Source organism: Antechinus flavipes, chromosome 5, assembly GCF_016432865.1.
Source record: "Antechinus flavipes isolate AdamAnt ecotype Samford, QLD, Australia chromosome 5, AdamAnt_v2, whole genome shotgun sequence".
Classification (NCBI taxonomy): domain Eukaryota; kingdom Metazoa; phylum Chordata; class Mammalia; order Dasyuromorphia; family Dasyuridae; genus Antechinus; species Antechinus flavipes.
The window spans coordinates 201398145-201470233 of NC_067402.1; the positions used below are offsets into that span (position 1 = coordinate 201398145).

General features: G+C 33.7%; 1 long non-coding RNA gene and 1 other non-coding gene across 2 annotated transcripts; one reads left to right on the plus strand and one right to left on the minus strand.

Moving 5' to 3' along the window:
- Positions 1-24469: 24469 nt before the first annotated feature.
- Positions 24470-28840, plus strand: LOC127564227 (uncharacterized). Its single transcript, XR_007954209.1, has 3 exons — positions 24470-25003; positions 26614-26710; positions 27941-28840. It is a non-coding gene; the product is annotated as an uncharacterized LOC127564227 (long non-coding RNA).
- A 39429-nt stretch (positions 28841-68269) lies between these two features.
- On the minus strand, positions 68270-68371 carry LOC127539496 (U6 spliceosomal RNA). The gene has a single exon (XR_007947932.1). It is a non-coding gene; the product is annotated as a U6 spliceosomal RNA (small nuclear RNA).
- Positions 68372-72089: the final 3718 nt, after the last annotated feature.

The window sequence follows — 72089 nt, forward strand, 5'->3', positions numbered from 1 at the left end:
ATTATCTCTTTCAATTACATCAATTTTTTTTGCTTTTGTTTTGTCTGAGATTGTGATTGCTATATCAGCTTTTTTTTTTTTTTTACTTTAGCTGAAACATAACAGATTTTTCTCCAGCCCCTTATCTTTACTCTGTTTGTGTCTCTCTGCTTCAAGAGTGTTTTACATAAAAAAAAAAAAGTTTTAAGATTCTGCTTTAGGATTTAGGTTTTTGATTCACTCTGCTATCTGCTTTGTAAGAGAATTCATTCCACTCACTATTACAGTTATGATTATAGCACATATTTTATTCCTTCTTTGAGCCAATCTGGATTAGAGTTAGGTTCAAGCAATGGCCTCCCTGCCATTTTCCTTTCCACTGTAATAGGTCTTTAGCACCTCTTTGTCTATCTCACTCTTTCTTTTGCTTCCAGCACAATAGTCTTTCTCACCCCTTAATGATGTTATGACTGCCCTCGAATTCACTTCATACCTGTACTCTCTGTTTGTGTATTCCTTACAATAGCACCATTAGTGATACAGTTCTTAAAAATTAAAAGTATTATCTTCACATGTAGGAGTATAAGCAGTTTAGCACTACTGAATCCCTTATGTTTTCTTTCCTTTTTCTCTTTTTATGCTTCTCTTGAGTCTTGTTATTGAAGATCTTTTTGTTGTTGTTGAGCTCTGGTCTCCTTATGAAAACTTGAAAACCTTCTATTTCATTGAATGACTGATTTTTTTTTTCCCTTTGAAGGATGATATGCTAAGTTTTCTGGGTAGGTGATTTTTGGTTGCAATCATATCTTCTTTACTTTTTGAGATATCACATTCCATGATCTCTGATCTTTTAAGGTTGCACCTGCTAAGTCTGTGTAATCCTGATTGTGTCTCTTTGATATTTGAATTGTTTTTTTCTGATTGCTTGTATTAGTTTTTCCTTGATTTAGGAGTTCTGGAATGTGACTATTTTACTCGGACTTTTCACTTTGGGATTTCTTTCAGGAGGTGATCAGTGGATTCTTTCAATATCTATTTTACCCTCTGGTTCTAGGACATCAGGGCAGTTTCCTTTGATAATTTTTTGAAATATGATGTAAAGATCCTATTTTTGATTATGAATTTCAGTTACTCCAGTATCTCTAAAATGTCTCTCCTGGATTTATTTTCCAAGTCAATTGTTTCTTTTTCAATGAGGCATTTATATTTTCTTTTATTTTTTCATTCTTTTGAATTTGTTTGATTGATTGTTGATGTCTCATATTGTCATTTATAATGTCCGGGCGAGTTCTCTGGAGGGCCTCTGGATCAGTCAGAGTCAGGATCAGTCAAAGTACTTGGTCTTTAGGAGGAGAAGTGAAGGAGGCAGGCAAACTGCCACATGGCTCATTAAAGATGAAACCTGGACTCTGGAGTCTGGAGCCTGAAGTCTTTTCTCCTCGGTGTACTACTGCTGAAAGAGACTGACTCTCTCCCTCAGCCCTCCAATCCTTGCTTCTGATTACCTCACCACACCATCCTCAGCAAGCCCCAATCATAAAGAGAGCCATCACATCACCATATCATCTAAATATATGCTTATAGAACCATTATCTCACATTGAGTAGGTAATTAGCCTTAAGTACTCTGCTGTCGTAGATTCAAATACACCTTTTCAGTTTCAGCCCTCTACAGACATTAGCTTTCATTAGTCCAGTTCTAATTTTTTCCACTTATTAGATCTGATTTTATTTGTGTAAGAAGTGTTTTATAATTGCATTCATATAATTCTTGGGTTTGCCTTGGCAGGTAGACACCCAAGTATTTTATTTTGTCTACAATAATTTTATTTTATTATTTTTATTAAAGCTTTTTATTTACAAAACATATGCATGGATGATTTTTCAACAATGACCTTTGCAAAGCCTTCTGTTCTAAATTATCCCCTCCTTCTCCCTACTATTTCCTCTAGATGGCAGGTAGTCCAGTACATGTTAAATATGTTCAAATATATGTTAAATCCAATATATGTATAGATATTTATACAGTTATCTTGCTGCCCAAAGAAAAATTGGATCAAGAAGGAAGAAACAAAACTGAGAAAGAAGACAAAATGCAATCATAGAACAATAGAAAGAGTGAGAATGCTATGTTGTGGTCCACATTCAGTTTCTATTGTCCAGTCTCTGGGTGTAGATGGTTCTCTTTATCACTGAACAATTGGAACTAGTTTCAATCATCTCATCATTGAAGAGAATCACTTCCAGCAGAATTGATCATTGTATGGTCTTGTTGTTGAAGTATATAATGACTTCCTGGTCCTGCTCATTTCACTCAGCATCAGTTCATGTAAATTTCTCCAGGCCTTTCTGAAATCATCCTGTTGATCATTTCTTACAAAACAATAATATTCCATAACATTCATATACTATATTTTATTCAGCCATTCTCCAATTGATGGGCATCCACTCAGTTTCCAGTTTCTTGCCACTACAAAGAGGGCTGCCACAAACATTTTTGCACATGGGGGTCCCTTTCTCTCCTTGAAGATCTTTTTGGGATATAATCCCAATAGAAACACTGCTGGGTCAAAGGGGATGCACAGTTGATAACTTTTTGAACAGAGTTCCTAATTGCTCTCCAGAATGGTTGGATCCGTTTACAATTCCACCAACAATGTATCAGTATCCCAGTTTTCCCACATCTCCTCCAACATTCGGCATTATCTTTTCCTGTCACCTTAGCCAATCTAAGAGGTATGTAGTGGTATCTCAGAGTTGTCTTAACTTGCATTTTTCTTATCAATAGTGATTTGGAGTACCTTCTCATATGACTTCAAATAGTTTCTATTTCTTCATATGAAAATTGTCTTTCATATCCTTTAACCATTTATCACCAATTCTGATTTTTAAAGAATTATTTTCTTCAATGAATTTCTTTTTCCATTTGACCAATTCTGATTTTTTAAGGAGTTATTTTCTTTTTTCAAAGCTATTGATTCTTTTTAATGATTCTCTTGCACCACTCTCATTTATTTTCCCAATTTTTCTTCTACCACTCATTTGATTTTAAAATTATTTTTTGAGTTTTTCTATGATTCTTTCTGGGCATGAGATCAATCCTCATTTTTTGGGGGGGACTTTGTCTAAAGGTGTTTTGACATGTTTTCCTCTTCCAAGTCTATATCTTTAGCTTCCCTGTCGCCATAATAACTTTTCGTGATCAGATTCTCTTTTAGTTGTTTTTTGCTTGTCTTTTCCAGATCTTTCCTTTCCTTTTAAATTTGAGTTCTGCTCCTGGGGTGAAAGGGGCATTATCACAATTTTCTCATGCTAGGAGCTGCAAGCCTTAGTATTGTTCTAAAACCCATGGGAGACCTTTTTGCCTGGTATGATGCTGAAGGATTGGGGAGAGGAATGGTTAACATTGGTGGCAATTGCAGGGTCTGGCTGCTTATTTATTACTTCCACGAGGCACATGAATGTCCCAGGGCTGTCATCTGCCATTGCCCTGAAGCTGAGGATCCTGATGCTGGCAACTGCCTAGGTGTTGAGGCACATGTGGGGAAGACAAGCCTAGGCATCTACCCATTTACTGAGGGATATGCTGAGGCATTTAAAAATTCTGGTTTTGACATTTGCCTGATCTTTCCACTTTGGAACTCAAGATCTACCATTGGCTTGTTGAGGCAAAGCCTGCTACTAGCTTGCTAGTATTCTTTCTTTCCTAGACTACTTCCCTCTTTTACCCAAGTTTGACAAACCTTTCCTGCTGAACTTCCAAATTTCTTGGGCCAGAAGATCATTTCATTCTGTCTTTTTGCTGCTTCTGCTATTCCAGAATTTGTTTTGGGTGCTATTTCATAGTTATTTGGAGGCAAATATGGGAGAGTTCAGAAGATTTTCACTTGTTTTACCATCTCAGGTCCCAGAAGTCAGCTAATAGATTTTAATTTTTTTTATTTTATTAAATAGTATTTAATTTTCTCCTCACATATATCAAGAAAAATTTTAGCATTCATTTTAATGATATTTTTAGTTTCAAATTTTTTCTCTCTCATTTTTTCCCCTCTCCTCTTCTGAAGATGGTAAGTAGTTTGATATAGTTTATATATGTGCTATCATGTAAAATATATTTCCATATTACTCACAGTTATGAAAGAAGAAAAATATAAAAAAACAAAAAAGAATAAGATAAATGGGAAAATTTTTTTGATCTGCATTCAAAGTCCATTAGTTTATCTAAATATGGAAAGCATTTTCTTTAGTAAGTCCTTTGTACTTGTCTTGGATCATTGTGTTGCTGAGAAGAGCTGAGTCATTCATATTGATCATCACACAATGTTGCTGATGTTATATACCATGTTTTCCTGGTACTGAACATTTCACTTTGCATAATTTCATACAAGCCTTTCCAAGTTTTTCTGAAATTTGCATGTTCATCATTTCTTATTGCACAACAGTATTCCATTGCAATTATATACCACACCTTGTTCAATTTCCAATTCTTTATCACCACAAAAAGGGCTGCTATGAATATTTTTTTCACATATAGATCTATTTTTCTTTTGGGAAATAAACCTAGTAGTAGTATTAGTGGATCAAAGAGTATGCACAGTATGGTTCCCTTTGGGCATAGTTTTAATTTGCTTTCCAGAATGATTGGATAAATTCACAACTTGACCAACAGTATATTAGTGTCCCAATTTTTACACATTCTCTCCAACATTTATCACTTTCTTTTTTGGCATATTAGTGAATCTGATAAGTATGAGATGGTACCTCAGAATTTTTAAATTCGCATTTCTCTAATCAAAAGTGATTTAGAGCACTTCTTTCTATGCCTATAGACAAGTTGATTTATTCATCTGAAAACTATCTGTTTATATCATTTAAGCATTTATTAATTGAAGAATGGCTTGTATTCTCATACATAATTATTCCTTTCTGTTCTCATTCAGTTTTCTCTAAAGGTCTGTCCTATCTTTTTCTAATATTCTATCTCCTTAGTTCTTTGTTTCTTTTTGGTTGGATTATAGTAGGTCATAATTGTCAATATCTTTCATTCCTTAACTGTTGGAGACTTTGTGCTTGATTCATGCTCTTTACATTTCTTGAACTTTTGAGGCCTTTTAAGATATTAGTCTGTATTCTCTCATGTGCTGCTATTTTCTCCAGGTACTTTGTTCTTCAAAAATCATATAAGCACCTGAGGTGAAAGAATTGCAACTTTAACATAGGCCCTAGCTGTATCATGCTATCTGTTTGCTGTTTTCTTGATGTGAGTTTTGTAGGTTCCAGACTCTAGTTACCATCTGACAGACTATAGATTTGCCCCTAGTTGGACTCCAAAAAGCTCATTAGTGGAATAATCTTATTATCCTGTAAGATCTCTTCTTCACCTTTGTTACTTCACCTTATTATTACCCTTTGCCTTTCTAATTTGAAGAGTGGAGGTATGGACTCCAAACTTTCATTTCAGAAGAGACATTTCCTCCTTAATTACCTGGTTGCACTACTTTGGACTTTTCTCATTGACTTCTCCACTATGTTATTTTCTCTTTCTTTGTCCCTACTTTTCAGATTTCTTTTGTGTTTTGTCTTTCCCCATTATAATAGGCAGGGACCATCTTTTTCTTTTTTTGCATTTGTATCCTGAGTGCTTAGTACAGTACCTGGTACACAGTAGTATGAATCTTTATTGACTGACTTACTCTAACTGCATTTATTCTGTTAATTTGACTTTCTAGTTTCATGAAGTCAATTGCTAAAATTTTAGTGATAGTGTCAATTGTATCAAAGAAATAATTTTTAGTTCTGTTTATAACTTCTATAACTTTTGGATTTTGAACACTTTTTTCTCCCCTACTTTTCAAGATTTTATCCATTGTACTTATTTAAAGTTTTTATTTGATGCTTTTGTAATTTTAGTTGTATCTTTAATTCAATATTAAACGTACCTTTTAGTTCATTAATCTTCTCTTTTTCTATTTTTTTTGTATTGTATTTTTTTCTCAAAGGGTTACATTAGTTGCATCCCAGAAATTATGATATAATTTTTCTTCATTATTATGACCTTTCAAATGGGCTGACCTGTTAAGCCCAGGTCAGATAAATTCTGGGAACGCTGGTGAGAGGGGCTTAATCACAAAAAATCAGCAACTAAGACCCTCAGTCCTGGCTCAGTAGAGGAGCAGAACAGTGCTGCAACTTCCAATCCTAGCCCAGAAGGCAAACTATGAGAAAAAAAGGCTTTTTCCTGAACAGAGCAGACAAAGCTACCCCCTACAAACACAAGGGGACTTTGTACTCAAAGCCAAGGCTCAGAGCTGCACAGGAAGTTTAGTACAGCACCATCTTTACCCCAGAAGCAGAGCTTCAAAGTAAAAAAAGTTAAAAAAAAAAAAAAGAGGAAATGCCAAAAGAAATGGAAAGAAAATGAGAAAATGAGCAAGAAACAAAAGAATCTTGACCATGGAAAGCTATTATAGTGATAGGGCAGACCGAAACACAAACTCAGACAAGGACAGAATGTCCACAGAAGAAATCTCAAAGAGTGAGATAAATTTGGCTCAAGCCCAAAGAAGCTGCTTGTAAATGCTCATAAAAGACTTCAAAAGGCAAATAAGAGAGATAGAAGAAAAAATGAGAAAAGAAATGAAAAGTATGCACGAGAGAGTCAACAGTTTGGAAAAGGAAGGAAAAATTTGAAGAAAACAACACCTTCAAAAGTAGAATTAATCAAATGTTAAAATAAATACAAAAGCTAATTAAAGAAAATCATACATTAAAAAGTAGAACAGAGCAAATGGAAGTTAATGACTTTGTGTGACAGCAAAAATCAATTCAACAAACTAAAAAGAATGAAAAAATACAAGAAAATGTGAAATACCTCATTGACAAAACAGCTAGCCAGGAAAATAGATCCAGAAGAGACAGTTTAAAAAATATTGGCCTACCTGAAGGTAAGGATCCAAAAAAAAAAAAAAAAAGATCCTGGATAACATTCTACAAGAGGACATTAAGGAAAACTGCCCCAATATTCTAGAAACAAAGGGGGAAATACTCATTGAAAGAATCTATTGATCACTTCTGGAAAGAAATCCTACAAGAAAAACCCAAGGAACATTGTTGTCAAACTCCAAAACTATAATCTCAAGGAAAAAATATTGCAAGCAATATTGCTTCCAGACAAAAACAATTCCAATATTAAGAAGCAATAGTCAGGTTACTTGGGCTCTAGCAGCTTCTACAATAAATGATTGGAGGTCCTGGAATATTATATTCCAGAAGACAAAGGATCTGGTGTTACAACCAAGAATTAATTATTCAGTGAGATTCAGCATCATCTTTCAGGGGAGAAGATGGAGCTTCAAAAAACTAAGAGACTTTCAATCATTTATGTTGAAAAAACTGGAACTAAACAAAAAAATTAATCTACAAACATAGGACTCAAGAGAATAATAGAAAGGTAAATGGGTGAAAATATACATTTAAAGGTTAAACTGTTTACATCCCTAAATGGGAAAACAATTATCTGTAACTCTTAAGAATTGTAGCTGACACTGGGGCAGACAAAGGTGGGGGGCATCACATGGACTGCGAGTGTGGTTGTGAATGGACTCTGATGCGATGATATCAAAGAAAAATACATTAAGGGGTGGAAAAAGTCTATACTGGAAAAAGAGGAAAGGAAGTTATAATGGGAAAATTAGTTCACACCAAGAAGCTCAAAAGATCTATTACATTCGAGGGAAAGAAGAAAGGGAGATGAGCATTATATGAAGCTTGATTTCATCAGTTTTGGCTCTAAGAGGGAATAATTTAATCATGTAGTTGAGTATAGAAATTTATTAATTTTATAAAGAAGTAGGGAGAGAAAGAGCAAAAGAAAAGGGAGCAACAGGATAGAAGGAAGGGCAGAAACACTAGAAAAAAAAGATAAGCAAAAGGGGTGGAGAGCTGATAGAAGATAAGGTAGTGGGTGGGGTGGGTTAAAAAAACATTACTCAGAGAAGGGGAGAGGGATGATAGGAAATAAGGTAGTGGGTGGGGTAAAAAAACACAGGACTAAGGACTAAGGATAGGATGGAAAGAGAGAACAAAAGTATATAGAGGAGAGAAAATAGGATGAAGGGAAATTCAGAGCTATTAATGGAATGGGATGAACTCTCCCATAAAATGGAAGTAAATATCAGAGTGGATTAAAAAACAGAATCCTACCAAAAATTAGTGCTGAGATTATATATATATATATATATATATATATATATATATATAATTCCTTTTTAAAAAATGCCACAAATCTTTTAGCCCTAAATTCTCTAGCAGTTTGTTTATTTTGGTTTATCTTTCCATTGGAATTGGCAAATACCAAGAGATTAGCCTGAAATCTCCTACTATTATCATGTAACTATGTATTTATTCCTAATTCATTAAAATTTTCCTTTATTATTTAAATATTTATGTGGGTTTATTTTCTATCATTCTCTTAATCATAATGAAATTTCATTATTTCTGTTAACATTATAAGTTTTTACTTTTGCTTTGTCTGATAGCATTATTGAAACTTTTATTTTGATGAATTAGCCCAATACTAAATGAATTTTGATTTAATTTCTCATTTTAGGTAAACATGTGTCATCACATTTAAGATGTGTTTGTTGTAAGAATACTGTGGGTTCTTGTTTTCTTTTCCATTCTGCCATACTCTTGTTTTATTGTATTGTTTAATAACATTCCCACTAAAATATGAATTAAAACATATTTTTTTCTATCTGTAGTGCTAATATTGCTTTGATTTTTCTATTTTTGTTCCTCTTTTAAATCAGATTTTTCCTATAGTTAATTTTTATTAAATTACTTTGATGCAGTCCTATCTTCACAAGTTCTCTTTTCTCTTCTTACCCCTTTTCATCTGGCCTCAATTTCTGTATTTGTTCCTATATGATCATTTTACTAATTATTAGTCCAGAGACAATGATCTCTTAATAACCATCCTGCTAGTTATTTCTTTTGACACATATTCTATCATATTTCCCTAAATGATTGGTATTCCCTCAATTTCCAATTCTTTGCCAAAAGGAACTGTTATGAATATTTTTGTATAAATAGATCCCTTCCCATTTCCTTTGATTTAGGGGGAACACAGGTCTCATAACTGTATTGCTGGATCTAAAGTTATAAACAGTTTTGTAGCCCTCTGGGCTTTGTTCCAAATTGTTCTCCAGAACAGATGGATCAGTCCACTAACAGTGAATTAGTGTCCCAATTTTTACATACTGTCCAGCATTTGACATTTTCTTTTTGTCTCATTTTAGCCAGGTGTGAGGTGATATGTCAGAGTTATTTTAATTTGCATTTCTCGAATCAGTAGTGATTTAGAACATTTTTTCACATGACTGATGATAGCTCTGATGTCTTCTTCTGAAAATTATTTGCTCATATTCTTTGGGAATTAACCAATATGCAATAGCTCTTATTTTTATGAATTTAGATCAGTTCCTCATAGTTTTGAGAAATAAAGTCTTATCAGAGAAACTGTAAATCCTTCATTTTCTACTTTCCTTCTAATCTTGGTTGCATTAGTTTTGTTTGTGCAAAGTCTTTTAAATTTAATGTAATGAAAATTATCCATTTTATATCCTCTAATGATATTTATCTTTTATTTGGTCATTAACTCTTTCCTTATCCATAGATTTGACAGGTACATTTTTCAATACTCCTATAGAAAAGAGGAAGGGTAATACCATCTTATATCATTGAGATGCATGAGATACAGAGTATACAAACATTGAGGAAAGGGTGAGGGAAAAGAGTATTTCACAAACTTTCATCACATTCACTTTCATCACAATGAGACAAAGGAAAAACATGTAAACACACACAGCGTGTGTGCTTTAAAAATACATTAGACTCAAGAGGGAAATAAGAAGGGATAGGGAGCTTTTGCTTTCTTTATTTTATTTTAACATTCACATGAATAGTTTTTGAAGCAGAAACAAGATAGCAGAGAAAGTCCAAAGCAGAGACTGCAAAGCAGAGAATCAGAGATAACATCCCTAAAGTGAATCCTCATAAAAAGCTTTTCAAAATGAGATTTTCTCCCATCAATATAGTATACTTCACTTCGGTGATGGACCTCAAGGAGCCAAAAAGAAAATTTTACTTCCTGGAAACAAATGAAAATGCAGGTGTCATAGAGTTAGGCAGCCATGCTTTACCACCTCCCTGAAGGGTCACTGATGATAGAGTACATACTTTTACTGTGTTACTGAATTAAAATAAACCAAGGATACCTTAGCAGTTTGTACTGATTTATTTTCAGATTGAAGGAAGCAAAATGTTTTACTGAGGTGCAATTTCAGAGGTTAGAAAACAGCCGGCTAAAAGTAGTGGTTGATCACCTCTGTGCAATAGTCTTTTGCCAAACTCCCAAATTCTGCAAGTATGAAGCATTATTCTGTATGACTTTTCTAAATAATGTTTTATTTTGCATGTGTATGTATATGTATATGAGTGTGTTTATTTAAATATATATATTTACTTGGGGACAGGGCAAGGAGAGAAACTAGCTAGCTAGTCCAGTATATACAATTAGATGTAGGTTTGTTTGGGGACATTTGGAGCTTTTTGGAATGTTTCCACTTCTTGAACAATTGCTCTCATATATCCTTGAATTTGGAATTCTTCTATCCAAATTTCACAGAAATGTCTACATTGCCACAAAAATGTCCCAAAGTAGAACATCCACATTCTTTCTTACCTCTTTTCTAAAATGATAAACAGATGTGCACATAAAAAATTGCACGTTTTTAAAGCACTAAGTAGGAGTAGTGCCCACATGACATTTGCTGGAAGCCAAACCACAACTTAATGTTTGATTCCTCCTGTCTTCCTGGGTTGAATACTAAGTTTTTTTCTGAATACAAAAAACATAATACTATTTGTGCATATCTCCTTGTCTAATTTTTTTGCAGGCAAATGACATGTCAAAGTCTGAGTTCATCAGAGAATAGAAAAAATTATGTATGGGGAAAACACAAAATTATATACTAATTAATACAAAAAGAAACTGCCAAATGCTAGTCTTAGTTAAGATATCTAGCAAAATTAAGCTTGTGAAATGGAGTTTGGATTATTTGCAACCAAGATTTATATTTTATTCAGTGCTTATGATTTTCTTTCCAAATACATTAAATTAAAAAATGAAAAATTATAATAGGGTACATTCAATTTTCACTAAGATCAAGGACCTACAGAGAATAAAAGATTATGTCTTCCTCAGTTTCCATATATCTTAGACGAAGAATGCATTTTAAATGTGAAAGTAAACCTGACTGAGGAGGAAATCCATTTAAAGAAGAATATAAAGATATTTAGCAGAATCTAGAAATACTTGCAATTGTCAACCCTTCTAGTGCTTTGTCAATTACTGTCTAGAAAACATTACAATAATTAAGGGATTACGTATGGCATACCTTCCAAAAAGGTCTGTCTTTCTGATTGAGTACCAACTCAAAAGCCAAAGTGTATAAATAAAATCTACTCTTTTTCTAAAATTAAAAGAAATGGCAAGTTGTCTCCTAGTGTTTATTATACTTATTACCTTCTGATGCCAGATGATACTTGTTTGGTAGATTCATTAAGTTGTTGGTATAAAATAAAACCATTATTACTATCTTTCTATTTCAAGTATTTCTTGAAAACAACATTCTTGGATTCTAGTTTTTGGTTCATTCTTTTATCCTCATCCATTTTATGGGTGAATTCATCTGATTCATATTTATAGTTATAATTGCAGCATATTTCCTTTAATCCTATCATTTTATATTTATTCTTCTTTTTGTCATCCTTTCCCCTCCTCAAAAAAAGTTTTGCTTTTGATCACTGCCTTTCTTAATCTACCTTTTCTCTTCTCCACCTTCCACTTCTTTCTCTTAGCCCCTATCTTTTCTATTTCCTTGTTGAGAAAGATAATGGTACCAAATGATCCATATGTATATATGCTTCCCTCCTTGAACCAGTTCAGATGAGAATGAGGTTCAAGTATTGCCCATTCATTCCCCTTCTCCCCTCCATGATATAAACTTTTCCTTGGGCACTTCATTTATGTGAGATGACTTTTCCCATTCTTCCTCTCCTTTCCCCCCTTCTGCCGGTGTATATCTCTTGTTAACTCTTCCATTCTTCTTTTGAGATCATTAAAATATAATAGATTTCATACCCATGCCCTCTAACTAAGAAAACTTCCTCTAACTTCCTTAGTGTTGACAAAGTTCTGAGGCATGTATCATCTTCCTGTATAAGAATGTGAACAGTTTAACCTCCTGATGTTCCTCATGTCCCCTCACTCATGTTTACCTTCTTGTCTTTTGATTGAGTTTTGTGTTTAAATGTCAAATTTTCTATTCAGCTCTTTTTTTTTTAAGGAATACTTAAAATTCCTCTGATTAAATGTCTATATTTTTTCACACAAGATTATTCTTATTTTGCTGGGTAGGTTATTCTTGGTTGTGATCCTAGCTTCTTTGCTTTCCAAAATATTATATTACAAACCTTGTGCTTCTTTATAATGACAGTTGACAAATTTTGTCATCCTGATTGTGGCTCCAGCTGCTTCCAATATTTGACCTCTTTTATTTGAAAGCTCTGGATTTTGCCTATAATATTCCTGGGGGTTTTCATTTTGGGATTTCTTTTAGGAAGGAACCAGTATATACTTGAACTTCTGCTTCTGAGATATCTAGGCAGTTTTTCTTTATCCCAACAGTTCCTGCTTTGTGTAAGTGGACCTTTCCAGGAACTTCTATGTTAATGCACATTTGTCCAGAGAAGCAACTGCTGGGATAGGACCTGCCCAGAATGGAGAAGAATAGGACAGGGCAGACACATGGGGACTGGACACAGACAAAGACATGAGATGAAGAGGAGCATACAGAAGCTAGGGACAACATGTGGTACCAAGCATGGATGGATAAAGGACACACTGGCTAATGGGTAGAGTGGGACAAAGGTCTTTTCTCTCTGTGTCAGCCAAGCCCCTGAACCAGTGGACACAGTCCCTGGTTATCCATTCTTTTGCTGTCACTTGGAGGTGTTTTTTGGTTTGTTTTTGGTGTGGGTGAGTGACAGGTCAAATAGCACCAAGCTGAGGGATAGGAGTGGAGAAAGCAAGCACAAGACTGTACAGTAAAGTTAACATAAATAATTTTTGGAATGCAAATTTTTTTTAGAATTCTTTATGTAAAGATTAATTTGCATAATCCAAATTTATGTAAAGTGACAGCTGTGTGTAATTTTTTGAGAAATAATGTCTAGACTTCTTAAAAAAACATGACTTTCAAGTAGTCTAACTATTTTTAAATGATCTCTCATTGATCTATTTTCTTTCCTGTTTTTCTTATGAAGCATTTTACATTTTTCTTTTATATTTTTAGCTTTTCATTTCATTTTATTGTTTCTTAATGTCTCACTTGAACAATTCTAACTTTTAAGGATTATTTTCTTTTGAGAACTTTTACACGTTAGGCAATTCTGATTTTTAAGGAGTTATTTTCTTTACTTTTTTTTGTGCTTCTTTTACCAATCTATTAATTATTCATAGATTTCTTTTCTTACTCTCATTTCTTTTCCCAATTTCTCCTTTGCTACTCTTATTTGATTTTTCTAAGAAAGTGAAAAAATTATATTTCAGTATGTTCTAAGTTCATCATTTCTCTCTGGAGATGGATAGCACTTTTCATAATGTCCTTTCAGATTGCTTTGATCATTGTATTGATAAGAGTAGCTAAGTCTTTGGTAGGAAATGATAAGGGAGGGATTCTGGAGAAAGAGTAGGTTAAGTAATAGCGAGACAAAGTAGTGGGTAGAAGTAAAGCAGAGGAGTCAGTAGGGATAGAAAATAAGAGATACACACAAACATAGTAAGAGTAATCAGAAGTAAAACTTAGAAAAAAAAAAGCATGGGTAGTAATCATTGGTCTGAAAGTTAAAAACTAAAATGAATTTAATCAAAAAAGAAAAATAGGGAAACCACTACTACACTTTATACTAGCCATATAAATCAATATTATTTTAGATTATCTAAACTAACTAATAGTATAAAGTGGAAATATTGCTGTGGTAGAGGAAATGATGAGTTGGTGGATTCAGCAAAATATGGAAAGATTTGGACATATGAAGGATCATGTTATCTACCTTCAGAGAAACAGAGGACAAACAAGTATAGTATGACCTTATATAGATGTACATGAATATACATGTGCATATATATGTGTGTGTGCATGTTTATAGATATCTATCTATCTATCTATCTATATGTATGTATATACACATAAATTTATCTGTACTTAATTATAGCCCTCCTGAGAGATGGGGCAAAGAGAAAATAAAGACTAAAGTAAAAAGTACACAGCAGAGAACAAAAGAAAACCTACAAAGAAACAAAGAAAAAATGGACACCTCTCAATTCAGTGTATAGTATTTATTATATAGGCTTTCTTAAGATGGAAAGTTATTATCTCATATTTTGAATTTTCTCTTATCTTCTATAGTACATATAGCAATGTGTATTTCTAGTTTTTTGTCTTTCTATCCAATCAAATTTTAAAAAGTAAAAAATAGAATAGCTAAATCTTTTCACAATTCATCAACAAAATTGCTGTTATTGTTTATAGTAATCTGGTTCTGCTCACTTCACTTTGCATTGATTCATATAGGTCTGCCTAGATTTTTCTGAAACAATTTCTCTGTCACCATTTTTTATAGCACAGTAGAATTCCACCACAGTTTTATACCAAGGTTCTTGGCTTTATATTAGATTTGGACTCTGCTCACCTCTGGAGGGGATTACTGGTCTAAATTTCTGGCATTTATGTCCTACTGCTGCTTTCACAACTTAGTCTGGGGTTCTGCATGTTTTTGGTGCTTTCAAAATGGTGTGATCTTAAAAAAGGTCCCTTTGTTCCTTTCTAGTCTAAGCTCTTTATTTATTACACAGGTAGGGCCCCTGATCCTGGCAATCTTGACCACTTCTTTCTACCCTGGAACTGTGACTTATAATTTAAAAATGGGTCACAGAACTGCTAGATGGGCCTGTTATTGCTCCTACTGTTAATGCCAGAGTCCCCTAGGATCTCTCTCTGCTCAGGAGTTCAGTCCTTTACCTGGCCCTTAGTGCAGGACTGTTCCCCACCAATGCTGTCATTTCTATAGACTTGTCCTGCTGCTATACTGCACCATGCTCCTGGCCAGCTCCAACACCAGAGTCAGCTGACCTCTGTCTATCTTTCTAAGCTGCTCTGTCCTGGAAAAAATTACTCATTCTGACTTTTTCTTGGCTTTCCTGTTCAGATTTGGTTTGGCACATTTTCTGTGGTCATTGTAGAAGGGAGTTAAGGCAAAATTGCTAAGCTCTCACACTGCCATCTTAACTCCTGAAAATCATTTTAATTTAGAGTGATTCACTAAAAGTAGAACAAATATACATCAGTAACTTTTGTGGATATTTTCCTTGCCCTCCAAGCATTTTAGTTCCTTTTTATTTGTTGTCTTTCTCCATTAAAATGCAAATTTCTTTAGGGCAAGGGCTATCTTTCTTTTCAGATATAATTTATATTAGTGCCTAATACATAGTAAGCTCTTAATAAATATTCTTTGACTTGTGGGCTTCAACCTAACAGATTGAATAACGAGAATAAGAGGGATGGAAAATTCAGGCAAAAGTTAGGATTAAGTAAAATAAACTCAATCCTTAACTAGGAGACTGCAAAGAGTGTTTTTAAAAGGAAAGGAAGCAAGGCTCAGAAATCTATTATTTGGGTCTGGATGAGAGGAAGAAAAAAGGAAAAGGGGATCAAAGCAGATTATACAAACAATCATAAAACAACAATTCTGAGCACATTCCTTTTTCACCAACTAAATTTATTTGGCATGTGGTTACTATTGAAGGGGAGGGGAAGAGGGGGAACTTGAATAGGGAAGACACCAGAGTTAGATGGCATCACTAAAAATAACTTTGGAGAAGGTGACTGTTGAGTCACATTTTAAAAGAAATAAGGAGTGTGAGTTGATCGAAAAGAGGGAAGGTATTCCAGGAAGAAACTATGCTTTAAAAACTTAGGTCACTTAGCACACTTCATTTTAATATGAAAAACTGAGGCCCAGAAAAATAAGCAAGTAGCCCAAGATGATAAAACTTAAAAGGAGCAGAGCCAGGTTTCCCACCTACGCTGTGGCTAAAGGCAGCACAACCAGCAATGAAGTCATTTATAGACAAATAAGCAAAATACATTGGCAGAATTTTCACAAAAAAAGAAAAATGGTAAGTTAAAATAACAAAATGATGGTTGAACTTATTCCTCTATACAGTATGTTACTATAATTTATACTCCTTAGACAAGCCAGGTTTCTTTATTTAATCTTTTTACCAGGTGAGTAAGATGCATTAAATAATCAATTGGCTCCTCTGTTGTCCTGTAATTGTTCAATCACTACATCTCCTCTCTCTCAAAAAAAAAAAAAAAAGGAAACATCTTGGTACAACAAAGAGTACTGGATTTATAAGTGGAGGATTTAGGTTCAGATTTCAGTTCTGCCAATTACTTCTTGTAGGAAATCAAACAAATTAATTTACTTCTCTAGGCCTTGGTTCCCTCATTCACAAAATAAAACAGATATCCCTTCCAGTGCCAAAGGTATGATACTAAAATAAAAATTCATATGGACTACTTGTGCTCAACTTGTGCCAGAACATTCTAAGCTCATATTGATCTGATCAGTCACTGTACCTTGATTCTAACATGTTGAATAATTTGTTTTAACATGGGCGGAAAAGAGGAAAGATATAATGAAAATTGCTTTATAGACTATACTTGTATCTATTTATAGGGAGAGAAACCGGAGGCAAGATAGATGACCAATCCAATCACAAAATGGGAATTTCAAACACTTGATGAGGATTTTGATACATGGCTCTATTTGTAAAGAATTTGTTTCCTCTGTTGTTTAAAATAATTTCCAAGAATAAGGTCAAACACATCTTTTACCTGAATATCCCTGTGCTTCATTTTTTTCTCCATCTAGGATAATGCCGTAATACATTATGACATTAATACATAGTATTAATTATCCATTTTATACTTATCCATTTTATAAAGATTTAAAGAACAATAGAATTACAGAGCATGAAGGGACTTCAATAGTCATCTAATTCAAAACTTAATAATTTCCATTTGAACTGTCTTGGGAAGATTCTGAAGATCACCTGGCAGGATAAGGTACTAGACATTGGGGTCCTTCTCGAACTAAACTGCCAAACATTCCAACTCAACTCCATTGGGCCAGGCACATTGTTTAAAGGCCAAATGTACGCTTGCCAAAAAGATTATTTTATGGAGAACTCACACAGGACAAGCATTCACAAGGTGGTCCAAAAAAGTAATATAAAGACACTCTCAAAGTCTCTCTTAAGAATTTTAGAACTGATTGCACAATATGGGAAACATTGATACAAGACCACCAAACATGGCGTGCCCTCATCAGAGAAGCATCCGTGACCTATGAGCAAAACAAAATTGGAACAGTTCAAAAGCACTACAAGATATGCAAAGTTAGAGAATTCACTCCAAATGTTCATAGGGACTACTTGTGCCCGACCTATGGCAGAGCATTCCAAGTTAATAATTATCTGATTAGCTACAGTTGGATACTCTATAACTTGACTCTATCATAGTGATGTCATGTGGTCCTCCATGAGAATGAAGGACATCAAAAAATCAATAAACCAACCAACCTGTCCAATACCTTACCAAAAAATAATAATTCCCACAGTAGCACATCTAACTTCTATCTTTGCTTAAAGACCTCCATTGAGTTTGACTACTTCTTAAAGCAGGTTTCCCCATTTTTTCAATAGTTCCAGTTGTGAGAGAGGTTTTCTTACATCAAACCTAAATTTGCTGCCTTTCTGCAAGTTCCACACATGGTTCCTAGTTCTGCCTTTTGTGATAAAACAAGACAAATTAAATCACTCTTCCATATGTCAGGATTTTAGGTATCCAATATAGGGTATCATTTCCTCCTGAATCTTTTATTCTGCAGGCTGAACATCCCCTGATCCTTCAAAATGGGTACAATCACTGTTGGTGAAGTTGTGAATGGAGCCAGCCATTCTGGAGAGCGATTTGGAACTATGCTTAAAAAGTTATCACACTGTGCATACCCTTTGATCCAGCAGTGTTTCTACTAGGCTTATACCCCAAAGAGATACTAAAGAAGGGAAAGGGACCTGTATGTGCCAAAATGTTTGTGGCAGCTTTTTGTAATGGCCAGAAACTGGAAACTGAGTGGATGCCCATCAATGGGGGAATGGCTGAATAAATTATGATGTATGAATATTATGGAATATTATTGTTCTGTAAGAAATGACCAGCAGGATGAATACAGAGAGATTTGGAGAGACTTACATGAACTGATGCTAAGTGAAATGAGCAGAACCAGGATATCATTATACACGGCAACAAGATTATACAATGAGCAATTTTGATGGACGTGGCTCTCTTCAACAATGAGATGATTAAAATCAGTTCCAATGATCTTATGATGAGAGCCATCTACACCCAAAGAGAGGATTGTGACAACTGAGTGTGCACCACAGCATAGCCTTTTCACTCTTTCCGTTGTTGTTTGCTTATATTTTGTTTTCTTTCTCAGTTTTTTCTCTTCTTGATCCAATTTTTCTTGTGCAGCAAGATAACTATAAATATGTATACATATATTAGATTTAACATATATTTTAACATATTTAACATGTGTTGAATTGCCTGTCATTTAAGGGAGGGAGATGAGCAAAGGAGCAAAAAATCTGGAACACAAGGTTTTGTAAGGGTTAATGTTGAAAAATTACCCATGCATATGCTTTGTAAATAAAAAGCTTTAATTTTAAAAAGTAAAAATTCTTCAAGGTATAGATTCTTCAAGGCTCTTCATTGTTGTGGTTGTCTGACTTTCTGAATGCTCTTCAGCTGTTCAATGTGGTGTTCAAAACTTAATGCAATAGAACAATAGCTTTCTGTTCATAAGACAAATGGACTTATTAGTTTATTATTACTAGAATCTATTCCTTTCTTAATTCAGACCAAGATTATATTAGCTTTCTTGATTAAAATATTATACTGTTGACTTTGCTTGTCCATTGTAAACTCATTATTTTTTTTCAGATAAATTTGTCTACCCATGCTTCCCCTATCTTATATGAAGTTTATTTCTTGGACTCAAGTGTAATATTTAAAATTTGCTCATATTATATCTTATTACATTTGGTTCAAGTTTTTAACTTGGGAAGACCCTTTTGAATATTGTCATCCAGTGCATCTCTCTCAGCTTTGTGTCATCTAAATTTAATTCACTAAATGTTCACTAAAAATTCACCAGATTTTGTTCTCAAGAATCTCACATATATGTAGAAAATTAATTGTAAAACATATGTAAGATATTTTCTGATGAAAGAGCAAAATAATTTCTAGTGATAATATAATAGATTTCTTGTAGGATGTCACATTTGAGCTGAGCATTGAAGGAAGCCCAGGATTCCATGAGGAGGAGGCATGGAGGATACTTCTGGCAATAGCTTAGAGAAAGGCAATGGAATGGTATGCACAGATAATAGCATGTAGACCAATTTGGTTAGAAGGTAGAGTAACATGCAAGAAGACAAAAAAGGCAAGTCAGGTTGGAAAGGCAGAGGACTTTGTATTTTATATTAAAGGCAAAAAGATAACATTGGGCTTCTGAATGATGAAAGGGAGTATAACATCTGTACTATAAGAATATCAATGTCTTCATAACAAAAATTTGGCAGCTCCATAGAACTAAATCTCTGGATTAGAGGGAGGAGCAAGTGAGAGATTGCTAGGAAATTCAGGAAAGAAATGATGAAAGTTTGAAGTGAGAGACTGTGTGAATATAAAGAAGGGGAGAGATGAAAGACATGTCGTTAAATTAGAATTGCCAAGACTTGACAACTAACTGGGTATGAGGAGTGAGAGAGAGACATCAAGGAAAACGGAGGGTGAAAAACTGAGTACCTAAAATGATGGTAAAACCCTTAACAGAAATAAAGACTACAAGAAGAGGAAAGGATCTGGGAAAGAGATAATGAGTTCCTTTGTGAAGAGGTTGAAGAATTTACTTTGCCTCTAGGAATCCAGTTGTCTACTAGTGTTTGGTGATAAGGGGCTAAAGTTCAAAAAAGAGGCTTTGGGTGGAAATAAATAGATTATAGAAAGATACATACATACATACATACATAGAAGATATGAATATATAGTGTGTATATTTGGAAATCATCTGCACAGAGATGATATTTGAACTCAGCAAGAAAGAATGTAGATATAGGGAGGTAAAAAGGGAGAGGGGTTAGTACATAGGTCTGGCTTATACCTATGGGACCAGGATAATGATCTTGTAAAGGAGAATGGGGGGAAAAAGCCAGATAAGTAGGAGAGAATGTGCCACAAATACATAGGAAAAAGCAGAGGCAGAGTGTAAGTTGCTGCTTAAAGGTCATGAAGAATAAACTCTGAGAAATGATTATTCATTAAAAAAATTAGTAGATCACCAATAATCTGTATAGCTTGAATTGACTGGCCTGTTGGGTATAGAGGGCAGTCCTTGGAGCATTTGTAGATACTTGTGGATACTTATAGTAAATCTGTTTCCAGTCATGTGAAACTAAAGGATTTGTACTGTATGATGATTTTTTTAAAAAAGTGTTCTAATCGGCTTTGATCCAGAAGAACTGATGACTCAGGGATTGCTAAGCTGGAACTTTATGGCTATACAAAAATAGTTTCTTCTCTTTCTCTTTTTTTTCTTTGTAACTTTGAGCAAGGCAGGAATACTCTGTGTTGCCTTCTTAAGAGCCAGGTGATGGAAGAGCTCTTACTTTTTCTTCTAATTTGATAAAGTAGTTTTCAATCACATATCTGCTTCTGGGTCTTTGTGTTGGGCAAATGAGTATTCCAAGATAGAAGTTCCTATGAGACATTTTGAATTCAGAAAGCCAGAGGTCCCATTAAATGTCTCATTTAGCCACAACGGGGACCATTAGACTAGTAATGTTCAATGACAGTAGAAGTAGCCACATACTGATGCAAAAAGGCAGAGACACTTGTAGATACTTGTGACTTCAATGTGTGTGACTCCTTAAAGTAGAAAGAAATACTAGACTGATTCTAGAAAGATGACAGTCCTTGGAGCTCAAAAGGGACCTGCACCTAAAGGAAAATTCATGAGGACTCCATGACAAAGAAAAGAACTTTTAGTGCAAGGAGCAGTGAGTTAACCCTTTTCCACATGTATTCTCTACTATGCCTCAGGACATTAGAAATTTAACTTTATATCTATTCTTTCCATAGTTGCTATGTTTATGGAAGGGCATGTCCTAGACTTTTTGGGGGGCACTACTATTTTTGCTATACCATTTTAGTAAATATTTTGGTTAATAACCAATTGTGAGCAATAGTATTAGAAACCAAATTATTCAGTCTCCTCTAGAACTTTGTATGTATTACTCAGACATCCTTGGAGGAACTAGTCTGTCCATTGAAATCAGAATTGTGGGGAAATGACCTGAAGAAAGTCCTATACCTACAAATTTAATAAGCATGCTGTCTGGCCCTCTACCCTTTTATGCAATCTATTTATTTTTGAAAATGATAAAGAGCATAAGATTCTACATAGATCCTCTGGGCACTCCATTAAGAGACATCTGTCCAAGTTGATTCTCTAAGGATTATTAAAACATTACAGCAAGGCACTCTCCAAGTATAATGTTCTAAATATGGGGTGTAAAACAGTCCATAAAGGTTTTGTTCTCCTCTAGAATAAGTGGGTGTCCAAAGCACACACATTAAGTAACAAAAATAGTTTCTATTTAAGATGTTTTGACTTGTGCATTGTCAGTCATCAAACAGATACACTAAGCAGATGACAGCATCATAAATGTGTCTAGCTGAGGTTGTGTAGCAACTACTCACATGAAAAAAAGTTGGCAGGAAGCATGCTAGATGCTATTTATATGCAGAAAAGGGCTTTGTACATTACATTCCCTTATGTGTGACTTCAGACATGGACACATACTTCAGGAAGATATGTTCTTGTTCTAATTATGGAAATGATCTAATTGATCAAATTACTTGCCACATAACTTGCATTACTGTTGAAGCTGTGGGTGATTCTGGGATAATGGAAACGAAGACTATAATATCCAGAAAACAGAGACTTCAAATCAAGTTCTTTGATGCAATAACTGAAAATTACCAGCCATTTCTTTGAGCCTTGAAGAAATGAATAGTTGGGGTGAAGACAAATTTTCAAGTAAAGATGAATAGAACATTTCTTATCTTCAAAAAACAACCTCATTTTTTGTTTTTACTTATTAGTACAAGTTTAAAGCTTAAAAAAAGCTGTCAATGACATTGCAAGGAAAAGAAGGCATGACAGTATTCTGAAATATTTGATCTCAGATACTGATGTATATCCAATTTTATTTTACAATGTTCATTCTTGCTGGTTGTCTGATGTATTTGATAGGGATCACAAATTTAGAATTCAAAGTTGCCCCAGTGATGATTAAGTCTAATCTTTTAATTTTATAAATGGGAAAACTGAGGTTCAGTAAAGTTAAGGACTTATCCAGAGGCACACAGATGTTACTGATATTTGAACTCAGGTCTCCTAATTTCAAGTCCAACATTTTCTCCATTACGCTATACTGCCTTCTAATTTATTGATGTGGTAGTTGGTTCTAACTGTCTCAGATTCCTTTTTCCCTTTGGAAAGGTACATTACATTGTGGTCATTTATACAGGTAACTATACATGATGAACTTTTTCTATTCAAGGTTTTTTTACCAGTAATTTACCAATTAATCCTTTTTTTTTTTTTTTCTTAAGGCAATTGGGGTTGTGAGACTTGCCCAGGGTCACACAGTTAGTAGGTCTTTAAGTGTGTGAGGCAGAATTTGAATTAAGGCTCTTCTGACTTCGGGGCTGGTGCCCTATCCAGTGTGCTATCTAGTTACCCCCTGTTAAATCCATTCTCATTAGTCACCACATCTCTTCTTTCAAAAAAGGGAGGCAACTTGATACAATAAAGAGCAGTGGATTTAAAAGCAGAGGACTTTGCTTCAAATTCCAGTTCTGCTGTCTACTTTTTGCAAGAACTCAGATGATTCACTTTGCTGCTGAGGGCCTGTTTCTTTATCAACAAAATGAAGGGATTGACCTTGATGATCTCAAAAATTTTATCTTGCTCTAAATCTGTTACTCTATAATAAACATGCTAAATGATATTATTTCATCTACAGGTGAATTTGGTAAGAAGAGAATTTGATTTTCAATTTAATGAATATCTATTAAATGTCTATAAGATGCTATACTAAGTTTTGGAGTATTCAAGGATAAATTGTTCTCTGAATCTGAAATGCTCATCAGATAAGAGAAAAGATAGAATAAGGAATAGAAGTTGAACCAATGATTTCATTTGGTATAAAGAACTCTCAGGCGAGTAAACTCCCTTTTCCAGTTCAAACTGGAAACTTCTCTTTAATTTATAGACTTAGAACTGGAGTTCTTAACATAGTGTTACTGGAATTCCAATCTGTAGATCTTAGAGGATCTGTGAACTTGAATGGGGAAAAATTACATCTTTATTTCAACATAACTGATTTCCTTTGTAATCTTATATTTTTGTTCAGTTAAAAAACATTCTTCTAAAAATAAAATAAAATAAAAAACATTCTTCTGAAAAGGATTCCATAAACTTCATCACACTGCTATAGAGATCTGTGACACAAAAAAAAGGTGTCTTGTTAAAAAATATACAGCCAAGTATGTGTCATAGGTGAGACTCAAATCAGGTTTTCTTATCATCGGTAACATCCACTATGACATGTTTCTCTCAGAAAAATATGTCTGTAAAAATATGTACATATGTTTTACACACACACACACATATACAAATTCAAAGCAGAATAAGAAACTATATCAGTTGTTTGAATTCTATGACAACTCATAGAAATGAAAGAATGAGAAATCATTTCTGGCAGACAGAGAAAGTTACATGGAGATGAGTTTTGGGTAAAGGCTGTACAAAAAGATCATCCTCTACAATGGGATTTGAAAATGATATGCAAATGTTCTAATGATAAGTTTAAATGCTTTTATGTAGGTCTCAATATTTTGATAGCTCTTCTCCCTTCAGGAACAGAAGGGGGCATGGCTGGCTCACACAAACCCAGCATAATAGAATGTGCCATCGAAGCACATGAGAATGTTGAGCTGTCATTTTGTCACTTGAGTCTCAGATTCCTAGAACCACTGGTTGGTCTTAAGGCTTGCTAAATTCACTTTTTTTTTTTTTTTTTTTTTTTTTTTTTGCCACCTAACAGTGTGGTGACCCAGTTGATTTTCTTCATGCGTCATCTTCTATTCTTTCACCAGCTTGACATTTTTCCCTTATGACTCTCTGCTTGTTTGTGTGTTTTGGCTTGGTTATGTGTGTCCCACATTATTTTGCACCAAGACTTCAGTTACTGATTCAGAGATTTTATCATCTCAATCCCATGTGCAAGGTCCAGTATTTTGGCCCCTGGATAGTCACCTCTTATCTACCTCAGGCAGGCAGCCTAAATAGTAGCACAAAATGTTCAAAAGTCAAATGTTACATTAAAAAAAAATTAAAACTTTGCCGTCAAAGACTATATTTCCAAATGAGGACAAAGGGAACAGAAAATACTAATAATATGATGTACACTTTAAATGCTTACTACATGCAAAGTACATCTCCCCCTCAGACATAGTCAAAAATAGTCCAGCACCCAGAGACTAAATGACCTAGTAAATGCAATGCCCCCAGGCTGCCTTCCTGCTTCCAGCCTGGCTCATACAGCTATCATCAGCAAGAACAATTGTTTGTGGAAGATACCTGACATACCCAATGCCTCCAGCTTCAAGCACAGACCAACTGTTGCTGACAGGAAGGTAAGCCAAGAGTTCAGACCCAAATCTGACACCAATTAACCCTTTGTAAAGCCTTTAACTCTCATGTAGATGCTACCTCTCAACTGTATCGGCAAAAGCTACTATCTCTGACCTTTTATTTGCTAAACCACTGAAAACCTAGAAAAGGAAGCTTTTGTTATTGAAGTCCTCAGCACCATCAAATAGTCCAACATCAGAAATAGATATTTTTAAATTGGTGGAAGTTACATTAAAGTAAATTATTAACATCTGCTTTGCCTCTGTACCCTAAGGACCACTGGATCTTTCTTTTTCATTTACAGCCCAAACCCTCAATGTATGTTGCTTTACTTCTTGAGAACAGTTATTTGCCTTGCTTTTCTTTTTATATTCTAACTGCTTGGTACAAAGTAAATACTTATAGATTTTTCATTCATTCATGCGTTTGTTCATTACTCACTTACTGTGCTAAACAGCAAGGGAAGTCAATATTTAAATAGGATAGTTCCTGCTTTCATGTGGTTCAGTCTACTGGAGAACATGATATGGATGTAAATAATTATCATGCATTATGGGAGGAAAGAGAGCAAATAATGAATTATGAGAGTAAATGAGGATGTCCTGAAACTTTTCTCACAGGATTGTTTCCCCTGAAAGAAGTCAAATAGAGAAAATATAGACTAAGTGAAGCCATATATAAATTATATATACATATCATATCTTTTTATATAATTATAAAAAGATATAGGAAAGATATAGACCTTGGCTAGCTAATACTTTTTGATTGTGCCTAGTTCTTGCTAGACAATCTTAATCTATCATCTCTTCTGTTGATCCCAACTAACAGGCTACTTTTCTACTTAGTTAGTAGGTCAGAAAGAGTTACAGGTATACATTTTCCAAATCAGAGGCCAAGAAAAGTACTTTCATTACAGGAAACAGACTCGACAGACTCTTTCTCATGGGCTTTGCATTAGCTGTGGTAGGAGCAATAGCTCAACTCTTGTCCTCGTGAAAGAGAGAATAGGATTCCTTTTTCCTTAAAAGTTATTGAGACTGTCTTGAAGACTTGTTAAGTCAAGTGACAAAAAAACTCAAGTCTATTGACATCACTTCTTCATTGCCTGAGCCACAAGATGCTCTAGGTACTTTCAGATGCTTGACTAGTAGATCATAACTCAGACAAAAAAGCTTTGTTCAATAAAATCAGTTGAGGGATCCTCAATCCTATGCTTGTTGATTGGTTCTGCAATGGTTAAGTAAATTTCCTTTTTAAAATCAAAGTCTGGAGTAGAATTTATTATGTAAAAAACAGGGTAGTAATTATAAGCTCAAAGTTAAAGGCCAAAGAGAAAAACAAGGAAACTATACTGTGTATCAGCAATATTATTTAAAATAACTAGATAGTATAAAATACCTGATAGTGTATGTCTGCCAGAACAGACACAGGAACTATATGAATATGAACCCAAGACACTTTTTATACAAATAAAATCAGATCTAAATAATTGAAGTAACACATTCTTTTTAGATAAACTAAAGCCAGTATAATTTTTAATGATAATTTTACATAGCTAATCGATTTAATGCCATCCCAAATAAATTGCTAACAATTTCTCTTATTGAATTAGGAAAAATAACAACACAGTTCATTTGGAATGACAAAAGAACTTCAAAGAAACCAGAAAAAAAGATGTAGAGGAAACAGACCTTAAACTAGATTATGAGGTGAGAGCATTGCTGAAATATAAAATGGATATTTTTGATTATTTTAAAATTAAAATTTTCTTGTACAAGTAAAAGCTATGCAATTAAGAATAAAAGGAATGTAGAAAATTGAGGGGGGGAATTTTCACAAACAATTTCTTTGACAAGATATGATTTGACTGGAATATTGCTGTGGTGAGGAAAATGATGAACTGGTTAATTTAGAAAAACATGGAAAGACTTGGACTTATGAAGGAAGATGCTATCCATCTTCAGAGAAACAGATGAGTAGTGGAAATAAGCATAGAATAATCTTACATATGTGTGTTTGAATGTATATGTATATATGTGTCCATGTTTAGAGATATCTCTTTTCACATGTGTATATATGTTTTATGTGCATGTATATCTGCTCTTAATTGTAGCCTTCTTAAGGTGGGGGTAGGGCTGAAAGGGGAAAAATAAAGTAAAAATATACAACGTAGAAGAAAAAACCTACAAGAAAATTTTTAAAAAAGTTGGGCCATTTGGAAAACAATGTGTAAGTACTTATTATATGCATTTTCTTGAAATGAAAATTTATTGTTTTATATTGAATCCTCTCATGTATTACTATACATAGCAACATTTTTTTCTTTTCCTGTTTTGTATTTGTTTCAAATAAAATATATTTACAAAAGAAGGGAGGAAAAGTAAATCTTACTTTGTTAACTTGAAAAACATACAAATATTTCCTTTTGTTCAAGTATCAAATTTACCAGTCCCTTAAGTCAGGCCTATGTCCTAATAATTGGTGTAGTTGATAGGATTGAAACAGAATGAGCTCAATGACTGAAAGATGTGTAATGTAGAGGAAGGGAAGCTTGAATTAGCTCCTATATATCTAGTACCATTTGGGGTATTAATGATGAAGAAGAAGATGATGATATTAAAAGTTTACATAGGGTAAATATACTCCAGGCCCTGAACTAAGTTCAATTCAGCTATTATCTCATTTTATACTCACAACAACTGTGTGAGGTAAATGTTATTATTATTTCCATTTTACAGAGAAGCAAACTAAGGCAAATAGTGGTTGAATGACTTTTCTAGGGTCACACAGATAAGTATCAAGGTAATGACTTTCAAGATTGATTGCTTCCTGGGGATTAGAAAGTAAACTAATTATGGTCATTCAGCAAGAAGAGATTTATGTTAGTCTTTCCTGAATCCTTAAAAACTGCATTTTAATTATATTTGTGATCAATTTAGGTCTTCCTTCTTGCTGTCGGCCCTTCTACTCAGTATTTTAAGCAACACACAAGATCTACTAGTGAATTTCTTCAGAATCCAGTTAACTTTAAAAGCAACATGGAGAGACTAAAATTTGGGGGATAGGATCTTTCCCAATCTCTAGAAATGGCTAAAAAAAATTTGTGTCTGTCCTGGCTGGACTTGGATACTTTGCATTACTGATGATCATCATCACTTACTTGCCAGGGGAAAGACTTACTGAAAGAAGGTCCTTGTGATCTTTCACACATATTTGTGTGGAAATGGAGAAGGAAATCAAGTTTTGAAGGACTTTTTGGAAATAGCAATGCAGCTGAACAAGAAGTGCTATCATTGTATCTGGACATAAACAACCATCCAGATAGTGTTGTTTGTCTTTCGTATTTAAAGATGGTCAATGACATCACAAACTGATTTCTTGATCGGCATGAATCAGATTTAAGAGAAGCAGAGTTGCACAAAATTGTCAGCCTCGATCTCTTTTCCAATCATCAAAGTTCAGTGGCAAGAAAAAAGCCAGGACGACTGGCAATGGCCTTGGATGCAGTGGAAGACCTTGACATCCTCCTAACTCACCATTCTGAGTTCTGAGATCATTACCTTCAACCTGGTTTGCCCATTTATTGACCAGGTATGGCCCCTGCATAAACTAGCTTGTTATGCTTGTTAGAGCCACAAGTGAGAGTTGAGTGACAGGTAAAGACCACGGGTAGATGAGCAGCCCTGAAAAAGGCTCAGCAAATCCTCAAATGTGATAATACCAGACAGGGAAGATCATGGGAATTTCAGTATTATCAACAACTTTGTTGAAGGAATCATTTAAATTTGGTGTATTTGTTTTTGAGTTGGTATTTGAGCCCAATAAACTCTCAAAACTCATGAGAACTTTGGTGCAAATTATTGGGAAAAATACTCTGTTAAGTAGCCTGATAAAATGCAGGGATTTTCTGTCAGTACCTGGCTCTGGTATGGGATCAAGCATCAGTAGTCCCCACACCTGGCACTAGAGGGCAACAATAGCACAAACCTGCAGGAGGTATTTGCTGAGGGGTGGGGAGGGGAAGTTGGAAGAGACCCTTGTTGTGCTAGTGTGATCAATCAGCAGTGCTGTGCCCTAGCGGAAGTTCAAGCCTTGGTATGGGCAATTGTCCTGCCTCTGTGTAGGGGAGACCAGTTGGCCCTGGCAGAGTAGACAATAGGCAGATGAATGACATCATGCTGGTTGAATCAAGCCCCAATAACATTGTAGAGCCTCTTGGAAGAGATCCATAAGCACTAAAAAGTTTGTTTAGATCTTTCAAACAGGAAAGACCAAAATGAATGGAGTTTCTATTGCCTCAGCTATGATGCACAGATCCATTAGTATGGATATCTGGAAGAGGCAGTGAAAAATGGACAATGAGTCATCTTTATAATTAAGCAGGAAGATGAGAGAGGATTTGGATTGTTTTCAGGAAATTACAGAATTCCTTTCATGACCACAGATTTCTTCCAAAAACAAATGTCCCTCTTTTTAATACCAATATTGTACCCAGTGTTGTTATACAGGAGTGAGATCTGGAGTAAAACTGTTTGTGAAGAATAGAAAACGAACGTCACCCTGAAGAAGTGTGTGATAGGTATAACCAGGCTGCAACACGTAGCCAAGGAGGAGCTTTAAAGTATGTTCATAAAATATATTATGAGAGAAATGTCTGATTGAAGAAAAAAGGTGGGTGAGTCACATGTTGAGTATGAGGAGTAAAGGAAGGCATTTTGAATGCTCTCAGAGTCAAGAGGAATTAAGGGTATCCTCTAGTACACTGTAGAAAGCTTATGGAAGAAAGTGGACAAAAGCTTCACAGGGTAAGCAGGCATGGAGGGGTTGTAATTTGCAGCATTTGGGACAATATACAAATATATGAGATCACTTAATCCAGACTCACATGAATGCTATGAACAAGCTTTGACTCCAGAAGAATGATTATGAGCTATTTTTCAATAAAGAGATTGGAACCTATAGGTGTATAATGAGGCATTTATGATCAATAATATGCTGAATTGTCCTTTTTTTTGCTTTTTTTTTTTTTTTTTTTTTACTGAGGCAATTGGGGTTAAGTGACTTGCCCAGGGTCACACAGCCAGGGAGTGTTAAGTGTCTGAGATCAGATTTGAACTCAGATCCTCCTGACTTAAGGGTTGGTGCTCTATCCACTGCCCCAAACAGCTACCCCCTGAATTTTTTTTTTTTTTTAGAAGAGAGAGCTCTATGAAGAGCATTTTTAGGAAATATTTTTAAAGCATCAATAAAACAGTTTAAAACAAAGTAAAATGAATTTTTAAAAAATCCTGGAAAGGAAGCATAGTATAGTGGGAAGAAAGCAGAACTTTAGATCAGGGAAACCTGGGTTCAGGTTCTGCCTTTGCCAAATACTGACTGTAATTCTGAGTAAGCCATTCAACCTCTGTTATGTGGGCAACTCCCTGCGAATTACAAAGAATGTGTCAATACACAATGATAGAGGAAATTCCTCACTGAGAGCTTTTTACATCTATGAAATCATGTGTCTGGTAAAAATAACATATACACATACCAGTAACAATATTGCTGAAAATGCTTCTGAAAATGTATCAAGCACTGTGAAAGTGTAATTTCTATTTATCTGTAACTGCTTAAGCAGGGAATGTACATAAAATATAAAACCATAGAAAAGACCTCAGAGAACCTACAAGCCTCCAATAAATTTGATAGGTCTGAGAACTATTTTTTGCTCATATTATGCTTGTTATTTTAGGCAAAGTTCTAGAGAAGTTAGGGGACTTATACTATTGTCCCAGTTCTTCCACTTCCTAGTGATGTAAATTTGAACTTTCATCTATAAAAGGAGAAGATCAAAAACTTAAAAGGTCTCTTCCAGCTCTGAAGTTCTGGGATTCTATAATTCTTTTGCTCAAATACTATGAAGTACTATATTTGATGTTTTGGTAAATGCTATAATCATAAGATTAAGAGCAGGAAAGTTCCTTAGAGATTGATTATCTAATTTAGTGCTTCTCATTTTTTTAGTACCCCTTTGGATTAAAAAATTATCAAAGATCCTTCTTCAAGAGCTTTGTTTAAGTGAGATTTATTTGTGAATATTTACCATGTTAAAAATTAAGGCATTTATTTAAATAATTTTGACACTGAAGACCCTTTGAAAGTGAGTCAGAGACACCTAGGAATCCCTGGTTCACATATTGAAAACTGCTTATCTAGTCCAAACGTTTAAAAAAATGAGGACAATGACACCTCTAGAGCAGAAGAGCAGAGCTAGGATAGAGCATTATCAGGACATCATTTTATATATAAGAGACAATGATATAAAGTAACTTCTACAACTAAATCCCTGTTAACAGAAAATAACACAATGTTTTATGTATAACTCCCAAAGTAACCATACTCTTTGCCCATTAACTGTTCCATTCTATTTATAAAATGACCTAAGTTCTCACACCTGTTGTCAGATTTTCATCTTGTCATTCAAAATAAGGGATCAGGTTTACCCACATCATTTTATTGTTACTGAGAAACAATTTGCACCATTTGAATAGCTTTCCTTCCGTCACATATGTTGCCCTAATAGAATACTGGGCCAAAATTGAAAGAATCCCATTGCTCATTTCCTAAAAGAAGTCCCCAAATGAAACAATATTGTGATCAAAATTCAAAACTCCCAAGTCATGGAGAAAGTTCTGCACCTAGGAAAGAAAAAATTCAAATAAAGTAAAATTACACAGTTAGAATCATGAAAGATTTAGCAGTCACCACTGTAAAATAGCAGAGGGTTTAGTACATGCTTTATTCTAGAAGGGAAAGGAGCTAAGATTACAACCAAAAATTACTTACGTTGCAAAATTGAGAAGAAATGGACATTTAATGAAATACAGGGATCTCAGGCATTTCTGATGAGAAGACCAGTGCTAAAGAGAAATTTTGACATTCAAATACAAGATTTAAACATAAAAAGGTAAACACGAGAAAGAAATCATAAGGGGCTAAACAAGATTAAACTATTTACATTCTTATGTGGAAAGATGAAACATGTAACTCCTCAGAACATTATCATCACTATGGTAATTAACGGGAGTCTACTTAGAAGGCATGTATGGAATACAATTACATTGGGATGATCTCAAAAGAAAAAATGGAAGCATGAGAAAGAGGGATACACTGGAAGAAGGAAAAGGAGGAAACAAGGGGAAATTTTTCCATATAAATAAGGTATACAAGGAATAGTTGGTACAATACAAGGGAAAGGAGTAAGCAATGCTCTTATCTGCACTGGTTCAAGGAAGAAACAATATACATACACATAATTAAATACAGAAATTCATCCAACCCAACAGGGAAGAAGTTGGCAGAGACACTAAGAAAAACAGGAGGGAGATAATAGGGATCACAGATTAAGGGAACCAGTGGTCAGAAACAAAACAGATTTGAGTAGTGGACAGGATGAAAAAAAAGAGAAGAAAGAAATCAAAAAAATAAAATGGAAGGAAATACACAATTAGCAATCATAACTGTGAAGGTGACTAGGATTTGAACTCACTGCTAAAACAGTAGAAGATAGCAAAATGAATTATATATAAAAACTCAAAAATATGTTGTTCATAAGAAACAAATTTAAGCAGAAGCTGGTATGTTTTGGTTGAAGTTTTAAAAAGGCAGGGATAATCATCTCAAATAGAGCAAAAGGAAAAAATCTAATTAAAAGAGATAATCAGGAAAAATACATTTTGTTAGAAGATTGCTTAGATGAATTAATATCAGTACTGAACATGTCTGCACCAAAAAGCATATCACCCAAATTCTTAAAGGAAAAATTAAATTAATTATAGGAATAAATAGACACTAAAACTGTACTAGTAGAAGACCGCAATTTACCCCTCTCAGACCTAGATAAATCTATGAAATATATGTACATTGTACAAACTATTCCTTATATGCCTTATGTATATGCATGTATAAATATACACATCATATAGAGATATAAGATATATACATGTAATTCAAAAATATGTATGTATGTATGTATTACCTAGATTACTAAAAAAGGGAAATGGAATAGTTAAATAACCTTATTATAGAAAAAGAAATTGAATAAGTCATAAATGGGTTCCTACCAAAAAATATTCCCAGGACCAAATAAATTTGCAAATGAATTCTACCAAAATTTAACAATTAATTCCAATATTACATGAACTGTTTGAAATAGATTCCTTCTGTGACATAAATATGGTTTTAATACTTAAACCAGGAACATCAGAAAAGAAGGGAAAAACTATAAATCATTTATATTTATATTGATACAAAGATTATAAATGAAATATTAGCAAAGCCATTAAAACTATATATCACATAGATTCAAACTATGACCAAGCTGGATTTATACCAAGAATGCAGGGCTAGTTCAATATTAAGACTATAAACATAGCTGACAATATCAATAATAAAAATAACCAAAGTCATATAATTATTTCAATACATTAAAAAAAATCGTTTGACAAAACATAATAACCATTGCTATTAAAAACAATAGAAAGCAAAGGAATTAATAGAGTTTTTCCCTAAAAGTATAGCTAACATCTATCTACATTCCAAGAGCAAGCATTTCTAATAAGCTCAGAAATGAAGCAAGGATGTATGTTATCACCATTATTATTCAATATTGTACTGGAAATGTCAGCCATGATAATAAAACAGGAGAGAGAAATTGAAGAAATCAGAATAGGCAATAAAGAAACAAAATGATCCCTCTTTGTACATGATATGATGATATATTTAGAGAATCCTGAAGAATAAACTAAAAAGCAAAAATAAATTAAAAACTAGTCATAAGAATTAAACATTGTTTTTCTCCTTCCCCCCAAAAGGAAGCACAAATCAGGTCAATTACCCTAGGGTGTGCAGACTGCTTCACTTCTTAGCCAGTGTTTGTGATTTTGTTCCCAGTAAATTAATCCCTAAATGATTTTTCATTTATTGTTCTTCTGTAAGGAATTTCTATAATCGAATTGATTTTCCTTTATGTTGCACCAATCAGAGGATTTTGATGCACCATTATTACAATTTAAGTCTGTAGTGTGTCTGTACCATGTCTGTTAGTATGATCTCAATGAGATCATAAAAATGGAAAGGGATACACACATATACAAATATATTTAATAAGCTCTTTTTGTGGTGGCAATGAATTAAACTGAGGGAATTCCCATCTACTAAGCAATGGACAAACAAATTGTGATATATTATATTAAATAAGAAGAACTGAGGGACAACCAGATGACACAGTAGATAGAATACTGGCCCCGAAGTCAGGAGAATCTGCATTCAAATCCAGCCTCAGACCCTTAACTTACTAGCTATGTGATCCTGGGCAAGTAACTTAACCCCAACTGCCTCAATAAAAAAAAAAAAAAGTGATAAGCAAGATACTTTCAGAAAAACCTGGAAAGACTTACATGAACTGATGAAAGGTAAAATGAGCAGGACCATGAGATGATAATGTACAATAACAGTAACTTTGTGTGAAGCTCAAAAGTGAAAGAGAAGGAAAGAGAAAGAAAAATTGGAATTAAAAAAAAAATGTTGAAAACTATCTTTATGTATAATTCAAAAAATAAAATACTATTAAATGGAGAGGAAAGTAAAAAAAAAAATTAAGCACTTCAGCAAAGTTTTAGGACACATAAAACCACAAAATTCATGAGCTTATCTATATATTACCAACAACAGCCAGCAGGAAGTGATAGAAAAAGAAAATTCATTAAAAATAGCTGGAGATAGTATAAAATATTTGGGATTCATACAGAAACTGTATGACTACCATTACAAAACATTCCACAAAAATAAAGACATCTAAATAACTGGAAAAATACTAATTGCTCAAAAAAATCATGCTAATACAATTTATTCATGACCTGAAGAGAATATTCCTTCCTATTTGAATCAAAAGATCCTATTCTCACCCTCATGACTAATACCTTCTGAGAGATTCTAAGCTGCCTTTAAGCTAAAACACACTTATAACACTAAAACTGCTCTTCATTGCTCTCATTGAACTCTTGACCCTTCTACTTTGGAAACTTCTGATAGTTGAACTATTATGATTGTTGAGAAAATGTTAGTTTTGATTAGTGTTTTCCCCATTATCTCTTTAATTGTAGATTTCTATTAATTTATTTAGTAAATTATTTATAAATAATTCCTAGCAATCTAGTAATTAGCTAATGAGGTATTTATAAACTACTGAAATTTTTCAATTTTGCTTGTGAAGCAGTGTGCATCATTTAATAATTTAATTTTCACCGGACAAAATCAAAATGTTTACATTCTTCTCTTCCCTTATGCAGTGTTTTGGGAAATGGTGTCTAGTCATTATTTTGTTGTTCAGTTGTTTCAGTCATGTCTTACTCTTCATGACTACATTTGAGGTTTTTTTGCTGAAGATACTAGAGTGGTTTGCTGTTTCTTTCTCCACCTAATTTTACAAAAGAGGAAACTGAGGCAAACAAAATTAAGTGACTTGCCTAGGGTCAGATCTGGAGGCTGGATTTTAATTCAAGTCTTTCTGACTCTAGGTTCAGTACTCTACCCAGTGGACCACCTAGTGAACAAAAATAGCTGGTCTTTGAGAGGTAGGTTAAATAGAGCATGGATTTAAGTGTGTGTTTCACCAAATTATCTATGTTACACTACTTTACCTTATCCTACCCTACCCTATCCTGTTCTACTTTACACTACACTGTACTGCAACTATCATTATTCTTTTCTAAGAAGAATAATCAGCATTTCAAGAAGAGAAAGTTTATCCTTACAACAGGCAATTTCTCTTGACATTTGAGGGCTGTGACTGGAAACTAATGGATAAATCAAACTTAATTTGAACTTAATTTTGTTTTATCTCTCTATCTATGTGTATCTGTAAAACTAATGCTTCTCAGATTCTGAGTAGAGATAACAATTAAACAAGCTCATGGAAAAGGTTAGAAATCTACTTGGACATACAGTTCCAAACATCCTAAATTTTCTATTTCCTTTGTTCCTAAGGTAACTTCCAGCCCCCAATTACATCATTTCCATTCCAGGCAAGAAAGACATTCCACTTGTGATTCCAGAGAGTCTTTCCATGTGTCTGGGATAGAAAGATCTCTAACAGTGTGGGATAGTGCAGCCTAAAGCTTTTTGACACTTGTAGTTCCTTTCCTTTCTTTTTCTTTCCTTCCCACCTTCATCCTTCTTGCTATAACCCCCACAGAAAAGGAGGAGTTATGACTAATCTTTGAGTAGTGATTGCTTAAGAGTCTAAAGCCCTGCAAAACCAAAAGAATTAAACCAGCCATTTCAGTGGTAACCAGACTAGAGCAAAATGGATTTGGACTATAATTACTCAACTAACTATAGCTAGTTTTAACTTAACTGCTTAATAATATATGTAAGGGGAGGAAGTCAAGGTGGCAGAACAGCAGGAAACTGTAAGCCCCTCATCACCACCATCAAAAAAATTTCAAAGAGATATCAAAATTTGGAAAAAACAAAGAAAAAGGAAGACTTAGTCATTTTTCCAGCCTAGGGGAATAAGGAGTCAAAAAAAGAGGCCATAATTGTGCAGCAAAACATAAGAGCACAAGCAGGATCTAGGTACCCTGGCAAATCAATATCAGGGTAATGAGATAGGAACAGGTGCCATCTGTTGACTTTCTTGTCTATGATTCAGTTCTGGTTCACCATTCCAAGATAGAATGAAGACGGGTACTGAGGTAGAGTTACTAGTGCAACATTAGTGTCGTGACAGACTTTCAGGCACAGAGCAGGGTTGTTGTTCCAGCTTCTAGCACAGTCTGAAGCCTTTTGAAGAATAACCATGGTATGAACCCCAGATCAAAGAGGAGCCTGCCATTCTATCCCTCCCACTGGTTCTCAAAGTATGGTCTAGAGAATCCTGGGGATCTCTGAAACCCTTTTAGAGGTCTATAAATTCAAAAATGGTTTTTATTTCTAATATGGTAAATGTCTATAAATATAATCCAGATAAACAAAAACGCTTTGGAGAGATCCTCAATAATTTTTAATAGGATAAAGATACTGAAAATAAAAGTTTGAGAACCATTGCTCTAAACTATTAAAGCTTCACAATAATTAAGTATAGCAGAAATCAATTGTTATTCAGATTCAAACTTGGATGAACAACTTGTAGAGATTACAAGGATAGAAATGAGATTGTGCCCTAGAGCAGAACACATTGTCAACACTGAAAGCTTATAAGTCCCTAGGTTGACCTATCTATAAGATGTTGAAATAATAAAATATCAATACTACAAAAAGGTAACAACAGTACCAACCCAGGCCTTCCTTGTAGAAGTGCAGAGATCCTAACCTTCAACATCAAGTTTAAATTCATGAACTAGGTTGGAAGAATGAGTAAACAAACAAAAAAAAATGACTCCACCATAAAACTAGTATAGTGAAGAATGACTCCAAAACATGTAGAAACAAAACCACAAAGAAAAATGCAGTTTGTGCACAAATGCAACTGGATTTTCTGGACGTGATGAAGCAAAAGAATGGCTTTGGGTTTTTTAAGGTTAAATATGTTTTTATGAAGGAATGAGAGAACTGGAAAAAAAAAAAAGAAAGAATGCATAATTATTAAATGCTTTCAATCTAGATTGTAAAAATAGAAAAAATGTAAAGTATCTCATAGCACATAAAAAGCAGTTCAAGGAGAAAAATATTAAGAACTATTGGTCTATCTGAAAATCACAAACAAACAAAAAAAAGAATGTAGACATATTAGACATCAAAAAGAAATCTTAAAAGAAAACTACTGAGATCTGTTAGAACCTAAGGACAAAGTAGAAATAAAAGAGAATTCATAGGCCATTTTTGAAAGAAATCTCCAAATGAAATCTACCTAAATTATTATATACAGTTTACAAGTCAAAGGGGGAGAAAAGCAGCCAGGAAAGAAAGATTTCAGTTATTAAGGAGACACAGTCAAGATCACCCACAATTTAGTAACCAATATTGTATAGGAGTGGAAAGCTTGGAATATAATATTCCAAAAGATAAAAAATATAGATTTATAGACAATAATAAGTTTTTCAGCACAACTGAATATAAGTATATGGATGGGAGTGGGAGTGGGGGAGAATAGGTCTTTAATGAAATGCTTTCCAAACATTCTTAATGAAAAGTATTGCATAAAACCTTTGAACTTCAAAGACAAAAGAAACATTTAAAAAGTAAATACAAATTTCAAAAATGGTATAGAACTAAACAAAGATAGACTGCTTATTTCCAAATACAATTAGATGATACGAGGGACCTCTGAATCCTATCATCATCAGAGGTCATAGAAGGAGTTTCATTACACAAAGCCTGAGGAGGTTCTTTAATAAAAGTAAATAGGAAGTGGAATACACTGGGAGAAGTGGTAGGAGAGAAAGAGAAATTAAGGAAAATTATCTTATATAGAAAGAGTTTTCAAAAAGAGGAGGTGAAGTAATCATCTAACATTCAAACCTAGTGGTTTGAAGGAGGGAGTAACATGCATATAGATAATTAGGGAATAGAAATATATTTCCTTTAAAAGAGAAATAACATTAAAAACAAACAAAAGAGAAGAAGGTAGGTTAAGGAAGGAACTTAGTTCCAAATAAAACAAACTCTCTAAAGATGTACAAAAAAATATTCATAGCCCCTTTTGAGACACAAAGAATGGAAATCTTTGGGAGTGCCCATAAGTTAAAAAATGGCCAAATAAGTTATAGTATATAAATGTCATGTAATACTATTGTACTGTCAAAAAAAATCTTGAAGGGGATAGTTCCAGAAAAAAACTTATATGAACTGATGCAAAGGGAAGTGAACAGCATCAGGAGAATAATTTATAATGACATTATGGTAAATATTAACAATTTTGAAAGACTTAGGAATTCTGATTAGTGTAATGACCAACTTTTCAGAAGACTAATGATGAAATATGTCTACCCTCCTGATGTGGGAGGTAGAAGACTTAAAGTACAATAAGATATATATTTTGGGGACATATAATGTAGAAACTTATTTTGCTTGATTATACATGGTTTAGCAAAGGTTTTGCTTTTCTTTCATTCTGAAATATGGGACTGGGAAGGGAGTGAATGTGAATTTTTGTTGATTAAAAAATAAAATATAATTTTAAAACTATAAAAAAAAGATTAATGGGACTGGCAGCTTCTATGAAACTCACCAGTAATAGTCAGATCAGTAGAGAGTGATTCAAAACCCAAGATTTTCCTTTGCTTTGTCTAATTGCTTATCAAGCTGATCTAGACAAGTTACAACCAGTCATGATGTATCCTTTATTCATTTCCTCATCTACCACCTATGAGGAGGTGAAGAGGGAGAGGAATTAATCCAACAAAGCAATACATTTACAGTTTTGAGGCTGAAAGCTTTCTTACTGCTTTTTCACTACACTATCACTTTTTTATACTTATTTCATTGTTTTTAAAAATCCCATGGTCACTAAGATGTTGGTCAAATGAGGTCAGTCAATCAAAAGCAAAGTTTCCCAGATTCTCCTAACTGGGTGGAGTGGATGAAGGAAGAGGTTAAGATATCAGGAGGGAATATTAAGAGGAGATATTAAATACTTTTAATAATTTTGGAGGATATTCCATATTATACTTTTAAATCTACATAAAACAAAGGGCAAATAGTGCTGCCTCATGAGCCTGGGAAGGCTCAAAATGGTGCAAATGGGAACTAGTTTAAGAGATACTAAACTCATCTTCCTCTGATGAGCAATGACAATACTGTGTCCTTTGGGAAAGCTTGTACGGTAAATGAATATCCTCTGAGGTAACCATTGTTCTATTGGCTTCAGGATAGCCCCTCCCAGCTGCCTAAATATATACTTCACTCCCAAGATGGATAGCTAATTAATTAAATGACGGCCAATTTCTCTGTTGGTTGTAGTTAAGCAACAGAATGACTCATGTATTGATGCATATGGACATAGTTTATACAGCAATACATAGCAACTGAAACTATTGGCCATTTCTATTAGTTCCACTCTCTGGAATCAAATAGAAGTAATCTTTGTTTGACATTTCAGATATTTGAAGACTGCTATCATGCCCTAGTTCCATCATCACTATCCCTATACTTCTCCAGTTTAAACAAGCCAAGTTCTTCAACTGATCTCTATATGGCTTGAGTAGCTTTTAGTCTCTTCGCTTTCTGATCACTATATTTTAGATATAATCTAGATATAATCAGATATACTCTAGATTTAACTCCAGTTGATCAATATCCTTCCTAAAATGTGGACAACAACAATAATAGATATTCTGTGTCCTTTTAAAAAAATTCATATGTTTACATAGCAAAGCCTGGTTGATTCAGCCAGGTGAAGAAGGATTAGGAAAAAACTCTGTTAGATTTGGGAATGGAGAGATCATGATAATTTTGAAGAAGGCAGTTTTTGGCTGAATGATGAAATCTGAAGCAAGACTACAGAGTTAAGAAGAGAATAAAAGGAAAAAAGTATAAAGGCATTAATTAGACAGTCTTCTCAAAGAATTTAATTACAAAAAGGAGAGAGTGAATGCTAACTAATTGAGATGGAAGGATCAACTATTTTTTTGAGGATGTGGGAGATCTGGACATGTTTGTAAATAGGGAGAGATTAAATCTAAATGGGGGGGGTGGCAGAGGGGACAATCTTCTGGAGCAGATGGTATTTTGGGGAATATAGAGGGTAAATCCTGCCAAGAAAAAGGAACACCTCTTCATGTGAGAGAAAGGTAAAGGAGGAAATAATGGCAGAAGAAATTTGGATGATAGGAGATGAAAAGTAAGGAAGAAGAAGCTCTCAGTAAATGGCCTCAATTTTTTCAGTTGAATTTGAAGACAAGTTCTTAGCTGAGAATGTATGGGGTAAGAAGAATATGTAATTTTTGAGGTAGAATGGAAAGTTTTAGAAAATCTGCTCTAGTGAGTGTCTTAGTGAGTAAATTAGGAAAGTATAAAAGGATTGCCTTGACATAGTGAGAGCCCATTATGGAATATAAAGTTTTTAGTGAACCAGCATGTTTTCATGGTTTTTCTAGTTTTTCCTGTAGTATGGGAATAGAAGAGAATACAGTAGATGTAGGAGTAATTGAAGGTTGAGGGCTTAACACAGCAAGAGCAGTAAGGACTAAGGACTTGAGAAAAGAATAGAATTAAACTGATTCACAAAGGAATCAAGAGGAAGAAGGAAACAGAGTGTATAGCTAGTGCAAGGGTAATGGCTTGAGAAAGAACTGGCTGAAGGGTTGAAAGATTAGAGATTATTGTAATGGCAAAGAACAGAGATTGAGGTTGCAAGGTTGAGGGAAAGATGGAATAACAATAGATTGTGACCAGATAAGGGGATTTCAGAGTTTATATATATATGAAAAATGTGTATTTGTGAGTAATGTAAGATGAAAGACATGACTTGGATGGTCATATCAAAGCTAGTTTGTGATATAGTGAAAACCAGTTTAAAATGTATGATCCCAGGCATTCAAAATGTATGTATGTATGCTAAGACTTAACATTCTGGACATAGGACATCCCCCCTACTCTTAAACATTTGCTTATGTAGCAGAGTTACAGTTAAATTTCCTGGGTTCCTCCTCCTCACTCCTGAATTTTTGTCACACAATTCAGAAAACATTATTATTGCAAGGATCCAGATCATCCCACTTCTCTCCCATTTTTGTATTCTTTGATCCACAGATTCCACTTCTAAGTCTATATTCCTTGCAAGTTAAAGATAATTGAAACTGGATGTTATAAAATTATAATGAACAAAATTAGCCCCAAATAAACTATACGAAAAGATGTCTTCTTCCACCTATTGTCGGAAGTGCTACCCCACAGATTTAAAACATTGAATTTTCAATTGTCATTTGGCTTTGCTGAATAATTTTTCTCTTCTTCTTTTTTTTTTTTTTTGTTCTTTGTTATTTAAGGTAGAGTCCTGTGAGAAAGGGAGAAATGTATGTGATGTAAAAACAAAGATTATCAATAAAAATCTATTTAAATAAAAAAAATTAAATGGTGGTCTTATTAAGCAATAAAATTATTTAAGAGAGTATCAGTCATACATTTGTCTTTATATCCTTAGCACATAGTGTCATTCTTGGCACATGAATACTAAATACATGTTTATTGATTGATTGATCTTATAATGAAAGTAACTTATGATAATTATAATAACAATGGCTAATGGTTTTACAAATCCTTAAGTTAAAACTGCTTTATAAACATCTCATGCGACACAAACACTATAATTAACTAGTATAAATGAATAAATTTATTAAACATCTATTATGTGCCAGGTATTGTACAAAGCACCAGAGATACAAAAAGAAGCAAGAGACGGTTCTTGACCCCAATCCATTGGCAGAGATTTTATATATATATGTGTGTGTGTGTGTGTGTGTGTATGTATGTATCAGACTATATAAAGGATAAATAGTAAATAGTTAACAAATGGAAGGCTCTAGAATTAATAGGGGTTAGAGGAGACTTTCAGTAAAAGATGGGATTTTAGTTGGGATTTAAAGGAAATTATTTAATTTCAAATGTTATTAAATTTCTTTAAAAGCTTCAGGCAAATTTCTTGGGGACATATTTGAATATCATGTTTTATGCAGGCAGATAGAAGCATAAGTCCTGATTAGCAAAGAAATTTCTGAACTAATGACATTGCATAAATAGGGAGCAGATACTTCAGAGGAGCCATCCAAGAGAAGTGATGAAGAAAGGTAAAGGCAATCTTATGAATGAAAGACTATTTTTATTTTCCTGGATCTGTATTCATGTGGGGGAAACTTTAACTCCAACACATTACTTGACTTCCAGCACTTGTAATTAAGCATTTGTAAACTAAGAAACTAAGATAGGACTCCTCTCTTCTTGGGAACTGAAGCCCTCATCTCTTCCCAAATATTCTTTTGCCTACTCCAGTCTATATAATTTCCTCTATTTTAGTTTACTGCTTACTTTTATGAAGAGATATATTAAACAAGCTACAACTAGTTTTTTATTTGTGTAATCAGCATTTAGGTGGAAACGGTTACCCTTCCCTCATAAGCAGAGTTTTATTCTGAACCTTTACTGTACTACAAGACCTTAATATATGATGAGCAGTAGACAGACATAATCCTAGCCAAATATTCCCATTAAAAATTGAAGATGATAGAATGGCTGTCCACAAATGCTCTAAGCAGATCTAGAAAATGCAACAGATAATCCTAATGGGGAAAATCTTAAAAACACATTGAATCTTTTTGTCCATCACAACTTGGCAAAGGAAAATAGAAAGGACTGCTGATACTGGATATTGGATCAGTATATGATGCAAGATACAAGAAGAAACCAAGTACACTATTACACAAGAAGAGACTGTGCACCAAGACCAGATACAAAATAGGGCACCCAGATCTATACTAGGACACTGTGATGTGGACAAGTACCAATTGTGCCTGTGTCACAGGTCCAGAATAGACTGAGAAGGGGTCCTGCATAAAGTATAAAAGCCTTCTAGGTAGGGAGACCTTAGGTAGTATAATTAAAAGGGGGGAAGAAAAAAAATAAAAATTTAAAAGTTAAAAACAAACACATTTGACAGAAAAAATATTAATAAATAAAAGGGGGTGGGGGAGTTCAGAAGCAACCAGCAGTAGTGGGAGTCAAACTGCAAGAGTAAAACAGCATTGAAGTTCCAGCATCTATCCTAGCCTGTGGGGGAATAACCATGTCAGGAATCCCAGAACAAAAAGGAACCCATAGTTTTGTCACCAAACCAAAAGAATTTCCTAGCTAGATGGCAGGTCCTGACTATAATAGCATTCAATTGTTGCTCTCACTGAAGCTCAGATCAATAAGTTGGAGAACTCAGAGCAGGGGAACGACAAGACAATTTTGTCCTGAATCAAACCACTTCAGGAGCACTGAAAACTTGCCTTTCCCTGAGATATCACAGTACACAACATGCAATACCGAATACTCCAAGAAAATAATAACAGGAAAAACCCAGACTTTTCCTCTAGATCTCAGCCCTAATATCATGTCTCAAGGTAAAAAGTAAAATAGAAAAAAGAGGAAACACAAAAGGGTCCTACTATAGTGGTGCTAAGGATTCTTAAGCTATCAAGACAAAAGAAAAGACTGATTCGTATACATCGCTTAGAAACAAAGCATCAGAATAAAACTCTAATGGTTCTTAAGGAAGGGTAACTGTTTACACTCACCAGCTTGGCTTTATCCACCTAAATACAATGAAAGTTAAGGAAGAAAAGATTAGAAAGAGGTTTACTTTTTTTTTTTTAGAAAGAGTTTACAAGTTGAAAGAAGATGTACAAAATCTTGCCAAAGCAACAAACTTCCTGAAAATTAAAATGGAACAAGTAGAAGCCAGTGACTTCATGAGGCAAAAATCTGAAAATGTAGAATAAAATATAAAGCATCTCACCAAACACAAATGGAATGGAAGATAAATGAGGAAAAAAATTCTAAATCGTTGGACTACCTGAACATTGATTTTAAAAAGGGCTTCAACATCCTTTTTCAACAGAACTTAAAATTGCCCAGATCTCCTGGAATTACAGGGCAAAGTAGAAATAGAAAGAGCCTGATGATCTCCTCAAAGATAACTCAAAACAAGAACTGCCAGGAATATTATAGCCAAAACCCAGAGCTGACAAGTGAAAGAAAAATATCGCAAAGCATCCAGAAAAAAAAAAAATCAAGCACCAAAGGGCCACAATCAGGATGATCCATGATTTAGCAGCTAACACTTTAAAGATGAAGAAAATTAGTAATATTATGTTCCAGAAAGCAAAGTATATGCGCTTCTAGCCAAGAATAATTTACTCAGTAAAACTGAATATAATCCCACAGTGATGAACCTTTTAATGAAATAAAGGACTTCCAGAGATCTAGCTATAACAGAAACTTTGAAGTTCAAACACAAGACTAAAGAGAAACATAGATGAACATGAATGAATGATGATAAGTGGCTGAACAAGAATAAACTGTTTACATTCTAATATAAGGAGATAATATATTTGTTCCATCTGAGACCTATCCATAAAATGGCCATAAAAGAAGTCTAATTGGACAAATTCTGTTAGTGGCATTGCTGTTGAAAATATTAAGAGAAGAATAGAAAGGGGAAGACTAAAGCTTAGAGAGAAGGAAGGGGAAAAAAGGCTAGGGGAAAAAACTCACATAATTAGGGTGTGCATTAGAGATCTCCACAAACAAGAAAGAGGTTGGGGAAACAGCTGACATTTCAATTTCTACATTTGGGTGCAGAAATAGATTTCATTTCAGCAGGGAAATAGAAAGAAAGAGGTATAAAAGTCAAGAGCACTTAGGAGGATAGATTAAAAGAGGAATTTAAGAATAAATTAATCAAAATATAAAGGTACAGAAATATTTATAATTCTTTTAAGTCAGCAAAAGTGGGATACCTAAGGGGATACCCATAAATTTAAGATTCAACAAATAAGTTATGGCCTATAAATGCGATGGAATATTATTGTGCTGTAAGAAATGATAAAAGAGATAATTTCAGAGAAACCTGGTAAGACTGATGCAAAGTGAAGTGAACAGAATCAGGAGAACAATTTATATAAAGACAACAAGGATAAACAACTTTGAAAGAATTAGAAACTCTTAGCAGTGTAATGACCAGCCAGAATTCCAGAGGATTAATGATGCATGTTTTATACTACTCACTTCCTGAGAGACAAAGGACTCTAAATGCAGAATGAGACAATGTTTTTAAAAAAAATTAATCAATGTGGAAATGTGCTTTGATTGACTAGACATGTTTTTTTATGGGTTTTGGTTTTCTTTTGTTCTCATTGGAGGTTGGGAGGAGGTTGAAAAAGAGAGTGAAATAAGAGTCATTTGAGATGAATCAAAAGTCAGGATTAAGTAGATTTTTGCTAACAAATTCACACACACACACACACACATATATATGCATATATGTGAATAATTTTTAATGAGAATGAAAGAAATCAGTCATGATCATTTGATCTTGTCTGGCCCTTTCACATTAAATTACTGGCATTGCCAACATGGTTCCCCTACTTTCCACAAAAGCAAAAATTTCAATTTCCTTTGGAAAAAAGATGGAGCAGATCCCAGATCAGGTATCCATCCATTACACATTCAAGCTATCCACATTTATGTAACATAGATATAATTCTTAGGGAAAAAATTTTCCAGGCCCTGCCTGGGTTCAACTCCAGAACAAGATGCCTCTCCTCAATACTTTTAAACTCCCCTTTCCTCCTCTCCTCTCTAAATGGAGTGCTAGAGGGTGCCTACAAATACATCTATGACTCTTTTATCCTTAAAAACTTGATCCTATCATCCCTTTTAGCTGTTGTTCCGTGATGTGGATCACAACAAAATGTGGCAAGTTCTGGAGTATCAGATCATCTTACTTGTCTCCTGAGGAACTTGCATATGGGCCAAGGAGCAACAATGAGAAGCAATCATGGAATAACTGATTAGTTTAAGATAGGAAAAGAAACACAATAAGGCTATGTATTGTCACCTTATTCATTTAATTTTCAGGCTAGATGAATCAAAAGTCAGAATTAAGTTTGTTGGAAGAAATATCACCAGTCTTGGATATGCAGATGATCTAATCTGATGGCAGAAAGTGAAGAAGAATTAAGAAGCCTCATGATGAAGGTAAAAGAGGAAAGTGTAAAAGCTGACTTAAAGCTTAACATTTCAAAAAAATCTAAGATTTTGGCAACTAGTCCTATCACTTCCTGGCAAATAGAGGGAGAAGAAATGGAAGAAATCTCAGATTTTATGTTTTTGGGCTCAAAGATCACTGCAGATGTCGACTGCAGCCATGAAATTAAAAGATGTTTATTTCTTGGATGGAAAGCTATGACAAATCTGGACAGCATACTAAAAAGCAGAAACATCATCTTGCCAACCAAGGTCTGTATAATCCAAGTTATGGTTTTTCCAGTCCCAATGAATGGCTGTGACGCTTGGATAAGAAAAGCTGAGTCTTGCAGAATATATGCTTTCAAATCCTAGTCCTGGAGAAGACATTTGAGAGTCCTTTGGACAACAAGATCAAATCACTCAACACTTAAAGAGACTCGTTCAGACTATTCATTGGAAGAAAGCTGAAGCTCAAATTATTCTGGCCACATAATGAGAAGACTGCACTTATTAGATAAGACCCTGAGATTGAGAAAAAGAACAGAAAGAATATGAGATGGATAGATAGTGTCATGGAAACAATGAACACAAACTTGGATAGACTTTAAGAGATACTGGAGGATATAAGGGTTTGGTGTGCTATGGTCCATGAGGTCAGTAAGAGTTGGACCCAACTTTATAATTAAGCAACAGTTGTGGGGGATTTCTAAAAACACTGGAACCCTGGCCTTTGCCCCTGATGACCAAGCACATTTCCATATGAAGAGAAGAAGGGAGGTCACTTCCAAAGAAGTTAAGTTATACCATATCCTTATTGCATAACATTATTGCAAAGTAAACCACCTTTAGTTAACACTTCAATAACTTTAGATTGTCTCAGATTTTCCTCACATTTTGTCCTTAACTAAGAATTGTTGGCATTAGAGACAAATCCATCACATATAATTTAAACATCTTTATCTACTATAACAAGAAGTCTCAGGTGCAGATGAGCGTTCTGTGTCATAGCCAACTCCTTTTCATGCATTTTTGATCCAGACTTCTTTAGAAGATTACTTCTATTATCTTCATTCTCTCCATTATTCTTTCTCTGTCTCTGCCTCTCTCTTTGTCTCTATCTCTCTGTCTCTTTGTCTCTGTCTCTGTCTCTTTCTGTCTCTCTAGATCACTCTCTGTCTCTGTCTCCCTGTTTCTTTCCTTCTCCTTTCTGTCTCTGTCTCTCTGTTTCTGTTTCTGTCTCTGTGTCTCTCTGTGTCTCTGTGTCTCTGACTCTATCTGTTTCTGTCTCTTAATCTATCTAATTCCCTTCTATTTACCACTTTTGGAATTTCTCCTCATTATTTGGTAATTTACATTTGCACTGGACATTGTCCTGTTGGGTTAAAAAGCCTGTATTCTCCCCAACTGTAATCCCTTGATGCTATCTTATTAATTATCTGTTGGTTGATCATGTAATCTCTTTGTGTGTGATTACTTTTAGGCTGATTGATCACATCAGAGTCCTGACCTTCTAAAGACTCTCTGTCTTTGTCTCTCTGTCTATTTCTATCTCAACCCCTCTCTGTCTTTCTCTCTGTCTGACTCCTCTCTGTCTCCCTCCTCTTCCTCCTCCTCTCCTCCTCCTCTTCCTCCTTCTCTTTCCCCTCCTCTTCCTCCTCCTCCTCTTCCTCCTCCTCCTCATTTTCCTCCTCCTCCTCCTCCTTCTTCTCTCTCTCTCTGTCTCTGTCTCTCTCTCTCTCTCTTCTTTTCTTCTGTCTGTCTCTTTTTTGTCTCTGTCCCTCTATTTTTTTCTGTCTCTCTTTTTTTCAGTCCCGTTTTCTTCCACACTGCCTACAAATACAACCATGATTTTCCCATCTTTAAAAATCTTTACTTGATCCTCTCACCCCTGCTAATTATTGTCCTATATCTAATATAAACTCTCTACTTAATGCCTCTACTTCCTCTCTTTTCACTCTTTATTGAATCTTCTACAGCCTTCCATCGAATGCCATCATTCAAATGAAACTGTTCCATCCAATGTTTTCAATGATCTTTTAATTTCTATATTAATGATTTTTTCTCAGTATTTTTCATAACCTCTCTTATAGGACACAGTACAGTTGATCACTGATTTCTCCTGGATATGTTCTTCTCAGTGTTTCTGACTTTGCTCTCTCCTAGGTATTCTCCAATTTTCTGAACATTCTTTCCCAGTTTTCTTTGGTGATTCTTCTTATATGGTCAATTCTGCTCTAACATGCCTTTTGGGTTCCTAAAAATTACCAGACTATGCAAAATCACATAATAAAAATCACAGGGCTTAGAGGAAAAATGGGGTTAGGGACACAACTCTCAAAAAAATCATCAGTGATACAGAGACAGATAGGAATCTACTAAAAATGGTAGTATAGTTTTATACATGTTAAATGGGTAAGAGATACATAAATACTACAATAAATAGTGGCAGTATACAGGCTTCAGGCTGTTGTTTGGCCTGAATCCAGGTTCTCACAAAGCCTGAGTTGTCAGAGTTGAGTCATGGATGAAAAAGTGGAGGCCAAACTCCGGGGAAGGGCCAGGCTGGGCCTCAGCCAGCTTGGTGGAAGGTGGCAGATATGCAATAAATATAGAATTTTACTTTGAAAAAGAACTGAACTTTGCTTGTGGAAGGAGAAATCAGAAGTATTCCAGCTCCTGTGTAATTGTATTCTTTCACGGGTGAAACATAAATGAATAAACAAACAAAATGAAGTTCATGTTATGCTCAAATAAATTCCTAGTATTTAAGCACATTGGAACAACTTCATGTTTTCTAAATAAGAAGTACAGAAGAACTGACTGAATAGAGCTCTAGTCTTCCTCCTGAGATACATTCTCACACCAATAACTGCCCACTGAAGTCCCAAGCTTGCATGGCTTGTAGGCATCTCAAACTCAACATGCCCAAGAGAGAATTCATTATCTTTCCCCAAAAACCTTCCCTCAACTTCTTGTGATATTGAGGGCACCACTATTTTTCCAGTTAGTGTGGCTTTCAATCTCAGAGACATTTTCGGCTTTTCTCTTTCAGTCATTTTATTTTATTTAATCCTTTGCCACATCTTTTCATTTCTATCTTCACAACTCTGTCCTTATTCAGTCAGCGCTTTGATTCAGGCCCTCATTACCTCTCATCTAGACTACTACAATAGCCTTCTAAATGGTCTCCCTGCCCCAAGTGCTTATTCCATTCTATCCTTGTCTCAGCTACCAAGGCAATAATTTTAAATTATTTGAAAGAGAACTATGAGTTTACTGATATAGCTTTGTTTAAAGTATATGTCCAATTTAACATGTCTGTATCCCCCTCTGAGTTTATTCTGTTATTTTATGTTTTTATTAATGTTTCACTGATTCTTTTTTCTCTTTTTTCCCTTGTATCACTATCACTATTCTTTCTCTCCTTCATAATATTCCCCCCAGCCCAATAAAAGCCCTCCTTTTTCACAATATAGTCAGGGAAAACTATATGACAGATCCCTTCACTCACCTATGTCTAAGAGGGGTTCAGGCTAAATTGATGACTATCTTCTCTCTTAAATATTATTGATTGAAAAGCATGATTTGGGGGGAAATTAAAGCTACTACTCTGTTGCTCCTAGGGAGGAAGGTAATTGTCACTTAAGTCCCAATCCTATACCAATTTAGCCACTAAATGTTGCCTACCCAAAAGAGCATCACAAATGACTAATAATAAATAAGTCCATTTATTTAAACCAAAAAACAAATAGAAATTGAAGTTCTGCAAACTAGAATATACCAGAACTTTTGCAAGAGCAAGTAATTTCTTTATTGAAAGCAAAATGAGATCTAAGCTAAAATGAAGAGAAATGCCTTGATTCCACTCAATGGGAAAGTTTCTGAAAACTTTAGATTAGGAACAGTTGATGTGCTGGTTTTTACTACATGTATGTAACTTCAAGTCTTTTAAAATGTCTCTCTCCTGAAGTGTTGAACCAGATGCATCTTTCTCACAAGATTCACTGGAACCAATTCCACCCCTTAAATAATTATTCAGCTTTACATTATTATATTCAGTGTTCTTTCCATTAATTAGGTATTTATCATATCTTCTTCTAGAAATGCAGCTGCAGACTAGGAATTTGGTTGGAAACTCAGTTGTTTCAATATCTTGTATATATAAATATCAGATTTCTAATGAAATTAAAGAAAATTATGAAAAAAAAAAGATTTCCCCCATTTCCTTTTTAATTCTTATTTTATGGATCTTCTTGCTTTTCTTCTCTGGTGGCCCTTTCCAATCCTTGTTGAGTGATAAAAACTTGTTCCTTATCTATAGTTAATTAAGCTTCTTATCCACTTCCATTAATTTAGGATATGACTTTTATGACTATGTCAGGTATACATTTTATTGTGGTATATGTTGTGACTCATTGATCTAAACCTAATTTCTGTCATGCTGTTTTTGAGATTTCTTAGTATCACCAAATAAATAAGTCTTTTAACTCAGTAAATGACTCTTTATTCCAATATTTAGCATCCTTAAGTTTACCAGACACTATGTTATTATGTTCAATTGCTTTTGGACTTTCTATACCTGATATTTTTCATGATCAACTTTTATATTTTTTAATCAAGTACCAAATAATTTTTGTGGTGTTGCAATGTACCATGACTTCCCATTTCTTTTTATTATTTCCCTTGATATTCTTGTTTTTGTATCTTTTGTTCCTTTTGTTCCTCCAGATGAATTTTTATTACAATTTTGACTAGTTCTTTAAAAGTTTGAATAGCCTGGCATTAAATCTAATGTAATATTATTGTATATTGAAAAATGGGGTGATTTAAGAAAAACCAGGAAAGAAGACTTGTGTAAACTGATAGAGGGTGAAAAAAGTAAAGTGAAAGACTTATGCAATGAACAACAATATTGTAAAGAAAAAGATGTAAGGTTTAAATACTAACCAAACCAATGGCTAGCCATAATTCCAGAGGAAAGCTGATAAAGCATGCATTCATTTAATGTCTGTGTATATCCTGGTAAGTTTACTCCCCGAAATTATCTATATTCTATTATAATTACAGATGGAATTTCTTTCCTACCCAGTCCTACCTATTCTATTAGTAATTAGTATTGGTAATGTAGTTTTATATTCTGCTAGTTTGTTGAAGCTGTCCTTTCAATTTTTAAGAAAAAATCTACAACTTTCTTCATAAAAATTAAATCACTAAGGAAGAATATCTCTGCTTAATAAAACACAAAACATGTTTTTCTATTTTATTTTTTTTATTTTGAATCTTAACACCAAAAAAGAGAGCATTTCCATATAGAGCAGAACATAAAATGTGAATTCTATATTAAACCTTGAATCTTTATATTTTTCTTTAAAAGTACTTAATATATTCTGCAGATTATTTTTAAAACTATGCTAGTTATCAGCAATTCTCTTCTGCTTTCTTCTGTACATCATTTTTAAAATTACCTTCTTTTTTCCTATTTTGTCACAATAAAGAATAATTTTGTTTCCTCTGCCTATGCTTATTTTCACCATTTCTTTGTTATTGCTATAGCTAGCTTTCCTTAGCTAGTAGGCATAATTGCTTTACCTTTGATCTTAATGAAAAATATTCTATCTTTTCTCTATTAAATATAATGTTTTCTCTTGGGTTGAAATATAAATTATTCACTATCTTAAAGAGTTCCATTAATTTTTATGTTTCTAGAATTTTTAATAGAAGTGGATGATACTTTGTTAAAAGACGTTCCAATAGCATAATCATATAGGGTTTTTTATTCTTATATTATCATGATTTATTACAATTATAGTCTTCCTTGTGTTGAACCAAACTTTATTCCTATATCAAGTCACTTGGGCAGCTAGGTAGCACAGTGGATAGAGTGCTGGACATAGAAGAAGCCTCATCTTCCTGAGTTCAAATCTGGCTTTGGACACTCACTAGCTGGTGAGACCCTGAGCAGGTCAATTAACCCTTTTTGCCTCAGTTTCCTTATCTGTAAAATGAGCTGGAGAAGGAAATGGCAAACCACTCTAGTATTCTTGCTATGAAAACCCCAAATGGGATCAGTAAGAGATGGACATGACTAAAAATGACTGAACAACAGCACTCACAAATCTGCTGGTTTTGTTTTTTTTTTTTTTTTTTTTTTTTTTGATCTGGGACCCAGAACTGACTATTGCCTTATAAAATATAAAGTAGTCTGTCCATCAGTCTCTTCCACTTGGGCCTCATGATGACCCTGCAAGCCCCATATATTTGCAGTACATAAAATTTAGTAAAAGTGAAGCCTTTTGCAGGCACCAAGAGATGGTCAGAACAAATAACTATTGAGCTTTTGGAATTCCAAGTTTCTCACACCATCTACTCATTCCTCTTTTGAGAGGCAGTTTCTTGCCTTTCAATAAGCTGTAGTTGTTAATGAACAGATAATCTTTGTCCATATTTACCAATTTTGAGCACAGTGATGCAAGTTGTCCCTCTAACAAGATGGGTAGAGCCCAGGAGGCTCCTATTGTTAAATAGAATTAGTACATAAAAAATCATGCTTGCACGGGCCTTGTCAGTCAAAAACAAATCTAGAACTGAAAAAAAAATTAGAAAGAAGCTTATTAAGTCATCTGGCAAAAGGGAAAGCCAAATTAGGTAGCCAGCTGCCTTGAACCTCTATGTTATTTAGGGTCTAAGTTTGGGAATAAAGGAAGTCAGGAAAATTAAACTGATTGGGCCTTACATTTGATCAGAGGGGTACTTTCAAACAAGGGGCACAATCTCTACGCAAAAGCAAGACATGCTGACTGTTAGACCTGGAAGGTTTCTGGAGTCAGTACATCCTGTACGTCCTAAGTTAAGTAATAAACAAGTCTGGTCTAGACAAGTCTGGCCTTTCCCTGTGCTGGCTGAGATTCAAAAATGCAATAAGGTTTTCCCTACAGACCTTCCAGTGTTGGTGCCCTTACATACAGGTAGTGATTATGCCAGATTCTAAAAAAAAAAACCCTGCTTCCTCCACTGGCCCAGTGGATCTTTACCTATGAGAATATAGGACCATATGCTACAAGAGAGAACTACTCAATTATTTATTAACAACTAGAAAATACCCTAGGGCATAGAGGTCCTAGAAAGTCCTTCAAGTTCAATTTGTATTTACTTAGAATGAAGGGGACCCCCTAACTTACTTGCATTTGTTGTTGTTTTAATAATTCAGATTCTGTATTCATAAATCTGAAATATCTGTTACGTAAACTCAAATACATACATTCTAACACTGACACATAATATACCTACAAATAACATTTACACATAATATATAAGCAATATAGTAGAGATGATATAACCATATATATAAAGACATACAATTAAAGTCTACCAATATTTATTAAATGTCTAATTATACAAAGCACTGCATTAAATGATAAGAATACAAAGACAAAAACTAAACAGGTCTGACTTCATTAATTTATATTCTATTGGGTTTATGCAACTTGCCGAGAAGTAAATACAAAGCATTAACCATTGAGGGATCAAGATGGAATTCATGAAGAATGCCACAAATAAATAACAAAATATTAAAATATAAACACTCAAAAAGTAGACTAGATTGGTGTATGATGATTAATATGGCCTATGATCATATTACTCAAATTAGCCTCTCTGGGCCTTAATTTCCCTATCCATAAAATGAGAACTAGGAATAGATGGTTTCCAAATTCCCTTTTATGACTAAAATTTTCTGCTTTTATGATTTTAAAAATTCGTGGTCTATAACTAGAAAATATAATGGGTAAATATGTTGTTGGGAGGTCTTAAGTGAGAGAGAAAGATTAGATGGGTAAGAGAGTGTGAGTGGGCCAGACAAAGAGTGGTCAGTGATGTAACCGCAGGATTCTATTACAATTTTAATACTGGACCTAGCATTTCAATTTAGTGGAGGTATAGATTATAGAACCAAGGTCCAAAATCCCCCTTCTGCCTTAATTGGCTGGAATGCACAGATAAATGTCAAGTCAGCTTGAATATGTTGGCAAAGAACTTTTATTGATTTAGAGAATTTGCTTTTCCTTGTGCTTCCTATTTCCCAGGGAGGAAACGATCTTTTCCCTTTTAGCTTTATTGGTAGTAATCTCTTAATTCCAGGTATGATTTCTCACACCCATAGGCAGACTCCCTACACTTCCTCTATCAGACACCCCATCTTTCCACATTTACATCACTCTTTCTCACTACAGAAAAATTTGATGGTTTGTCTCATATATTTCTCCACCCAGTTTTCATGTACACACACCCCTAAATATAATAAAACCCTATAATTTGAGAGGAACTTAAGATTTTTATATAATACATAAAGCTAGTTCAAACCAACAAGATTGCATAGAATAGGAATAGAGAAATATTTTTATAATGCAGAATTCTTGCTTTCCTTTTTTTAGTAGAGGTGTTACTAAGATCTTTATCATTTTCAGGAACAAAAAGAGCTTTGATTCCCAGGAGATCTCTATCTTCCAACTTTTGCTTTTAACCTAGATTTAAGGTTCCCATAGTTATAAATCAAACTCAGAGCTGGAAGGGACTTTAATCTAGTTCAGTATCCCACATGTTATAATGTTGATGAGGAAACTCATACTCAAAAGGTCATTTGAGTTATCCATTGTCACAGAGGTAGTATGTCCATTCAGTAAAATCTCTCTTACACTGAATGGTTTTCTAAAATTTCCCTGAATTATCAGGGGCCTCCTAATAATTTTTCTTCCTTAGTAACATTGAATGAAAGAAATCAGAATAGTTTCAAAACCATTTTATTCTTTTTAAACCAACTTTGTTGTTTATATTACTTGTTTAAAATTTGTTTTTTTATTCTGAACAAGAAATAAAATGAGCATTTCTATAACATAAAGAATAGAAAAAAGAGGATTGCATATGAAAATGCATATTGCAGTTTGCAAAACTGCACAACACAACTGCAAGCTGTGTACAACTTGCTTTTCCTTTTAAATACATAATAAAGTTATCAGATACCAGTTCTTTCTCTAGACACAGATAGTATTTTTCTTCATAGGTCCTTTGTAGTTAATTTTTGTATCCATAATAGTAAAATGAGTTTTATTTGCCCAAAGTTATTCTTTTAAAAAATCTTTTTAATTTTATTTTAACTTAATATTTTTATTTTATCCCAATTACATTTAAAACAATTTTTACATTTAGTTTCAAAATTTTGAGCTCTGAATTCTCTCCCTTATCCTCACCCCCAACCTCCATTAAGAAAGTATATGTGAAATTATTCAAAATATTTGCATAAATGTCATGTTGTGAAAACAAAAGATAGGTCTCTTCCCCTAAAAAAATCCTCAAGAAAAATTAAGTATGAAAGAGACAGAAGGAGCCGGGGAGTGGGGGCGGGGGGGAGGAAGGGGGGAGGGAGGGATGGAGAGAGAGAGAGAGAGAGAGAGAGAGAGAGAGAGAGAGAGAGAGAGAGAAAGAGAGAGATAATACTTTAATTTATATTCAGACACAATCAGTTCAGTTCTTTCTGTGGGTATGGATAGCATTTTTCATCATAAGCTGTTCAAAGTAGTCATGGATCACTGAATTGCTGCAAATAGCAAAGTCATTCATAGCTGATCATCCCAGAACATTGCTATTACTTTGTACACAGTACATTTCACTTTCCTAGAGTTCATGGAGGACTTTCTAGGTTTTTCTGAGAACATCCTGCTCATTCTTTCCCATAAAACAATAATATTCCAAGACAATCACATACCACAAGGCATTCTACAATTGATGGCATTATTTTTCACCCTGAGAAAAGAGCTGCTATAAATATTTTTGTAGGTATACATCCATTTCCTTTTGTGAATTGTTTTTTGGGATTCATATCTAGTAGTGGTATTGTTAGGTCAAAGGATATAGATATTTTTATGGTCCTTTGGGCATAATTTATTTCTTTTGATCATTTATCAATTGGTGCATGGGTCTAATGTTTTATATAAATTTGGATCAGTTTCCTTTATATTTGAGAAATAAGGCCTTATCTTATTTCTTTGAAACAAGTTTCAAATTCTTTTTACAATTACTATTACTAATTGTATTTCCCCCCATTTATTCTATTCTCTCTCTCCTTTCACTCTGTTCTTCAAAAGTGTTTTGCTACTCAGCACTCTCTCCCCCAATATGCTCTCTCTTCTATTACCTTCCCTCCTTTCTACTTTCATGTAAAGATAAGATAGATTTCTATATCCATATTGAGTGTGCATGTTATTTCCTCCCAAAGTTATTCCTAAAACAATATTGATGTTACTACATATCATGACTTCTTAAACTTTTTTCACTCATAACTCCTTTTTGCCAGAGAAATTTTTATATGACTCCAGATATAGGGAAATTAAATAAGTATACAAATCAAATATTTATTGATTATTTATTATAATTTTGTGACCTCCACATTCAATTATCTACAGTTTAAGAAGCTCTGCTGTATATGACATTCTCTTGGTTCTGTTTATTTTGCTCTTTTCAGATTTTTCTAAAATCATTAAGTTCATTTCTTATAGCATAGTAATAGAGCATTTTATGATCATAATGTATACCACAACTTGTTCAGCCATTCTTCCTTTAACAGGCATTCCCCCAATTTCCAGCTCTTTGTCACACAAAGAGGGTTGCTATGAATATTTTAGAATATATAGGTTCTTCTTTTTTCCTAATCATCTTGGGAAACAGACTCAGTAATAGTATTGATGGTCAAAGGAGATAGTCAGTTTAATATCTCTTTTGGCATAATTCCAGATTGTCTTCCCAAATGGTTGAATCACTTAATAGTTCCACCAAAAATGAATTAGGATCCCAGTTTTTCCACATTACCACAACATTTGTTGTTTTCTCTTTCTATTATTTTAGCTAATCTGATAGGTGTAAAATAATATCTTAAGGTTGTTTTAATTTACAATTCTCAAATCAATAATGACTTGGGCCATTTTTTCATATGATTATAATTTTTTTGAATTCTTCGTTGGAAAATTGCTTGTTCATATTCTTTGACAATTTATCAATTGGGAAATGATTCAAATTTTCACAAATTTGACAAAGTTTTGGACACATATTTGAGATAGTTAACCTTTATCTGAAAAACTGTTCTTTAAAAACTTATCCCAGTTGTCTGCTTTCCTTCTGATCTTCGCTACATGGTTTTATTTGTACAAAACCCTTTTAATTTTAGTGTAATCAAAATTGTCCATTTTATACCTAACTTTACTCTCTATCTCTTGTTTATTCCTATATTAATTGTCCATCCATAAGTCTGATAAAAAGTTCCATGTTCTTCAAATTTTCTTGGAATATTTCTCTTTATATCTGATCATACATTCATTTTAATCTTTTATTTTGGCAAAGGTATAAGATAATGATCTCTGACCAGATTCTGTCAGACTGCTTTCCAACTTCCCCAACAATTTTTAGCAAATAATGAATTCTTATCTTCAAAACTTAAATCTTTACATATGTCAAACACAAGATTATTATAATCATGTGTGTTATAATTTATATGCCTACTCTGTTCCACTGATCTATCTTTTTTTAATTTCTTAGCTAGTTCCAAATAGTTTTAATAACTGTTACCTTATAATATAGTTTAAGATTTGGTACTGCTAAACTTTCTTCCTTTAAATTTTTTCATTGATCTCTTTGATATTCTTGATCTTTTACTCTTCTGAATGAATTTTTATTAAATTTTTCTCAATTATTTTCTAATAGCTTAATTGATATGATTTTGAGAATATATGTGTACATACATATGTTGATTTAGATAAAACAATCATTTTTATTATATTGGCCCTGCTTACCCATGGATAATATTTCTCCAATTTTTAAAACCTAATTTTATTATATGAGTTTTTAAAAATAATTTTGTTAATATAATTCCTAGATTTGTTTTGGCAGATGTACACATAGGTATTTTATACTATCTTGAGTTATTTAAAATGAGGTATTTGTTACTATCTTTTCTTGAAGGATTTTGTTGGTGATATATAAGAATGTTAATGATCTATGTGGGTTTACTTTATATCCCACTACTTTGTGAAATTTATTGTTCCTACAAATTTTTATAGTTCAATTTTTAGGATTTTCCAACTATAACATCATATTGTCACAAAAAAAAATGATACTTTTATTACCAAATTGTTCATTCTGATTCCTTCAATTTCTTTTTCTGTTATTACTATTTCTAAGATTTTCAATACAGTATTAAATAATACTGACAACAATAGGCATCTTTGTTTCACAACTGATCTTACTGGGAGGGTTTCTGTTTTATCTGCATTAAAAATAATGCTTATGGATGGTTTTAGGTAAATGCTTTTTTTTTTAATCAATTTAAGGAAAAATCCATTTATGCTTACAAGTGTTTTTAGTAAAAATGAGGGTTGTATTTTATCAAAAGCTTTTCTGCATCTATTGATGTAATCATGTGATTTTTGTTGCCTTTATTATTAATGTAATTCAATTATATTAATAGTTTTCTTTATGCTAAACAATCCCTACATTCTTGGTATAAATCTCACTTGCTCACAATATAGAATTTTTGTAACATATTGTTGTAATCTCTTAGCTAGAATTTTATTCAGAATTTTTGCATCCATATCTTTTAATTAAATTAATCAATAATTTTCTTTCTTTGTTTTTACTTTTCCTGATGTAGGCATCAATATCATATTTATTTTACAAAAGTAGTTTAGTAAGATCCCTTCTTTGTCTATTATTCAAAATTATTTAATGTTGGAATTAATTAATCTTTAAATATTTAATACAATTCTCTTGTAAATCCAATTGATCCTTGTGCTCTTAAGACAAAAAGGTCATTTGTGGCCTTTTCAGTATATATATATTTAGTATATAGTTCAGTAATATATTCACTTTATTTTTTTAATACTAGTGATCTGATTTTTCTCTCTTTTAAAAATCATACTAATTGTCAAGAAACTGGAAACTGAGTGGATGCCCATCAGTTGGAGAATGGCTGAATAAGTTATGGTATATGAATGTTATGGAATATTATTGTTCTGTAAGAAATGACTAGCAGGATGATTTCAGAGAGGCCTGGAGAAACTTACATAAACTGAAGCTGAGTGAAATGAGCAGAACCAGGAGATGATCAATTCTGATGGACATGGCTCTTTTCAACAATGAAATGATTCAGGCCAGTTCCAATGATCTTGTGATGAAAAGAGCCATCTACATCCAGAGACTGTGGGAACTGAGTTTGAATCACAAAATAGCATTTTCACTCTTTTTGTTGTTGTTTGCTTGCATTTTATTTTCTTTCTAATTTTTTTTCCTTTTTGATTTGATTTTTCTTGTGCAGCAAGGTAATTGTATAAGGATGTATGGATATATTGAATTTAACATATATTTTTACCATGTTTAACATATATTGAATTACTTGCCATCTAGGGAAGGGCGTGGAGGGAAGGGAAAGAAAAATTGGAACACAAGGTTTTACAAAGGTTAATGTTGAAAAATATCTATACATATGTTTTGAAAATAAAAGGCTTTAATAAAAAAATTACAAATCATACTAACCAACCAATTTATCCACCTTATTGGTTTTTTTTTTTCATATAACCAACTCACTTTTACTTTTATTTATTTATTCAATGGTCTTCTTACATTCAATTTTATTAACCTTACCTTTAATTTTTAGGATTTCCAACTTACTGTTTAATTGGGGATTTATACCTTATTCTTTTTCTACTTTTTAAAAAATTGTATATCCAGTTCATGGGTCTGCTCTTTCTTTGTTTTATGCATGTAAGCATTTAGAGATATACATTTTCCTCTGACTATTGCTTTGCTATATCCCATTAGTTATGATATGTTGTCTCACTATTACCATTCTCTTTCATGAAATTATTGATTGTTTCTATGATTTGTTCTTTTGCCTATTCATTCTTTAAGATTTGGTTATTTGGTCTTTAATTAGTTTATAATTCTATGTTTCAGTGTACCCTTATTAAAGATGATTTTATTGTACTATTATTTAAGAAGGATGCATTTAATATTTCTGCTTTTGACCATAATATTTTTATACCTTGATGCAGTCAGTCTTTGTAAAGGTACTATATACTGCTGCGAAAAAGGTTTATTTCCTAAAGTAAAATTAAGATGGTGGAGAAAAGACAGGAACTCATCTGAGCTTTTTTCCAACCCTTCCAAATACCTTTAAATTATAGCTCAGAACAAATTCTAGAGCAGCAAAATCCGCAAAAAGATGGGATGAAACAATTTTCCAGCCCACGACAATTTAGAAAGTTGACAGAAAAGGTCTGTTGCACCAGCGTGAAAGTGGAGCACAGTCCACCATAGACCAAATGCAGACTGAGCCCCAGGAAACCAGGAGAAGGCATTAGGGACAACTGCATCAGTGATAGCTGCTTCCAGAATTCACAGCCAACAGACTATAAAAGGATCAGAAAACTGATCAGGAGGAGATTGCAGGGGGTCCCTTTGCTGGCAATGGGAACATAACTTCTTGAACTGACCATACTTGGATCTGGATAGCAGTTCTGAGTCTCGTCCCAGGACAAGGAGGAGCACTAGCATACCAGAGGTTGCAGCCTCAGTAGAGAAGGGATCTTTAGGACAATTCCAGGGTGAAAAATGGTTGCTCACAGATCAGTGCACAGTACCAGAGAGTAGGAAATACACATCTCTCTAGGTCATACTAACTTTGAAAAATCAAAATTTACACTTCCCCAGAATTACCTCTATAAAGTACTGCACACACACACACACACACACACACACACACACACACAACCTGAAGCTTGGAACAATGTCCTGTTTATTCCAGAAATAAAACCCCACTTCACCATAGAGATAAAAGTCAAGAATTAGACTGGGAAATGAGCAGACAACATAAAAAATATCCTGACTATAGAAAGTTATCATGGTGAAAGGGAAAAACAAAATAGACACTCAAAAAAAGAAAACAAAGTCAAGACTTCTGTATCCAAAACCACAAAATGAAGTGTGAATCAGTCCTGGGCCATAGAAGAACTAAAAAAAAAAAAAAGGATTTTAAAAATCAACTAAGAAATGTACAGGAAAAATTGGGGGAAAGAAATGATAGTGATGCAATAAAATCATGAAAAAAGTCAACAGTTCAGTAAAAGAGGCAAAGAAAAATACTGATGAAAACAAGACCTAAAAACCCTTAATAGCAAATGGTAAAAAATAGGCACAAAAATCCAATGAGGAGAAGAATGTTTTGAAAAGTAGAATTGGTCACAAAGGAAAGAATAGTTTAAAATTCATTGAAAATAACTCTTTAAAAAGTAGAATTGGCTAAATGAAAAAGGAGGTACCAAAGCTCATTGAAGAAAATAATTCCTTAAAAATTGGAATTGGGCAAGTGGAAGCTAATAACTCTATGAGACATCAGGAATTAATCAAACAAAATCAAAAGAATGAGAAAGTAAAAAATGTAAAATATCTTGGAAAAACAAGAACCTAGGAAACTAGATCCTGGAGAGATAATTTAAGAATTATTGAACTATCTGAAAGTCATGATCAAAAAGAATGTAGACATATTTCTCAAGATATTATCAAGGAAACCTGTCCCAATATTCTAGAATGAAGGGTAAAATAGAAATTAAAAGGTGATCACTGATCACCTGCTGAAAGAGATCCCAAAATGAAAACTCCCAAGAACATTATAGCCAAATTCCAGGTTAAAGAGAAAATATTTTAAGGAGCCAGAAACAATTCAAATAATGGGAATCCACAGTCAAGATAACATAAAATTTTGCAGTTTCTACATCCGTTGAATTACCATCTGTATGCTGATGATTCTTAGATCTAATCATCCTCTCTGTCTCAACCTCTTTGCTGATCACCACTCTTGTATTTCCATTTTTTTTCCCATTCAGAATTATACTTAGTTTTTCTGGGTAAGTTATTTTGTTACTAATCCCAGCTATTTTGGTCTTTGAAATATGTTCTAAGACCCACAGACTTGTAGTGTAGAAACTACTAGGTTTTGTGTAATCCTGATTGCAGCTCCACAGTTTTAAAATTATTTATGTTTCTTGTTGTTTGTAATAGTTTCTCCTTTACCTGGGAGCTTTGAAATTTTTCCATGATAATCCTACAAATGAGCTTGCTTTTAGGTGGTGATCAGTGGACTTTTTTTCTATTTCTACTTCAGCCTCTTGTTCTAGAACTTCAAAGCAATTGATGGGAATTCATGAGATCACCAAGTAAAAATACAGAACATTTCATGATAATTTCTGGTGATGTCATCATATTTATTTCCATTTGATGGGTGTAATATCCTTATTGATCTTATGATTACTGCTGGTAACTAATAGATATTAATCCACTGATGAACTTTTTGTGGCTTTTGAGAATAGTCATTTATGCTGAGTATTATTGCACTAGTCTCATACGATCTCATACTGGCTACTTTGTTATTGCTCTTTGCTATCAGCTTCTAGGTTTTATCCCTTTAGGATCAAGTGCTGGTCCTCTCGGCTATGGTCTGGCATAGTAGAGTAGCTAGAAAAACCTCTTCCTAGTAAGAACAGGTCATTAGTTCTTTAATCATGGTCATCATTTACAGATAACAAAAGTAAAAAACGGAGTCCATAGACTAAGATTGCCTTCCACTCCAGTAGAAAAGTAGAGAAAGCAACACTATTTCAGAAAATTATCTGTTGTACTTAGACATTCCTTATATTTTCTCTATATTATGAATTAAATAAATTTTTATATATTACATATATAAAAATATATAAATTAAATTAATGTGAGCCAGTAATAAAACTAAAGATGCAAGGTTCACCCAACTAGTCTATATTCGAACCTTTATCATGTGTATCTCTTAGAAGAAAAAATATCTTACTTTGGTACCTTTGACCAATACAAAACAAAAACAAAAATACTGTTTCTCTACACTAATAAAATGTAAAGAAATAGTTGAGATGAGTGATTCCATTGTAGAAATTACTTTTTCTTTCTAAATATGAGTTTCCTCATATTTAAAATAAAGAATTATACTATTTTTTCACCTTCTTGTATTTTTTCCTCCTCCAACACTCTCTCCAGCTTATTTCAGGTTTATCCTTGGTCTCATAACTATATAAGCAAATATTAGAGTCACAATGTTTACACTAGTTCAGAGGTGCATGAACACTCAAGAGCCTGCTCACAATCTTCTTGATTTAAATCAACAAATTTTATCCCTGTCACTGTGTATGAAATGTACTGAAATGGTTGGTAATTATATCCTGCCATCGTATATAGCTCATGCTATAAAATTCTGTGACCAGAGGTCCTAAGCAGCAGTATGGCATCCCATGGGTTTTAATAGAATAAGCAATAGATATATTCAGAAGATCTGGATTTGAGTCTTTTCTATTTTCTCACTACTTATGATCCTTGGAAAGTTATCTATTTTTCTAATGACGACCTGTCATCAAAACAAATAAACCACTTCAACACAGTTGAGTTATGTTATCTTATCTATAATGTTTTTAAATTAATAAATATATAAATATGAGTTGCTATATCTTTTTATTATTGTTTTTGTCAAAGGACTAGACTGCTTTCAAATTGACTGGTGTACAATTATATATTAAGAGATCTATTTTAACTTTAGCTAAAATCTCATTTTCATACAATTGTAGAATTTTTAATTGGAAGGGATCTTAGAAATCCCTTTCATTTACAAAGGCAAAAATAAAAATGGAAATCCCATTCTAAATATCTATAAAATATCCAGGGATCAATCTATCAAAGCTCATAAAATACTTGTATAAATTCATTTAAAAGTATTTCTTAAAGAAATAAAGCAAAACTCAAATAGATGGAGGAATATTCAGTGCTCAAAGATGGTCAATACCAATAAAATTAAAACTGGTAATACTAGAAAAGGTAACTTAAAAAAATTACTTCCTCATGCCATAAATGTAAAGCTTTGTTTTATAACATTAGGTGAGCCAAATCATTTAGCAACTTGAGTACAGTTTAAATTCACTGTAATATTTATTAAGACACATTAATTATTCTATTCCACATAATATATCACATCTCTTTGATAAACTGTAATTCATGAAGAGGTTTGAATAGCCTTAGCAGAGTTTTTTAATCATAATTGGCTTTTGCTTAAAAGCAGATTTGGTGTAATTGAGAAAATTGCTTCTTTTATTTGAACTAGGGGATTCCTTTTTTTTTTCTTACATTTTATTATTCACTGCTCAACAGTTACAACTTTCATTATAAGTAATGAAATCTCACTATTTGTCTTTACAATATGCTATGTATCAACCACTATCAACGCACGACCTACAAACTTATTTCAGAAGTTACTTGATTACTTGGTTTCAATAAAATACAAAGTTCAGTCCCTGAAGTTTCATGTCACACCCTAAAAACTGGCAAAAAAAAAAAAAAAGATCCTCAAAATGACAATGCAGAGTTGTGGAAATAGACAGCCATTGTTCAGTTGAGTTATGAAATACTATAATCATTTTGAAAAGCATTTTGGACTTATGCAATTAAAGTGGCTAAAATGTCCTTACTCTCTGAACAAAAGATTTCATATATTCCATTGAATCCACTGATAAGAAGAAAAATATCAGAATACGGCAAAATATTTGTAGCAATCCTTTGTGATAACTAAGAATTAGAAATGAAATAGGTTGGAATTATTTTCTTCAGTGCGCTTTTGTATCTCTTTTTCCATTTGGCCATTCTTTTTCCCAAGAATTCCATTAAGGAATTCTTTTCTTTGGTGAATTTTTTCTGCCTCTTTTTAGCATTAGACCAATTCTATCTTTAAGATGTAATTTTCTTCAGTTTTGTGCCTTTAAAAAATCAAGCTTAAATTATCTTTTCATCATATTCTTGCACCACTAATTTCCCTCCTAATTTTTTTCTACACTTATATCTTTCTTTATTTCTTCCAGGAAATTTAGTTGGGCTTGAGTCAAATTAGCATTTTTCTGTGAGATTTTATTTTAATTGTTTTCACGTTGTTGTCTTTTGAGTTAATGTAGTGGTCTTCCATGCCACCTGTGATATGATCACATTCTACTTTGTTGTTTGTTTCATCTTTGAGCCTATTTCTTAACTTTGAATTCCCAAGTCACTCCCAAGTTTCAGGCTCTTTTGTCCTGCTATTTTTCATAGTTAATTCTGGAGTCTTTCAGGGTGGTGTGATGTGAGGGATATCTCCTGTTCTGTGTTTTGGGAAAGGTCCCTGCTTTCCTACATTGTTTTGCCTGCATTCCTCTCTGCCTTGGAACTGCAAGAAGGGCCCTTGTTTTTTTGTGACTGATCATAAGTGCTTCTCTCTGCTCTGGAACTGCAAACCAGAACTATATACGGGCAATAGAGTTGCCAAACAATGCCAGTTGCAACCAAAGTGAGCAAAAAGTCTGTGGTAATCTTTTTCTGACCAGTTCTCTCTCTCTCTCTCTCTCTCTCTCTCTCTCTCTCTCTCTCTCTCTCTCTCTCTCTCTCTCTCTTTTTCTCTCTCTCTCTCTCTCTCACTCTCTCTCTCTCTCTCTCTCTCTCTCTCTCACACACACACACACACACACACACACACACACACACACACACACACATCCTTACTATTTCTATGCTAAGAACTCTCAGAGCTGCTGCTGCTGCTGTGGCTACTATTGCTGACCCCACTTTCATTGGCTCTGGCCAAGCCTCCAATGTGTCCCAAACTTCTCCTGCCAACCTCTTAAGTTTTCTTAGGCTGAAAAAATGTCTCATTTTGACTTTTTATTGGCTCTGATACTACAAAATTTTATTTGAGGTGTTATTTTTTTGGAGGGGAATGTTGAGAGAATTTTGCTGGGTTGCCTCTAACTTTTCATCTTGGCTCTGCCCTATTGCCAAGACATGCATTTTCAGACCAAACAAAACCCAAAAATGTGTTTGATTTGCTTGACTATACTTATTTGTTGCAAGAGAAGAGATTTTTTTATTAGGATGAATTATGGGAGAAATTGAGGATGATATTCAATGTCATTTAGGAAAAAGAACAGGAAAGAAAGAAAAGAAAACCAATGAAACATTTAAAAGTCACAGAAGAAAATGGAAAGAAGTTCAGAAGGGGATTTGGACAAGTAGAGCAACATAGTTTTTGATATATTTAATATATACTTCCTCCTTTAAAAATAAATCATTATACACTTTATTCAAAACAAGTACAATTTATAGAAATTAGAATCAACTTTTATTACATATCAACATTTTCTGTATTTTGTTTAGCTGAAATGCCATTTTATCTGTGAAAACAATGTCTCATAGTTAAACTCAATGTTTTTAGTTGCTCTTATATATGTATTGTCTCAAATGAAACATTATAACAGAAAAAGTACTAATTTTAAAATTTTGATAGACATGTTTCTGTTGCTAATGAATCTATGCATTACTTTTTCTACAGAAAACTTTTACAGAAGTTCCAAGTTATACTAAGCATATTTAAAGCCAAAAGCAAGCTGCCTTTTAGAAAAGTTTAAATGCAACTTCTGTAAATTAGAAATAATATCAGCACCAGGAAATAATGTTTAGCAATGAGTAATTGTCTACTTTGAAATATTAAACAAAATATTGGAATAGCATTTCAATATTCCAGTTGGCATTTTGATTCTGGAAATAAGGATTTCCCTCATATAAATTTTTTGGTGCAATTTCCCTTAGTATGTAGCTGAGTTTACATCCTTTTTAAAAAAAATAGTAGATTATAAACAGATAAGTACCATGGATTTATATTTCAAATCAAAATGGAAATTAAAACAAATGAACCACAGAATTACATGTAAAAACATTTATCTGTTGTCACTTACAAGAACAAAATGTGATTACCATTTACAGCTAAATAATTTGACATGAATTTAACAATTATTAAAGTATAATTCATATATTTGGAAATTTTTGTATAAGGTAATTAAACATTATGTGAACAGCTAAAAGATGTGAGATTTATAGTGCTCTTAACCAGATGACAATTTTTTTTTCTGGTTCTCTTTCAAATTTCAAACTGAACATAATAGGCAACAAAACATCATACTAAATTATAAGTGTTTTTTCAAGTATTAATCCAAGGTTGACAATTCCTGTATTAAAACTTTGGCAAATTGATATAGTACTCAGTAACATAATGCAATTGGGTTTATATTGAGAGTTACAGATCATTTTAATGATAGTGTTCTCTACAAAAATATAATTTAAACACCAATTCAGAATGTCAATAATTTTTCAAAGTCAGTTACTTTGATATTTTTAAAAGGCTTGAATTTTGGATTTCAAGTAATATTTTTCCTTCCTTCTAAAATAAATTATTTCAAAACATGAAAACTGCTTAGATAAAGGTAGTACTGAGAATATGCTACAAACAGTAAGTCTTCATTTTTGAGTTAGTCCAAAACCAAGTCTCCCTCATAGAGATTCAACATTTCAGATTCTGGTCAAAGTAGCCATTTGAAATATCTTTAAATCTTCAAATATTGGAAAGCTGATATGGGATAAGGTTTCCAGCTAATGTTTAAAAAAGGAAATGCTTTATGAACATGTATGACATTCTTGCACAGGGGTTATACTAATCTTTGTACTATTTAAATTTTACCATAATGCTTTCAAAGTAAATATTTCTTTTTTTTTAATTAATTAATTTTTTAAATAAAAAAAAATATTTCAATATGTACTTTTGAAAAATAAAATGTATGTAATAGAGATTCATAGCTTCATGTGCAATTCTGTTTTTCTTTTTTTGTATGTGGGGATACAGTTCTTTATAGTAGTTTTAAGATGCTACCTTTCATATAGAGATGTTTGGGCCCAAAAGGGAAAGAAAAATAGCTGTTGTTGTTATTGTTGTAGTTCTGCTGTTAGAGTCTTGTCGTGGGACCATCTGGGATTTTCTTGGCAAAGTTACTGGAATAGTTTGCCATTTCCTTCTCCAAATCATTTTACAGATACAGAAACTGAGGTAAATAAGGTTAAATTATTTACCCAGGATCACACAGATACCAAATGTCTGAGGCCAGATTTGAACTCAGGAAGATGAGTCTTCTTGCCTCCAGGTCCAGCACTCTATTTACTATGTCACCTAACTGTCCTGCAGAAAAATTACTTTTGCTTAAGGAAAAAAGAATTAAATCTTCAGGTAAAGACTGTTAAGCATTGTCTACTTCATAGGACAGTGGCACAGCAGATAAGAGTACCAGATCTGAAGTCAGAAACACTTGTCTTCCTGAGTTCAAATCTAGTCTCAGACACTTAGCAGCTGTGTGACCCTGCCTAAGCCATTTAACCCTATTTGCTTCAGTTCCTCATCTGTAACATGACCTGGAGAAAAAATGACAAACTATTCCAGCATCTTTGCTGAGGAAACCCCAAATGGGGTCATGAAGAGTAAAACATAACTGAAATGACTAAATAATAAAGTCATAGAAGAATATATAAGAAAAAAACTTTTATTAAACAATAATTTCTAAATTTTCCACAAATAAATAGCTTTCAGATATGTGGTGAACAGTTTAGTTACAAAAGGGATAGAAAACAAGTTGTCACATCAACATAAATATAATATTTTGTAAAATCTATAGGACGATGCCTTTTATATGTAAAGAGCTTGATGATTTAAAAAGGCAGGGATTTTTATTTATTAAAAATAGATCATTTCAGTATAAAGAAATATGTTTTTCAGAAGAATACATTGTTAGAAACGAACTTTTTTTGAATCAAAGAGAAGACTGCAGGATTGTTGTTTCTCAACTCATTTGCATGCAACTGTTTTAAGGCTTAGGAAGTCAAAAATGAAAGAAAGTCACATATCTATGTGGAGACTATGGAATGATTTCCAGAGGTAAGATTTGGTGAGTTCTACATCACAGTAAGAGATAAGTCACTGCTTACTAGACTTTGATTTTTTTTTAGTCAATGATTGTAGAAGAATGGGTGAAGATTGAAGAACCAGGTAAGTGAAGATGGAAGACTGAAGAAATGAGAGGAAATTTTTTTTAAAAAGCATCCTCTGTTAGAGGTATGGGATGAAGTTCAGTTGACAGGAGAAAGATCTCAGTTACAGAGGCTGACTGATTATAGAGTGATTCCTCTTCATCTGTAACGTGTTGATCTTCAGTACCCTGTCCGGTTTGAGATAGCTAAAGTCATTCAAAAGTGAATAATGCTCTCGGCTTCCCCATCCAGTTTTAGAGGGGTAAACAGACTGAAACTAATTTGCTGTGAGCTCCAATTGCTATACGCCAATGTTGCAATTCTGGTGAGTGAATATCTAGCCTGCACTTGTGTACATTTCTCAGAGAGCCAGCCTGATGATGACCTTTGCAATTTTCTAGTTTAAAGGGAATCGATAAATAAATTAAAGATATACATTTTCTATCTATTTTAAGGATCATGGTGATTTGAAAGATCCTGTAAATTTTTAGAATTCAAAAATGGAAAAGAAAGGGATTTTTCCACCTGAAGAGCTATAAAAATATAAAGGCAGCAATTAGCAAGAAAGCAGCTTCATGTGGTACAGATGATTTTGTATAAACCAACGACATCAAAATCTAAGCCCAGTTTTATGAGCATATGAGTTTTCTTTCATTGTGTCTATCCCTGAAAGTTTTCTGCATGATCCACTTTCCCCCACAAGTACTGAGTACATGTATCACTCAGGCTTATATATAGATTGTGATATAGTTATTATTCCTGAATTTGTTTTGAAAATTACCTTAGATAGTATTATTATGTGTTTTTGCCTTATTGCTAAGTGAATGATAGTACTTAAGATCTAAAAGTCTCCATTATGAGAATCTGGTTTTATGTAAATGTAAAAACACTGTTGGAGGCTCAATCGCTAGTAAAGGGATTGTAATTCCTCCAGAACAGGGTTATCAACAAAACCCTGAACAAAATTTTTAGCATAGGTATATGGGGGGGTGTTCCTTCTACCAGTAGAAAACTAGAGTAAGGATGGTAATACACTACAATGTGAGGGCCCATGCCCACATCAGCCATGTCCACATTATATGTTGTAGTAGAAAAAATATTCCAAATCCATGCAAGTTACACCAATTTTTCTTGAGAAGATATTGAAACAATACTCTAGACTTGATAAGGGGACTAAAACTCAAATATCACTTCCTAGTCACTCAAGTTCAAAACAGTCATGAGAAGAAACAAGTATTCTCTATGATGCTTGGCTAGTAGACCACGATGGGCAATTGATGTAGGGCTCGTTTGCTCAACTGATCAATTTTGATACACACACACATACATACATACATAAATATATATATATATATAGAGAGAGAGAGAGATATGTATATATGATATGATACATATATATAACATATATATATCTTTGTGGAATATCCTTCTTTTTCTATTGAATAACTTACAATTATCTTATTTCATTCTAATATCAGACATAAACTACCCAAAGACTACCCTGATTCAGGCTTAGTTTAGAACATTTGTATAATACAAAAGTGTTTAGATGTTTTTTTATGTTTGTCAAGTTCATCATTTTAAAATAGAAAAAAAATTAATATAGAAAAAATAAGAGACTTCTGGCATATATAAAAGATTAATCTACTGTTGGGCCAATCAGCGCTTATTCATGTTCTTCAAAAAAAAAAATTCTTAATAGCAGCAGTCTGAATGATACTCAAGAAAACCAACGAGAAATTACTCATTTGGGAGACATGGGTTTTTATTCACAGGATTAAAGAAGTGAAGGATTTTCTTGATAGTTTCATGCTGTCTTATTGTTAAGAGAAAGTCATAGAATTAAAGCAACCCACAGTTAGTTGCAACATCTGTTAAACAAGAGCTTTGACTGTTGCAACATTCATGGAGTCATAAAGATGTAGGGGGAAGCAGCATTCTGAGGTAGATAAAATCAGGGACAAAATAAAGAAACTTTGAAGTCACTTTGGTTACTTTGCTGTTATTAAGAGATCCCCTGACCTTGTTTTATTTAATTACCACATTTTCCACAAACACTGGGCCCAGAGCATGCAAGAGTCCCTGAACATATTAAGAAAAAGGCAGCCCTTCCCCACAGCTGACATAATTTGTTGTTTGCACCCCAAGCTGGACTTCCTATCCTTCTTTGCCCTTGGAAGTCAAGACAGGCAACAGTCAGTCTGCACTAGACTGCAAAACTTTTTGTACTTCTGGACCCTCGTAGAGAAACAGACTATACTATCTCTATGATTTAGCAATTCCCAAGAAAACTTTATTCCTCTCCTCCAGAGGGGTTTAGTTCTTTTCCCTTCCCTACTATTCCTTTTCTCCTCCAATGTCATTCCCACCCTGGGAGACTGCAGTCAAGAGTCTAGAGAAGCCCCT